This window comes from Carcharodon carcharias, chromosome 8 (genome assembly GCF_017639515.1).
Source record: "Carcharodon carcharias isolate sCarCar2 chromosome 8, sCarCar2.pri, whole genome shotgun sequence".
NCBI lineage: Eukaryota > Metazoa > Chordata > Chondrichthyes > Lamniformes > Lamnidae > Carcharodon > Carcharodon carcharias.
The window spans coordinates 72,345,312-72,417,400 of NC_054474.1; the positions used below are offsets into that span (position 1 = coordinate 72,345,312).

Here is a 72,089-nt window from a genome sequence, read left to right on the forward strand (position 1 = left end):
GACTTTTTGTTCCCCTGCCCAACCTCGCTTTTACCCTGTAGCGTGACCACAGATCAAGAACATGAGAAGCTTCCTGTAAATCTGAGCTCTACCTCCTTTCAATATATAACCCATGTATGTAATTAAACTCGATTCCACACCCTCCAAAAACCACAACTGCAATTTAATTTAGAAGCTTAGATTCTTAAATTTTGTACATTTAGAACGATACCTTTCTAAGCCCTCAAATAACATTAAATGATTTGAATCGAATTCTCCAGGTGGCGCAAGTTAATTATACAAATCAGCTGTCAGTACTACAATGAACCTTCACCAAACAAAACAATTTTACTCCGCGAAACAGAATATTTTGGGGAAAAGTCAGCAAATTGTTCAGGAATACTGATGCGATATATGGGTAAACCAATAATGCAACAGACATGACTGGAAAGTATTTGAACCGGGCATAAAAATAGATCCAAATGAACTAAATTCCACTGACTCAGTGCTGCAAATTATAGTGTAACCTTACTAAAGAACAGAGATATTCAAAAAGCATCAGCCAAATAGTCAAATGCAAAGGCAGAGTTTTGATGTTTGCATATATAATTGGATCATATACATACATTCTGATGACTCTTTAAATAAATTTGACAATTATAAAACCAAAATGGCGCCCTGAAAACTGTGGGAAATGCACTTTCTATGCATCCACTGCATCATGTCAACCAGGTTTATTGTTCACCAAAGTAAAATCTAGGTATATTTTCACCTGTTATAAAATGATATGGTTACACAGGTTCAATCACTAACTTTAGTTTCTTTTGTTACAGAATGGTTCAAAGGATTTTTTAACCCTATTTACGTAACCACATGAATAAAATACTCGAGGCATGCACTACTGCATTATGGTAAAATTCAGGTTACTGTCTAGATGTCACTGCAATCACTGCATCTCCTTCAGACAATGCTTTCAGAGTAAGACAACATTACTGTGGCTAGCTTGAACCCTCTGCAGCTCAGCTGGAAACTTTCCACAGAACTCTAGTTTCTGTTCGTTATACAAATTTCAATTGCTTACCAAAATCCTGTATGCTGTTCTTTTTAAAAAATGCTAGTCTATCGCGCATGATGGTGCATGATGGAGTCGAGATCAAGCACAGGTGGTAAAGTAGGGCTGGAGGACAGGGAGTATTTGGACCATGGTGTGCAGAGGCAGTGAAGTCCCCAAATTAAAGTCTCACACACTGTCCTTACTCATACTGTTTCATTACAAATTCTTATGTCTACTTTTATAATGGAAATTGCATGCGCAAATGTGTGGCATTATAATTCCAATCTCCCATTATAGGTAGTGCTGCAGCATCTCCACTTGTGGAAGGGTGCAAATAGCACGACAAGTTTACATAGTAGTTTCCATTAAAGGAACATAGGAATGGACAGAAATTTAAATGGCAATAGTGGACAGAACTGCACTCAATTTTGTGCGCAATGTCAGAATTCCATGTGGAAAATGTTTTGTTGACCTCTTATTCTGACAACAATGCTGCACTGGGTTGGAAAAACACTGGCATGTTATCATGTACAATGAACTGAACTCCAGGTTCAACGGCCTGGTAAATGCTTCAGCAATTTACATGGAGGAAAACAGTTTAAACATATTAGAGACCCAACAGATCTAATCATCTAACAACCCACAATAAACATCAGATGGGGAGAAGCGGTTTCAAAACTCTGCATGTGAAAGTAATTGGTTTGGTCCTGTTTCCACATTCAGCAGGTGGTGGTCATGTGTTACTCAGTTGTTTCACATATGTTTATGTGCAAAGGCCAAGACCTCAGCTATTAACATTCACCATAATGGACAAGAGTGTGGAACAGCTGTTACCTCTCAAACCTGTTTTGGCAGCCAAGAATAAAAACTATATCATATCTCAAGCTTGTCCTTGGGGTGGGCAGGCAGGGGAGGGCCAGCACGTTTTTAATTTAAAAAAAAGAGTATTCTATTTTGGAAATCCATTTCAAATCATTCTTTTACATTACTGTAAATTGCTGCATACAAGTCAACTGGGCATAAAAGACCACCCATTTTTGAACACCAAAATGCTTGTTTAATGCCTATATACAAGTTGTAGAAGTCGACACTCCCATTTTTCAGCTGATAACGAAAGTTTAGGGCTTTACTTGCTCGACCTCGACTTTTTCAGCTCAGAAATGCCTGTTCAGGGTTATACTCATCTTATAGGTTGGCGCATGGGATCAAGCAGGCCAAACGGACCCTGTTGCCAGTTGATGATGAACAGGGATTTGACACACCCACACAGACTGTGCATGGCGGCCGAAATTAAATGTTTCACATTTCAAAATGGTGACCACCTACACCAAGGCCGGAGGTTCACATTTTATACTCGGTATATAAGTTCACGGCATTTTTGGAAGGGCTTTTCAAAGCTTCAAAGGTCGACTTATAATGCCACCAACTGCAGTATCTTTAGGCAATAAAAAACATTTTAAAATGACCAAAAAAAACATACACTTTGCTCATGGAATTAGAGGAAAAGTTGTAATATTCTGAAATTAGTATGCTCTATAATTCACTTATCCCTTTTATTAAAAACACACCCCCTTAAAGACAGATCTGAAATTTAAATACATTTGTTCCTGGTTGGTGCAGCTCTGAGTCCCTTCTATCATTTAATAATTATGATTTTTAAACTTTTCTACTAATCTTATTTCTATGAATAAATGAAGTTTTAAAATTAAATAGAAAATCCAGTAAATGCTCATATGCCTGATCTGAACAGTATCTAATTGCAGGACGGTCACTGAACTCAGTCTAGAATGGTTGAATTAGGAGCTTAAGAAGCCCAGGAGACATTCTCCAAGTTGAAAGACAGACACAGGTGTTATAATGAAAACCAAAACAAGGAGTTTAAATTAGAATTGATAGAAACATGAAGACTAAGTGGGAGATAATATATTTGATATATATAAAAAATGTAAGTTGTTCAGGGTAGTGAAAGACAAGTTGCTACATTTATTTCCTCATAATAAACACTCAAATCCTAAAGTGATCATCTTCAACTCCTGCCACAAATTTAACTTCCTTAGCCATCAACTCCAGCCCCCTCTGCATCCTATTCGACCTCGAGCTCTTGACCCATCTTCTTAATTACAATGAACATCTAATATTGCCTGTTTCCTCCTCTGCCTCAGCCCATCTTCAGCGGAAACCCTCATTCGTGCTTTCGTTACCAAACAGACTCAATTATCCCAATGCTCTCTCAGTTGGTCTCCCATTTCTCATCATTCATAAATTTGAGCTTGCCCAAAACCATCAGAACTTGCACAAAATCCCATTTACCTATAAATTGATTCTAAAATGTCATTATTGCATTCAAGTCTCTCCATGGTATCACTCTTCCATGTACTTATTACCTACTACAGCGCTACAACTTAGAACTCTGTTTCTCCAACTCAGGCCTCATGTATTCCTAATTTCCTTCACCTCTACCATTGCGGGGGTGGGGGGGGGGGGGGGGGGGGGGGGGGGGGCGTTGCCTTCAGATGTCTAGGCCTAAACTCAGGTATTTCCTCCCCGAATCTCTTAGTCTATCATTGTCTGCCTAAAACTTTTCCTTTGGCCGAATATTTGGTCATCTGTCTTAGCACCTCCTTCTTTGGTTCAGAGTAATTTTTTGTCTGATTATGCTACTGTGAAGTGCCTCTGTTTTGCTATGTTAAAAGTGCTTATAAATGCTAATAGTTGCTGTCATTTGGGATACCTGGGAAGATCATTCCCTGCTATATGTTCTCTCTGGGGATAAGGGCAGATCGTATAAAGTTTGATTAGACTACTCATTCCTTTACATGTATCTTGCATTTTATATTCTTAAGCCAGTGATGTCATCCATCTCAGAATGCTCCGTATGGAACATATGCAATTGCGCCATCCTGTGGTAAATTAAGTAACTTCTGACAAAAGGACATTGATCTGATACATTAACTGTTTCTCTCCCCAAAGATGCTACCTGACCTGATAAGTATCCAGTCTTCCCTGTTTTTACTTCAGATTTCCAGCATCAGCAGTGTTTTGCTTTTGCAATACCATAATAGAGATTAGAAATTTCATGGGTACATTGTACACTGTAGTGTCTATATCCTCTCCCATTAAAAACTGTGAAGAATGAGCCACAATTCCACAGAGCTCTGCTCTTCCCCATGTGGCTTAACAGCATAAGTTCTGCAAAATTGGCTGTCTTCCTCTCTCATGTTCCAGTAGGTTTTTTTTTAGACAATGCTGTGCTACAAGAGTAGATTGGTGATCGGGAAAATCCACACTTTCAGAAATGAATGTTTACAGTTTTGTTACCTGCAGAGGGTAATGGAAGTAAATTCAATAGTAACTTCGAAAAGAAACTGGATGAATTCATGATGGGCAGAACTGCAGGGCCATGGGGAAAGAGCAGCAAAATGAAATAACTCCTTCAAAGAGCCAGTAGAGGAACAATGGATTGAATGGCCTCTTTCTGTGCTGTAAGATTCTATAGTATGTATATTTTAGCTGTGATCACATATTATATTCCAAGAGCCCAGTAACACGTTTTAGAGTGACCTACTGTAGATTTTCTTGCTTTGTTCACTTTCACTCTGAAACCTTTTTACTTTAGACAGGTGAATACTTTCCACCAATTTAAATCATTGGGAAGATCAAAAACAGACCCAAAAAAGTAAATTTTTTCCAGTACTCAACTCAAGCAACTTACAATCTTGTGCAATTTACATAATTTTTAGGTGCTGAAACTATTACCACAGGATCAACTGGGTTGCTGTGACAGGATGTGATTCTTTGTTTCCTTGTAGCTAAACAAACCAAAGTAAGTTACAGCCCTACGAACAAAGACATTGTCAAAACAAGACTCAGGTCTATCCTGCGTTGTGTTACTGAACCAATAGGCCACCATTGGAGATTTGAATTTGAAATGCACACGATACCCTAGTTACATTGAAATGAGCCATGGTGGTCAAAAACAAAGTGTCAATGACTGGAATGGGAAAGAAAATATACAGTATAGTGGAACTTCCATTATTTTCACTCCTGTCATCCTATGTCACTGAACCAATGAGGCCTGGACCAATGGTAATTATGGTTTGTCACGGTGGATTGCAAATTAGAATTCAGTTCAAAGAGAGGTCAGGAATTTTGTTTTTTTTTTAAATTGGTATAGGTAAAAAGTGACCATAAATAAAGAGTCAGATTTTAATGAAAGCCCAACTGGTTCACTAATGCCCTTTAAGGAGGAGGAAATATCCCATCCTTAGCCAGTATGGTCTATATGCGACTCCAGTCTACCACTGCGGTTAACTCTTAAATGTCCTCTGAAGTGGCCTAGCAACTCATTCAGTTGCATTATGGAAAGTAAGGATCTGCAATGAATGATGGCCTTGCCAGTGTTCCACGCCTCAAGAATGAATTAATAAACAAAAAACCCAACCTCTTAAATTTTGAGGTGCATCATGTGCAAGTCATGGTGGACAAAGTTTTGCTTCATATTGAATGTCTAGAGTTTTTCTGCACTGTAAATGCTAGTCCAAGATTTGAAACCCGTCAATAGCTTAGCCAAATTCCATTACTGATTAGAGGTATCTTCTCTGCTATCAGAGCAAGGGAGTTCCACTGTATAGAACAGATTGACTGAAAAAGAGAGTTTAAAATCACAGACGTTGAAAACAAACATTGTGAGACACAATCACAAAATAAAATTTATGGCCATTCTATTAAATTGGTTGTCTAATTTTCTAACTGAGATTAGAACAGGAGCATGCTCCAGATACAAACGAGGGGTGGTGAAAACTATACTGAACATTTGGCACATAATCACTGTACAGCTGGTGGACTTACAGTAGCAGCCAATTAGCAGAAGGAAACACAATCAGAGTATATTTAATACTGCCTGCATCACTTCCTAATAATCAGCTGATTATTACCAACTTTTCCAACAACTATTGTATATCACATTCATTAGCCACTCAGTCTGAAATCACCATACATTAATATAGAAGGCACTAGTCGTTGACTATTGCACCTCTCAGCAAAGAAAAGACCCAACATTAAATGAACACTCTCTTATAAATTTCACATATATAATAAAATAGATACCTTCAAGGAACTTCAAGGGGTAACCCAATTGAACTCCTTAGACATAAAACTCAGTCAAACTCTGCTCTGGTGGCCTATGGGACAACTTGGCCAGATATAACTTATCCAGCAATCATATATGCCCACATCATCTTCAAAAGTACATATGTAAAATGTGGGAAAACACAAGTTATATACAAGTCTAGTTTCCCCCATTTTTTGTTAAGGATGTATTATAGTGTGCACCTGTTGTTGGTGCGGGCTTAAGGCGTTTTATAGATTAAAATATTTCTAGTGATTTCACACACAGGTAGAATTCCACCCTCTCCCATATAATACATACATTTCCTGAATAAAATTAACAACTACTTTAAAAAAATAAATAAAAGCCACTTTTGGTGTGTACATGAATACATACCAGGGCCTCCCTGGAGAGATTTTAGTTGCGAGTATTTTTGCCCGAATCTGACAACTTTGAGCAATATTATATGTCTTATATACAGAGAGTTCTCTAAATAAAATGTGTTTAAAACAGATCTGTGTTATAAACTAAGGACTCTTGCATTGCTTTAACCCACAACCATTCTGAGCAGGGTAGATTCCTCATCCCCAGATACTGTTACACACATTTTATTTATTCCACCTGTTAAATCTCAGTGCTTATCTTTCTATAATCATTAGCTGGTACTGAGATTCCAGAAGTCCGAGGAAGGTTTTGATGCTTATAAGCTCAAGGGTATTTTGGAGACCATTTGAATGGGGTAAAGGGTAATTCAAGATTAGATTAACAAAACCAAACAACCTTTTGCTGATGTGGCAATAAAAGGAAGTTTTTAAGCAGTGTTGTACTGAGAAGTTATGCTGTGGCTTAATGCCCAATAACATTGGACCCAATTAAAAAAAATCCTGTTAAGATTTTTCATTATTCAAGTAGAAAGAATACTTTAGTAATACAAACAGCCTGTAGTGTGGCTCAACTTTGTCACAGATTTTCACAAGGTTTTATTAACCTGGATGAACCTTTCCGTTTTAAAATCATCATGCAGATGTTTGCATTTCTTCAGATCCCAACAGGATATGGAATGCCATGACTTCTAAGTGGAATTGAGAAGTCCATGCAGGGCACCTACTGCTCCAAAGTAACCCTGCAGATTAAAAGGAAGAATAATCAGTGAAAAATAGCACAATTTCCATGACAACTTTTTATTTATCATTTCATGCAGCATTTTTGCATTAAACATAATGCAGTATAATCTCCCAAACAAAACTGTGCTTGTGATAAGTTAGTTTCTTCTCGAATCACTTCTTGTGCTGCAGGTTAACAACTTTCTCTTCATTCTAGATTTCCACAGGGCTTCGTCCCCTCTCTTACTTTACATTAATGCAAGGGCCTCCGACACTCATTATTGGCTTGAATTCATCCTTTTGCTGATGATTCCACCCCAGGTTCATCTTTCAGATCTCTCATTTTCTGTGCTCATAATCCTCAGTCCTCTTGTACTGCAATGGATAAATCACAACATCTTGCTCTCTTCCAGATTTTTTTTGAGGAAGCAAAAACCTGCTTTCTTTTGAATCAGTGTCGGTTCATCTGCGGGACTCTTGCTAGGCTGACTATCAACTGCCACTTTTGTATGGCTCTAACTTCCTACTCTATCAACATTTTTGACTTCACCATCTCTCCCAACCGCAAGTGGAGCCTGTTCAACTCCCCAATGCTAAAGTTCAGTTCCTTCTAAACATTTATTTTTTCAACAGCATTCTGCACTTTCTAAAGCCTAAAATTCTGCCCAAAACTACCGTACTCTTCGCAGAAGGTAGGCTCTTCTAGCACTTGCATCACTAGACATGGTAGCAAAAGATGAATGTAGTTGAATTGGCAATTTAATTCGCCATTAGCCTCTAACCTTGTCTTCCAAGAGCATGCATGAGAGCATACCCAAGCTCAGAATGACTGAGACAGGGAAGTCCAGAAGACACTGACCATTGCAGTACTTTAAAGTGAAGAAAAACAAGAAACCTTTGAGTGATGTTGACTGAGGAATCATTTCTATCCAAGAACCAAAAAGTATCTCTAGCTCCCTAATGACAATGAGGAGCAAGTACTTCTCCTCAAGTCCAACATGTATTGCTTAACCAAGAAAGTCAAGCTGGATTATCTGATCCAGCTCTTTTTGCTGTGCCTGGGAATTCAAGGTACATAAATTGGCTGCCATGTTCTCCTACGTAATAACAGTGACTACATTTCAAAACTGAATTGTTTTGGGGCAATTTGTAGACATGAAGGCTTCCAGTTTAGGAGTATCAAAAGCACATTGATGATGAGAGAATAATCTGATAGACCAAACACAATCTTTAAAAATAAAATGGCAACATTGCTCTTTAGGGAAATACTGTTTTAGCATTTTCAATTTCAGTTATTCTGGTGTACTGTTACTTCAAATGATCTTTTATTTTTTCTAGAATATTGAAAGGCAATTTAAAAAAATATATTTCTGCATTCCCCAATTTTCTTCCCCTTTCCTTCTCTCATTTTGACTTTGCTAGCAGTACTTAGATACCTTCCAGACCTACAATAGGTTAGCTGCCTTTGGGGCCCCTAACACGAAGCATAACCATTCTCACAGGACATCATACAGATAAATGCAGAGTTGCAGGGTGCAACAAGTGGTACAGTTCAGTGATGTACCTTGGGACCTCAGCTTTTCACCATGTATATTAACGGCTTGTATAAAGGAATAGAAAGTTACCATCTAAGTTTGCAGATAACAAACACCAAGTCAGAAAGCACAGTAAGCATCGTAACTTCCTTCTCCCTTCTACAAAGGGTCACTAGACATGGTGATTGGGCAAAACCGGAACAGTTGGAGTTCAGTATAGGAAAGTGTGAGATCATCTACTTTGCAGCTAAGACAGCAAAGTTGGAATATTTTCTTAATGGTGGGAAAATTGGAACTAGAAAAACATCCAAGGACACAAAAAAGCTAAAATGTAGTGCACAGGTACAAAAGGTAACCAAGGACATTAATGGAATGCTGACCATTATCTCAAAGGGGCTGGAATACAAAGGGAAGAAAGTTATGCTTCAGTTATAATGAAGCTTGGTCAGGCCTGACCTGGAGCACTGCATTCAGTTTTGGATTCAGGAAGGAGGGAGTAATGATTAAAGGGTTAAACTGGGAGACGAGATTGCATGAACATCAGTTGGAAAGGTGATTTAAAGGTGTTTAAAATGATAAAAATGATTCAATTTGATAGAATGATGTAGAGAAGGTCTGTGTCAGAACAAGAGGGGAATAATCTTAAAATCAAAGCCAGGCCATTCAGAGAATCAGGAAACACTTTGGTACACAGTGAAGTGGAAATCTGGAATTCTCTCCCCTAAAAGGCTGTGTCAAGAGTGAGATTAAACTTATTTTTATTAGGTACAGTCAAGGAAATGGAGTTGAGGTTCAGACCAGCCATAATCTGTTTGAATGGCCTAATGAACTTGAAGGGCTGATAGGCCTAATGCTGTTGCTGCTTTTCCTTCTTTCTAGCTTGGGGCAAAAATACCAAGTATAGTGCTCCTATTGCATACAAGGTTGAGATAAGCTACTCAGCACATCTTGCACATCAAGCCTAGCACCTATCTGGTCTGTACCAAGTAGTACAATACAGAGGTAGTCAGTATTCTCATCCCTGGACATTGCTATTTTGTTCAGTTTGGTTTCTGATGCAAATGTGATAATTCTCCATGGTATGTCAGTGGTGATACTCTAGAGTTTCCTTGAGGACCAGGTTCGATTGACCTCTGGAGAGAGGTCTTACTCCAGGGACTCAACCCAGAGCACCCAAACCCTAAAATTGCAATAGGGGTTCACCTGTTCCTTCACCATAACATTGCCCCATCATTTGTCACAGCAAATGACAAAATTAATTGCCCGGTGCCTAATCATTAGCATCATAAGCACTTCCATTGCAGCAGCTTCAATGCGAAGATTAAGCAGCAAGAAACATTACTATACACCAACTGAATATCTCCATGAATGTGATACCATCATACTGCACCCAGAGAGATTTTTATTTGTGTTTTCATAAATGAAGAACAAATTACTATTTTTACTATTGAAAGGACAGTGAATGGTTGCAACTGTTTCATGTTAGATAGACTCATTGACAAAAACGTTGGGCAATTGCTTGGACTTTGGGAAATTCACAATATAGACTTCTATCAAATAAATGAGCAGGATCAAATCGTTTTAGATGAATTCCTTCAGATACACAAAATAACTGGTAAAGCACGCACCTCATGTTCCAGAAACAATGCCTTCAGCTGACCCGTTGACCAGTAATCCAGTGCATAGGCCAGGAGTTTCATCGACAGTGTATTGACTCGCAGGAAGTTGCCAACAAAAACGACTCTGTTTATCTTCTGCAAACAACAAAAGTATGAAGTGGTGAAACAAGGGATTGATTCACCAGAACGTAAAATTATGGAAGCCACTGGTATTCGCAGAACATAGCAAACTAAAGATACCAGCTTTTGAATAAAACAGTGGTCTGCTTACGGATACACTGATCATTTCCAACCCAAGAAAGCAAATAGAGCTGGAGGAGGAAGCCAGAACTTTTGTTTTGCACAGTAATCCTTCAATGTAAATTCGCTGTCATCTTACTCTGCATGTGCCTTTTTCTGCTTCTGACCATTGTCGAACAAATTAGCCTATGGGAGCAGGTACAAAATATTTTAAATTGGATGTGTTCAGGTATACCTCATCAGGATTTTCACCTCTAGAAGCTCGGTCAGTTTAAAAAAAAAATCACCGGGCTTTAAGAAAACAGATCAACTGAAAAAAATAGATGTGTTCAATCTGATAATCTTTCATCACCTGTTTTTAAAATTTGAATCAGACTGAAGATGACAGGATAATCTTACAAACCTTACCACTTGCAAAAGTTTATTTAGCTGGAGGGCGTTTTGCAAAGCTGAACTGGGCTCCAACTGTATCATTAACAATGTTCTTTTTATCATTCATTCTCAGAATCTGGGTGTTGTTAGCGAGGACAGCATTTACTGGGCTAGTATCAAGGGTTGCAGAATATAAACAACACCTTCTAAATTAACGACACAAAACATCAGCCTTTTAAAAATATGGATGACTTGCCTGATGAATTGGTTATAGGATGGCTCTTTAATGTAATTACAATTACTTCACCAAATACAGCAGCTACTTAAAAATGAAGTTTAGTGAACAACTTTTCCACTCAGTCTACATATAGATATTCCCATTATATAGGTTCTATACAGATATTTCCATTATTAAATTACCGGACATTACTGTAGAGTTAGGTAGCTTGGCTGAGGAGGAAAAGTAAAGACGGCACAGGAGAAGGGAACAGATCATTTAGAATTGTTCAACGATGCGAGGCCTCTGAGCTTTCATAGCCCTGTACAATGCTGCTTGATCTTCACGTCACAAGGCAGCACTGTAAAGAAGCCGAAAGTACAGAGAATCTTAAGTTCTTTTCACAGATTTGATAATTACTGAGGCTTGAGAAAAACATTCTCCTGCACAGCTTCTCTCACTCCAGATATGTGAATTCTTTCCTGTCAGAATATATTAAGATAAGCGTCAGCTTAACATTCTCACTCATAGTTTTGTACTTAAGCCTCATTTCAGGATTTTGAACACTTAATCTAGTCTGACATTCCAATGCAAAGATGAAAAATAAAGACTTGCATTGATAAAATGCCTTTCATGACCACTGAACATCCCAAACCGCTTTATAGCCAATGAAGTACTTTTTGAAAGGCAATGTAGGGAGGGCAGCAGCCATATCCAAGATCTGCAGTCCTGCCACACAGTTGCGAAAGGTGGTGGATCATTAAACAACTAACTGGAGGAGGTGGCTCCACAAATATCCCCATCCTCAACGATGGGAGAGATCAGCACACTAGTGCAAAGCAAGTATTTGCAACAATCTTCAGCCAGAAGTGCCACCTCTGCCTCCTCTGGAGGTCCCCAGCATGATAGATGCCAGTCTTCAGCCAATTCGATTTACTCCACTTATCAAGAAACAGATGAAGGCACCGGATACTGCAAAGGTTATGGCCCCTGACAATATTCCAGCAACAGTACTGAAGACTTGTGCTCCAGAACTTGCTGTGCCCCTAGCCAAGCTTTTCCAGTACAGTTACAATGCTGGCATCTACCCGGGTATGTGGAATATTGCCCAGGTATGCCCTGTATACAAAAGACAGGACAAATCTAACTCGGTCAATTACCATCCCATCAGTCTACTCTCGATCATCAGTAAAATGTTGGAAGGAGACATCAACAGTGCTATTAAGCGGCACTTGCTTAACAATAACCTGCTCACTGATACTCAGTTTGGGTTCCACCAGGATCACTCAGCTCCTTACCTCATTACAGCCTTAGTTCAAACATGGACAAAAGAGCTGCACTCCAGAGGTGAGGTGAAAGTGACTACCCTTGACATCAAAACAACATTTGACTGGGTGTGGCATCAAGGAGCACTAGCAAACCTGGGATTAATGTGAATCGGTGGTAGGGATGGGCGGGGGGGTGGGAGGAGACTCTCCACTGGTTGGAGTCATATCCAGCACAAAGGAAGATGGTTGTGGTCATTGGAGGTCAATCATCTCAGTTCCAGGACATCACTGCAGGAGTTCCTCAGGGTAGTGTCATAGGCCCAACCATTTTCAGCTGCTTCAATGATCTTCTTTCCTTCTATCATAAGGTCAGAAGTGCAGATGTGAGCTGATAATTGCACAATGTTCAGCACCATTTGAGATTCCTCAGATACTGAAGCAGTACAAACGTCCAAATGCAACAAGACTTGGACTATTCCAGGCTTGAGCTGACAAATGAAAATTAACACTCGCACTACACAAGTGCCAGGCAATGACCATCTCCAACAAGAATGAATCTAACCATCGCCCCTCGACAGTCATTGGTATTACCATCGCTGAATCCCCCACTATTTACAACATGGGGGTTACCATTGACTAGAAACTGAACTAGACTAGCCATATAATACTGGAGCTACAAGAACAGGTCAGAGGCTAGGAATCTTGCAGTGAGTAACTCACCTCCGGACTTCCCAAAGCCTGTCCACCATCTACAAGGCTCAAGTCAGGAGATGGAATACTCTCCACTTGCCTGACACCCCATCTACAAACATTCGCTCTCTTCACCACTGTCAAACAGTGGCAACAGCGTGTATGAGATACAAGATGTACTGCAGAAACTCACCAAGCCTCCTTAGGCATAACCTTTCAAACCCAAGGCCTCTAACATCTAGAAGGACAAGGGCAGCAAACAGGTGGGAACACTACCACCTGGAAGGTCCCCTCCAAGCCACTTGCCATCCTGACTTGGGAATATATCACCGTTCATTCACTGTCACTGGGTCAAAATCCTGAAACTCCCTCCCTAACAACATTGTGGATGTACCTACACCACATGGACTGCAGCAGTTCAAGAAGGCAGCCCACCATCACCTTCTAAAGAGAAATAAGGGATTGACGATAAATACTGGCCCAGCCAGTGAGGCTCATACCCCATGAGTGAATAGTAAAAAAAAGTCCAATCAGCACACAGCAAGTTCCAAAACAACAGTAATGCGAAAATGACCAGAGAATCTGTCTGTGATATTAATTGAGGGATAAATATGGGCCAAGACACCAAGGGTAACACACCTGCTAGTGCCGAGGGATCTCTTACAGCCGTGAGGGGGCAATTATCTTGTTAGTAAGACTGCACCTCAAACATTGCAGCATTCTCTCAGCACTGTGCTGGAGTCAGCTTAGACTTTTGTGTTCAAATCCTGGAGCAGAGCTTCAAGCCACAGCCACTGATGCTAAGGTAAGTGCACTACCAGCTGAGCGACATCTTGTTGCTAATTAAATGCCATAATTCAGATGGGATGCTAAATTGAGACAGTTTCTCGTTAACTACCAACCCTTAAAAAAAAAATAACTGCTCACTCATCATCTGAGTTTACAGGACTCAGGTGTGTGAAGTTGCACACCACCAATTAACTTAAATTTGAATTAACTACAAAATTATGAGAGATATGGAATAATAGAAAAGCAACTTTGTTAGGTAAGATGACATCAAGAATTCAGTAAATATTATATTAACATTTTCTTTTCTTCACATTTTTCAGCAATATTATGCTACATGCATTCAGATCAAGAGATTTTTGTTTCATAAAAGCTGTATGTATTCAAATAATTTACGTTCATTTCCTCTTAATTTGGTTGCAATCATAAAATGCATTACTCTCTTAAATGCATGAACTGAGCAGACACACGCAGAATCCCCTCCGCTTTAGGGCGTATGGAATGGGATCTCAGGAAATTTTCCCCTTGGAACAGAGCTACAATGAGGGGATTGAAGAAAGTTAATCCATATGACATCCAACTCCATGGGTGCATCAGCCTCTTTTCTTGTGTGTATTTTTTATAAATATACACCCTGAAACACTGACCGTGGACTGGCTTAGATAAGTGGATAACCTAACTAGCTGTTAGGCTGCACATAACTACGGAAAATACTAATCTTCAGACATAATTATCCAGTTTTGAACAAATTAATACTTGTCCTGAAATGCTGCACACACTGTAGTGCACTTTAAATACATAGCAACTTTAATTAAAAACAATTTTAATTAAAGACACTACTGATAATTGAAATACAATTCAGGTGGATTTCAATATTAGAATATATTTTAACATCAGAAACACCAATAAAAATGGGTCAAGTTTCATTGCTGCCACGATAATTGATGTGGAAATCCATATATTTACATATCCCATATCTATAACAGAAAGGCAAGTAAACCAATGCAATCATTCAACGATGGCAATGGTATTTTACGTTAAGGTGAGAAGGTCAGATTTTCCTTTCTTGGAAATGGTCACTGCCTGGCACTTGTGTGGCACAACTGTTACTTGCCATTATCAGCCAAAGCCTGGATGTTATCCGGGTCTTGCTGTCATGCAGGCATGGACTCCTTCAGTACTTGAGATGCAAATGGTACAGAGCACTAATTTCACACAGGAACTCCACAACATACACAGTACAGTAAAGCCAAACACCATCTGAAAAACAATTAACTGCTGACTGAACTGCTATACCTCATTCAGTGCACACATTCGGGCTATGGATCCAATGTTGTTTGTGATGGTAACCAAGGTAGCTCTTGCTAGGTCTTCTTTGCTGGCCGAGTCTCTCTTCTCCCTGCAAATCATGTTGCCAAAGCTATAAGAGAAAAAGAAAGTTTACTATTAGGTTATGAAAAACCTGCATGGTTTTTAAATCTATATGTACAGATCAGAACAACATTAAACCAGAAGAACTTAGCTTTCACCTCTTCCCCTCTTTTCCCTTTACTTCTTTGTATGAGCTGTAAAGCTCTAGGAGACATCAATCCGTACAAATGGAGTGCTACGGAAATTTAAATTAATATTCTACAATTATATTGGCCACTTTACTTCAATATCTCCTGTCCCTAGAGTTAGTGTCCTTGGTGGGGTACAATTATAAAAGGTGCTGGGCACACTATGCACCTTCTTCTCGCGTATGACATCCTGCAGCTTTATGTGCCCAAGTCCAAGTTAGACAGCCAAGTTACAGCATTGTGTTAAAAGCAAAATACTACGACGCTGGAAAACTGAAATAAAAAGTGTGTTGTTAGATGGATTGTCTTAAATACTTGCGGCACATTTTTGTAGGCCACATACATTCAATGTGGTGAACAGTCTGATCCAGGTAACCACAGTCGCCTGCTGGGACGTCCTTGAAATTCTGTTTGTAGGGGAGTTGTGACATCCTTACATGGAAACTGCGGCTCTTGTTGAGTGCAGACCACGGTTTACAAGGGAGGTTGAACACTGGAGGCTCTCAGGTCAGATCGCTCTTGCAAACCTTTCTGGAACTCTCAATATTTTGGGTGATGCTAGGGTTTTGACAAAAAGGACAAATGATGCGACCTCTGGGCTATCACCAGTATCGCCAACAAAGGTCCAGTAGGTGATCCGACTCTGGTGCCTTAGCCCAAGCAGTTATTATACAGGTGTTAGCCTCAAAAAGCAAAAGATGGGTATCAATGTCCTACTGAGCTTACAGGGATACCAAATTGCTCTAATTCTGTCTTTACCCGATTGTCATATTTGAGCACTGTCAAGAGGGATTGCTGGACAGTAATCGAAAGTAGGAACCAATGTTCCCTGCAATTTTCAGTTCTGTTCAGAGTCTATTTGTTGAACTGTGTAATGTGCTGTGGATTACTACACAGCCATGAAGCTTAGCGGGAGCATTGGTGGGGACCATGGATAACACAAGGGTGGTCAGGCTAACCGTAGCAGCACAACACCTGCACTAACTTGGGCCAGCTGATTTAGTGCAGACACACAATTTCCCTGCTCTGTATAGTATAGCTCAGCTACACTGGGTAAACTTGACTAGCTGTCTGGGAACCTTTGTCTGGTTTTATAACATTTGAGGCAGTGGCCAACTAAATCCACAAAACCTAACGTTGCAATCATTATAAATTAAAAACAGGATTTGGTCATGTTTACTTCAGAAAGGCAAATTTAAGCAACATCTACTATTATGACCAGCCTGGACCTTGCATATCTGTGGCCATTATATTTGCATTTTTATAATGGCAGCAATCACAGCTGGTGATTAACGATACAATATTCTTTAACCTAATAGCATTTGTGTGCCTATAGTTTAATATTTTAAGCTGACGAGTGAGTGTGTACTCTAAGTATGGTTTGATATTTCATTTTAATTAAAAATAGATTTAAAAATTGACTTAGTGCACCTGCCACAACTGGCCTTGCGTTCTTCCCTGCAACACAAGATGGCAATGAAGCATTTTCAAACACTTAGTCATGATCTTTAATAACTTCCAATCAATATTAAAAATATTCCACGGAGATAGAGGGAAAGTGCAAAACTAAATACAGAAGGTGCTAGCAATAAACATGGGTCCCTTTAGAAGGAATATGGAATGCTCTCCTTCATTGGCAGAGGTATAAAATATAAAAGTAAGGATATAATGTTGAAATTGTATAAAACACCAGTGAGGCCACAACTGGAATTGTGTGTGCAGTTCTGGTCACCACATTACAGGAAGGCTGTCTGTAATAGCTCTGGAGAGAGAGCACAGGAGGTTTACAAGAATGTTGCCAGGGTTAGAAAACTGTAGCTATGAGAAGAGATTGGATAGGTTGGGATAAAAACAAAAAACTGCGGATGCTGGAAATCCAAAACAAAAACAGAATTACCTGGAAAAACTCAGCAGGTCTGGCAGCATCGGCGGAGAAGAAAAGAGCCGACGTTTCGAGTCCTCGTGACCCTTCAACAGAAGGGTTCTGTTGAAGGGTCACGAGGACTCGAAACGTCGGCTCTTTTCTTCTCCGCCGATGCTGCCAGACCTGCTGAGTTTTTCCAGGTAATTCTGTTTTTGTTTTGGATAGGTTGGGGCTCTTTTCCTTAGAAAAGAGGCGGCTGAGAGGTGACTTGATTGAGGTGTACAAAATTATGAAGGGAATAGATAGAGTGGAGAGGATAAAATTGTTTCCCTTGGTGGAGAATTTTAGAATCGGGGACATAGATTAAAAATAAGTGGCAGAAGGTGTAGGGGGGACAGAAGGAAGAACTTTTTTATGCAGAGGGTAGTGGGTGTCTGGAATTCGCTGCTCAAGTTGGTGGTAGAGACAGAAACTCTAAACTCTTTTAAAAAGTACCTGGATCTACACCTTAAGTGCTGTAAGCTGCAGGGCTATGGGCTGGGTGCAGGAAGGTGGGATTAGAAAGGGCACCTAGGTGTCCTTGGGCTGGCATGGACAAGATGGGCCGAATGGACTCCTTATGAGCTGTAATTTTTCTACGGTTCTATGTTAACATCAAAGACAGGCTGACACTTCAGGTGGGATCCATCATCAGATGTTTGTCTGTTAAGACATCTCTCCTGTACATTTCAGACAAGATCCTTTAACAGAAGTTTTGTTAACATGCCTCTCCTGTACATTTATAGCCTTTTTCTATTCTTATTAAAATTACTCGAGATATGAATTCCTGTTGAAAAAAAATATCAAGTAGCTTACAATTATCGTTATTGGAGAAAATGACTGAATGCAGAATAACCTTAAAAAAAAAAAGTCCCCTGAATTTCTGTATGCAATGTAAACTATTGCTCGAGAACTGCAATGCTTCAAAAAAAAGTTAGGGATATTGGATTCTGAGGTACTAAAGAGCTGAATAGTCATTTGCTGCAACAAACCACTTGACCCAATAATTATTTGTACCTACCTGGATGCAACTGCCCACCCTGGTAATCCAAAACGTTCATAGTCTCCCCCATAGATGTCCCGCACTAGTTTGTCAGCCATGGTGCTGTCGCCCTTTGATGCCATTTCAAGGGCTTCATCAAAAGTTTCACAACCTGTAAGTAAACAGCAGAGGCCCAGGAAGGTTCCACCTCCTAAACTAAAAAACAAAGAGTCAACATTTCAGGCAACATGCATTTTAAATTTAGTAATGTCAATATTTGGAAGTAATTAAGTTTTTTTTGCTTTTGATAATTAATTACTTTAATTTGAGCTTTGACTTTTGCCAAATCACACTGAATTTTAAAGGACCGCATTATAGCCATTGGTTTTACCTACATTGTGAATGGAAGTGTTTTCCTGGTAATGCCATTATGCAGCAAGTAGTGGTCTGAGGCCAGAATCTGCTCAGAGCAACATGGTTCAGCAACACAGAATTATTTTGCTGGTTTCACATGGTTGCCCAGTAAGGCAAAGTAGAACTCTACACATACAAACGTGCATTGGTCCATTTACTGGCGTTTAAATGCAGGCTGAAATTTTATTTTAATGAAGGATCAAAGTGATGGACTATTGCTTCGATTAAAACATTTGAAAATTAATTATAAAAAAAAACTTGGGCAACCAAAAGAATGCTTGTGGACTTTCTCACTTTGCAGTTGCTACAGATGTACTGCAACTGGTGTGATGTTCAAGTAGCAAGAATCTACCTCCTCAAGGTGGACTCACTCACATCAGCCAGAAAGCTGCTGTAAAAGCTGGGTCATAATACACGATGAATTACTTTATTTTATGAAAACTCTCATCAGCATTGGCCATGGTCACTTACTATGAGGCAGGAAAGCTAAAAAGGCACTGTTAAAGGAATGGTTCTCATTGATAATGAGGGAGATATGGAATGACAGAACAGATAGGGGGTGAGGCAAAAGAGGTGATGGGACAGGGGTCACACTGCAGAATTACTGTTAGTGATGTCAAAGGAGCTGCAACAATTACACACATCTCACACACTTTTCCAATTTGCTTTCATAGGGTCTGAGCTTGAGTAAACCATTATTCTAATGGATCATCACTCTAACTATTATGATGTAGAATTGCAAGATTTACTTATTATCTGACAAAGTAAATTATAGAAAGAAACAAAATCATGGTACTGTAATCCTCTAAAATTTTACCTTGTTCCAGTTACTCTCTTATAATGGTCCTTTGAGTAAACAGCTAATATGCTGACTCCTGAACCAATGTTCACCACAAGCAAAGGGTAGGGGTCATCAAGGTTGAAAGGCATCTTCTGGCATTTCTCAGGGTCTGAGGCATTCTCAAAGTAATAACATTCTGCCTGGCCATTAAAACTGAGAGAGTCAATGTGCAAAAGGCCATTGACCAGGCAGTCCAGTTCATCCAGTTTGTGTAGCTGCAGATTACCAATCTGAAATAAACAAAGTCTATCAGTGTCACTTGAAGTTCAGTAAAGATCCCTGTTTGACAGAATTAAACAAAAACATTAATTCTCCAGCATTTCTTTCAGGATAAAAACTTGAGCAGTTTCTTCTTCAATTCTAAAAGATATTCTCCAAAATGAAATGACGAAGAGTAAATTGCTCCTGTTTAATTTTGGCAAAGCAACCGCAGCTGAGAATTCTGTACAGGAAACAGTAAGGTACAATGTTCATTCCCAAAAATAAATTAAATGTCAACAAGGATGGAAGAACAATGGGAGAACATGTGGTTCCTTCCTAAATGTTGGGGCAAAAAAAAAAAAATCAGCCTATGTGCACTTTCCAGCATCAATTATAATGAAATTGCCTGAAATACTGGAGCAGCCATTTAAAAATGGGGAAGATGACAAAAGATGTCCCGCGACTAAGATGATTGACCTCCAGCAAACAACTATCTTCCTTTGTGCTAGGTATGACTCCAACCAGTGCAGAGGTTTTCTGATTCCCATTAGCATTAATTTTGAAAGGGCTCCTTGACATCACACTCAAGTGCTACCTTGATGTCAAGGGCAGTCACTCTCACCTCACCTCTTGAATTCAGCCCTTTGCCCACGTTTGGGCCAAAGCTGTAATGAGATCAATAGCTGAGTGGCCCTGGCAGAACCCAAACTGAGAGCCAGTCAGGATATTGTTGTACAAGTGCTGCCTGATAGCAATGTTGATGGCACCTTCCACCACTTTGCTGTTGATCGATATTAGATTGATGGGGAAGTAACTGACTGGAATGGACTTGTCCTACTTTTTGAGGATAGGATACACCTGGACAATCTTTCACGTTGTTGGGTAATGTCATAGCTGTACTGGAACAGCTTGGCTAGGGGTGCAGCTAGTTCAGGAGCACAAGCCTTCAGTACTATTGCTGGAATTATGTCAGGGCCCATAGCCTTTGCAGTATCCAGCACCTTCAGCAATATCTTGATATCACAGACCAAATCAAAATGGCTGAAGGCTAGCATCTGTGATCCTGGGCACCTCAGGAGGAGGTCGAGATGGATCATCCACTCAGCACTTCTGGTTGAAGATTGTTGCTGCTACCGCTGTTTGGCATGCAAGAAGTGCTGTGTAGTTTCACCAGATTGACATCTCATTTCCAGGTATGCCTGGGGCTGGCTCCTGGCATGTTTTCCTGCACTCCTCATCGAACCAGAATTGTTTGCCCATTGATGGCAATAGTAGAGTGAGGGATATGCCAGGCTATGAGATTACAGATTGTGGTTAAATACAATTCTGCTGATGGCCCACAGCTCCTCATGGGTGCTCAGTTTTGAACTAGATCTGTTCTGAATCTATCACATTTAGCTCAGTGGTTGTGCCACACAATACAATGGACGGTATCCTCAATGTGAAGATGGGATTTGGCTTCCATAACAATTGTGCAGTGGTCACTCCTACCAATACTATCATGTACAGATTCATCTGTGATAGGTGAGGATGAGATTAGTTTTTCCCTCTTAGTGGTTCCCTTATTAATTGTTGCAGACTCACTCAGTCTGGCATCTACATCCTGCAGGACTTGGCAACACTGCCGACTGAGGGGGCCAATAAGCCACTCAATGATAATCATTGAAGTCTCCCATCCAGAGTCCATTCTGTGCCCTTACCTCCAAGTACGTCTTCCAAGTGGTATTCAAGAGGAAGTTACTGATTCATTAGTTGAGGAAGGGAAATAGACGGTAATCAGCAAGACATTTCTTTGCCCATGTTTGACCTGATGCTATAAAGACTTCACAGGATCTGAATCATTCTGAGGATTCCCAGGGACACACCCTCCTAACTGTATATGATGCTATATGGTGGGTTTGTCCTGCCAGTGAAATCAGATAAACCCAAGGATGGTTGATGGTGGATTCTGCGATATTGGCTGAAAGGTATGATTCTATGAGTATGGCAAAGCCAGGGTGTTGCTTGACCAGTCTGTAGGGCAGCCCTCACAATTTTTGCACAAATTTCCAGATGTTAATGTGGCCGACTTTGGAGGGTCAACTGGGTAGGATGTGCCTTTATTGTGTCTGGTGCCGCGGTCGATGCATAACAATGTTCTTATTAGACCATTATGCAACCATATCAGAGGAAGTTACATACATGTTAGGCTGGATAAGAATGGCAGATTTCTTTCTCTAAAGGACATTAGTGAACAAGATGAACTTTTATAACAACCTGGTAGTTTCATTGTCACCATTACTGAGGTGTTTTATTCCAGTTTTAATTGCCAGAATTTAAACTTTCCATTTGCCATAATGGGATTTGAATTCCTGTCTCTGGATCATTATCCAGGCCTCTGGACTACCTGTCCAGTAAGGGATGGATCATCCACTCAGCACTTCTGGTTGAAGATTCTGGAGGATGCAGTGATGTAGTGGTGATGTCACTGGACTAGTTATGCAGAGGCCCAGACTTAGGTGCTGGGGACATAGGTTCAAATCTCACCATGGTAACTGGTGGAACTTGAATTCAGTTAATAAATCTGGAATTGAAAACAGGTCTCAGGTGATGGTGAAAATGAACCCACCATAAATTGTTTTAAAAACTCATCTGGTTCACTAATGTCCTGTGGGATGGAAATCTGCTGTCCTTACCTGGTCTGGTCTACATGTGCCTCCAGAATCACAGCAATGTGGTTGACTCTTAAATGCCCTCAGAAATGGTGTGGCAAGCCACTCAGCTCAAGGGCAATTAGGGATGGGCAACAAACGCTGACCTTGTCAGCGACGCCCACATCCCATGAAAGAATAAAAACTATGCTAATATACCCAAGTAGGTTATTGCATAGTTCTACATTATCCAAAGTACATCTTCTCACTTATTTCACTTCCAACTGAGAATGAACTGTGTTCGAATCTGAACAATATGTCTCCATTTGTGCAACACAAAGCATTCTTCCATCCCACCTAACAGCTTGCTACAATGATCCTTCAAACTGTCGGAATTGCTGCACGGAGTAATGTTCCCACACTGCACAGCATGATCCCTGCACACTACAAACTGCAGCACAACTGCCTACTTTCACAGCACAGCTAGTTTTTTTCCCCCAAACTATCACAATTATGCAGTGGTCCATTGTCACTTCAAATTGTTATTGTTGAGGTCAGGGGCCAAGGCTTAAATTTTAGGATAAAAGGAACGAACATGAGATATATCGGAGAAGTGCAATGCCGTGATTGGGCTTTAAACACTTGAAGGATGTATGATAAAAAGTGTGCTGGAAGAGAGCCAAGGGTACAATTGGTACTATGGGGTTGCAGTGCTGATTCACTCAGGCTCTTTTCTAGAGCTGTTCCAAAGCTAGGGCTGCAGATTTGGTGACTTTACCTTTGTAAACTGTTCCAGTTTTGAGGCCCCTGCTAGAAGATTAGCTCAGAGAAATAGCAGCACTTGGATTGAGGACAATACTATTTATATCGGTGCATTTTCTAATTTCCCTCCCCAAACGCCCTTCCTCTCTGCTGATGTGCATACTAAAAGGGATTGGAAGTTTTATGCTCTTTATTCTCAAACTTCAGCCATTTTAAAAATCACACACTGCACTGAACTTTACTCCATGTCCATCATTGAAGAAACGTAGAACTGGTATCAGGGGAAAAAAATTCACCCTTTAAACACAAGAAATTCTGGTTATTTTTCTTGTCCTTACTTTCCATACAATTGCATTTTTTAGTTGATGAAGGATGTTGATATTTTAAAATTCTTTTAGAATTCTTAACCATTCTCATCTTCAACAGTGCAGTGGATCTTTGTAATTAACATGTTCTTACCGTACGAAATTCTTCTTCAAATTTATAAGCACCGCCTCCCGTGGCACAAAGCACTGTGTGTAGTGTTGAAAAATTCTTGTCTCTTCCCATTTGAATAAAGGTAGGTAAGTCGTGTGTAGGAAATCGAATAAAGTGCAGGTTTCCTTTGCGGCCACAAAGTGTCAAGTCTTTGAGCTCAAGATGCACATCTCGGATGCCCGTGGACCCATAGGCTACGTTTGACACCAAGTACTTGCGAATACTTTTTAGGCTTTCTACCTCCTCCTCCTCCTCCTCAGCTGTAATATCAATTGGCTCAAAATAAACTAATTTCACCAGCGTTCCACCAATATCCATTCCAAACCATGGGAATGCTGCAAAGAAATTACAAAATAATGTGTTATATCACTGATGTGAAAAATTAAAAGAAGCTAGGAAAAAAACCTGCACACAACATTGAGTAGCAGGACAAGTTTAGAGAGAAACGATTAAAGACAGAAAGAAGCTAATGTTCAGCACATGAAATCAGTTCTTATCAGAGGTTTTACTGAGGGTTTTTTTTTGCACAAAATACAGCATTAAAGTGAAATTCAATTGGATCAATATAACTGCAAATCTTTCAGCCACTATTAAGCCTGGCAACACTGTTAAGAGGCCCTCTCTCCCGATGTGCTTATTTATGAGGGATTGGAAGTTTCATGCTCTTTATTCTCAACACTTCAACCATTAAAAAAAAAATCACACTGTACAGAACTCTACTCCATGTCACTCATTATTAAGAAAAGCAGTGTCAGGATAAAAAAAAAATCACCTTTTAAATATTACAAGAAATTCTGATTATTTTTCTTGTCCTTCCTTTCCATGCAATTGCAATTTTCAGTTAATAAAGCATATTGATATTTAAAATTCTTTCAGAATTCTTAGGTGGTGTGCTGGAACATGCAGCAAACAACCTTAAATTGTTGAATAGAAGATAGGTTTGTTTTTGAAAGGGTCACTTAGTATCTAAAGGGAAGACAAGGTACATAAAACTAAGGAACTGATGTGCTTCACTGAATCAGTTTATAACAAACAGTTCAACAAAGCAGTTCCAAGTTTCATTATTGTACAACTACTGGTACTGGGTGTATGGAACATAGTGCAGTTAAGGATCTGGGCATGCAGTTAAAGCAAACTTTACTTTCAACTGTACCTTTGGGATGGTAAAATGTAGATCCTCTTTGAACTCTATCAAGTATAACATTTTAAAATAGTCAGCTGTGCACACCACTTCAAGACCATAAAAGGAAGTAATAAACTAATGCCCCTTACCCATACTTATGATTTATTCAGATAAGAAAACCAAATGAAAGTTATATAGGGTGTTGGTGAGACCACATCTGTGGTACTGTGCATAGTTAGATATCCCTACCAAAGGAAGGACATACTTGCCTTGGGGGTTGGGGGAAGAGAGGCAACAAAAGTTGACTAGATTGATTCTTGGGATTAGAGTGTTGTCTTATGAGGAGAGATCCTGAGTTCATACCCTCTGGAGTTTAGGAGAATGATGGATGATCTTGTTAATCATGCAAAGTTCTTAAAGGGCGTGGCAGGGTGGATGCTGAAAGGCTCTTTCCCCTGGCTGGGAAGTCTACAATAGGAATCATAGTTTCAGGATAAGGAGTTGTCCATTGAGGAATGAGATGAGGATAAATTTCTTCACTCAAGAGTTACAAATATTTGGAAAAAGGGTGCAAGCAACTATATATAGGCCAGTCAGTTTAAACTTGGTGGTGGGAAAGATGTTAGAAATGAAGAATCTGGGACCAAACTTAACATTCACTTGGATAAATGTAGATTAAGCGAAGTCAGATTTGTTAAAGGCATAATTTTTTCGGCTAACTTGATTGAGCTTTTTGTTGAGGTAAAAGAGAGGGTTGATGAGGATAATGCAATTATTGTGTTGTATATGGACTTCCAAAAGGCATTTAAGAAAGTACCAAATAATAGGCTCATCAGCAAAGTTGTAGCCCATGGAATTAAAGGGACTGTGGCAGTATGGATAAAAATTTGGCTGAGCAACATGAAACAGTAGTGCTGAACAGTTATTTTTCCAGACTGGAGAAAGGTATATTGTGGGGTCTGTTTCCTAGGAATTAGTATGAGGAACACAGCTTTTCTTGACATGTATTAATGACTTAGACTTGGCTATACTGGACACAATTTGTAAACTTTGCGGGGTCACAAAACTTGGAAGTATTGTGATCAGTGAGGAGGGCGGCACAGGCCAGCTGGTGCAATGGCAGACACTTGGCAGTTGAAATTTAATACAGGGGAGACATTTTGGTAGGAAGAATGATGAGCAGCCAAAGAAAAAAAACGGGTACATTCTAAAGGGGGCGTAGAGAGAGATCGATCTCTGGGGGTAAACGTACAGAAATCATTAAAGGTGCAGGGCAGGTTGAGAAAGTGGTTAAGCAGGCACCCGGAATCCGAGCTTTACAAATAGAGGTGTAAGAGTACAAAAGCAAGGAAGTTATGATTAAGCTCTATAAAACACTTGTTAGGCCTCAGAGTACTGTGCCCAATTTTGGATATGCATTTTAGGCAGGCTTTACAAAAGTTGCAGAAAAAAATTGAGAGAATGGTTCCAGGGGTGAGGGTTTCAGTTACAGCGACAGATTGGAGAAGTTGGTGTTGCTCGCCTCAGGGAAGGGAAGGTTGAGAGGAGATCTGATAGAGGTGTTCTGCATTATTAGGATCCTGACACATTAGATAGGGAGAAATTGTACACACTGGCAGAAAGGTCGAGAAAAAGGACACACAGATTTAAGATGATTGACAAAAAGTACCAAAGGCAACATGAGCAAAAACTCTTTTTAGGCAGTGAACAGTTAGGATCTGGGTTTGGATAAGCACCCGAAGAGGAAAAATTGCAGGGCTACCTGGGAAAGTGTGGGAAATGGGGTAAGTTAAGTTGCTCTGGTGGAGAGCTGACGCGGACTTGATGGGCCAAATGTCCCCGCTTGTGCTGTAACCGTTTTATGATTGTAATTCTCTAATGTAGAGGGCACTGGTTATTCGGTTGCTTAGGGCTAAGGACTAGATTTTTGGAAATGTCTGGAATAGAAAGATAGGAGGGCAAGGTGAGAAAGTGGTAGATCAAACATGGTCTTATTGACTTATGGAGCAGGTTCAAAGGGATGTGTGGCCTACCGCCTGTTACTATTTTTAAAATAAATACTGTTCCTTCTAGAAGTTGGAGGTTTCTTTGGTTACGTTGAATCATTTGGCTTCATCAAGATCTTAAAATTGAGAGAGAAAAAAATATATGTATACAAATGTTTGAGGGAAATGGCATTTGATAGATAAGATTAAAATTTTCATTCTAAGAGAAGCACATTGTTCAGAAGGTTAATTAATAACTGCACTACCTGACATAGAATGTAGAAAAGACACCTTATATTGTTCTTCGATACTATTTAAATAAATGGGAGGGGAAACATACTTAACTTGGTCTACTTTAAAAATATTCTAATTCACATAGGGAAATTTTGCCTCATCACGTCAAACTGCTCCTATTACTATCACAGCCACAGGCACTAAGCACCGGAACAGCGTCCAATGATACAGTTCAATAGGCTTTCAACTGACACACCCAGTTTAGAAGGATAAAATCTATAATTGCACAGCTGTGTTGTTTAAAAAAAACAGCCCAAGTGTCTCCTACTATTATGCCTCAAAAAAAATCTTAGTGGCAACACTGGAATCATTTTTTTTTTAAATGACTGGATTTAACTTCTGGGCACACAGTAGTTCTTCCTCAGAAATATGTGGATATGAACAAAGAAAGCAGAGATGGGTTCTCCCTCCTCCACAAAACATTACCATTTGCACAACTGTACGTGGAAATTCAAATGGCGACTGTCTTATTTATCCAGTACGCTGTGGCAGCATTGGTGGATGTAGTCTCCACTGCTGCATCTCCCTACTTTGGTCTTTCGTTTTCATGTCCATTCCCTCCATTATTTCTCTTTCCTATTTCTTAAATCCTTTCATTTTAGGTCACCTGCTTCCCTACATTTTTATGTCCATTTCATTCTATTTTCTCAATTCAACACATCTCCTTGGGTTCTCTCTTCCCCAATCCCCCCACAAAAGATCTGCATGAATGTTTCTTTGCTTTAAAGGAAATGGACAGTCACAAAAGGCAAGCAAAATTAAAAGGAATACACATAACTTGGAAAAATAAAAATAAATGGAATAATTAGATTGTACCTTTTTACTTCCAATAGAAAACGGAAATGAAAATGTTTAAAAAGGTGTCAAAGAGCAAAAAGACAGTGAACGAAACATTTAAAAAGCTGAAAAAAATGCGATAAACCAACAAGATAATTTATAAAGCAGTCACAAACCCACGAGGATCAAGAAGAAATCAAACACACATATTCTGGAAGAAGTTGGAATGAACAGCATTACAAAAATGCAAGCCTTGAATGTAATTTAATCCGTCTCCACAGTAGCTACTATATATGCTTTAGCAGGCGTGTCACGTTGTCACAATAGACCACATAGTACATAACTGCTCTAGTCCTCAGCAAAATGAGAATGAATTCACGTAAGAAGATTATAAACTAATGCTTGTGAACAGTGTGCCAGGAGCAATCTGCGTTGGTGATATTCAAATCAAATCTTCCACACTAGTAACTTCTGCTAATTAGGCAAGAGAATTTAAAATTCCAGAACTACTCGTCTTTTCCAAGGTGAATTATCTGATGTGCTAATCAGATGAGGCAAACAACTGTGTGCCTTGCCCCCACATCAATATCTGCTAACTAATCCACTCCAAAATGCAGCATTCCATGGAAATTAATTTACGAGCCACAGCTCAAAGGTAGCAGCAAACATGAACACAAAACTCCATCTCACAAACACACACTGATATACATACTCTCCTGTATTTGGAGTAGCAAAATGTGACTGAACCATATGTGAAAATATGAGGAAGAACTGCGTAAACACATTGTGCAGGAGGGCAGGAACTAGCTGCCATGGTGGTGGGGGAGGGTGGGTTACAAACTCACCTTATTATCACATGCAATTATTTAAAATGTGCAAGTCTAATCTGCTTCACCTTTGCAACAAAATCTTCTCCACAATCATTTTAAAAGATTTAATTCACCCATAAATGGCTCATTTGGAACAGTTTTGGGACACAGTGTGACAATGCACTGTTAAGTTTTGTGAACTTGATTTGAGAGCCTGGGCTGGTGAAATTAAAACCTTCTCACTCAATGGGTACAAACAAAAATCCTACTTGAAAAGGGTTCAGCTCTCACCCTGATTGGCATGGGTCTACAAGACATACTGCAAATCCTTGTGTACAAATTACTGATGTTACTCAAAGATTGTAATGGTAGTTGGCATAAAAGGGAGGATTAAGAGGGCACACATTTAACACTGATGAAACTTTGCTATAATGTCAAGAGCAAGTGTAAAAAATTGTCTTAAAAAGGCACAATATAAATCTTTACGAACAAGAATATCACAGGCATGCGCAAATGGAGTGTAACATGCCAGTGGATAGCAGGCACATATCTCTCAATTGGCATGAGCAAAAAAAAGACAACTACCTCAGACAACAATGACAGCAATCTGTATTTACATAAATAGCAGCCTTAATGTAGGAAACATCTCACTGACACTTTGTCGAGATGCAAGATGTGCACTGAATCAAATCAGGGTTCAGTGAAGTGGTCAAAAGTTTGGTTGGTGAGAGATAGGCTTTAGGGAGGAGAATGAAGTGTACAGACAGAATTGCTTAAGGAGGCAATTGCAGAGAAACCCTTAGGCAGCTAAAGGAATGTCCGCCAATGGTGCAAAGCAAAAGGGATTCACAAAAGACAAGTCAGAGGAATGGAGAATTCATGGGAAATTATAGGGCTGGAAGAAGCTACAAATTGACCCAGGAGGCAGGAGGAAAGAGTCCAGTGTGAGGCCATGAGGGATTTAAAAGACAAATTCAAAAAGTTTCACTTTAAGGCAATGAGGGGCTAGGAGTTACCATATGCCAATGTTATGACCCAGCATTTGTTAAAGCTAAGTTATTTAAAAATCCCAGAGGGAAACTTTAAACAACTATCATAACCTATATTTTACTTCTGTATGCTTGAGACGTAGCTCTAAATTCAGGAATCAGGCCACCAGTTCGAGAGGTGTGATATCAAAATACATGAGGCATTTTATTAATTTACATAAGTTAAACATATACATATGGCTACAAATTACTATCATAACTTTTAACAAATTCCTAAACTAATTTCCATTAAGGCAACAGCAACCCCTACATTTTTGAGCAGACACCAGGCAAAGCATTTTCACCTTATGAAATCAAAATTAGGTTCTTTTTACTCTGGTTCCTGTGGAGACAGTTATAGGCTTACAGCTGCTTTGATCTTACATTGTCTCTGCCCTACACACACAAAACTGCTGAAGTTATACCTAGCACAACTCATTGAATGTAAATTCTCATTGTATCGCCACCTCTTTGAACTCCACATCTTCTAACAATAAAACTCCTTTCATAGTACCAATTTTATTAGTAATATAAACATATTGATTGGTCTCTAATAGCTAGGTGCCAGGTTTCACCCCACTTCTTGAATACTTTATTCAAAAAAAAAATGTATACGCACTCTACCTCTCTTACATCTCAAAACGAGTACACAAAGCACCCAGACTAACTGGCTCTAATCTAATTAAGGCACACCCACAGACTAAATCTCTGTTTTAAAAGAAAACTATTTTCCAATAATATTATATACTTGAAGAGCTTTATGACAGTCAATAACAAGCAGTACTTGGAGTAGGGTATTAATTTTGAACAGGTTAGAGTTTACAGGAGATGAAGAATGAGACCCCAAAAGGAAGAGCATTGGGGTAATTAAGTCTGGAGGCAATGAAGGCATTTGAGGGATCCAGAATATTGATCAGAAACTTAGAATACAATAGGATACTCAGGTTATGAACAGTGAGACAATGCCAATAGCATCAGTCAAGATAGAACAAAGTCTGTGGCAAGACTACATGTTAGCCAAGCAGTCTGACAGCACAGAAGCAGTGGAGGGGTACAGTTGGGGCAATTGATGTATCTATGGAAACTCATGTCTGCAAATGGTCATACTGAAGAGCATCAATTAAATGAGGTAAAGGATTGGTCCTAAAGATCCAGAGGGGAGGCTGTGAGTGAAATCCGAAGCCAAATGAGTGCAGCTTTACAGAGCTGGGTAATGATAGGAGATGGCGTGGTCAACCACATCAGAGACTGCAGAGATGTTGAAGAGAGATAGAGCACCATGTTCAGTCAGAGAGAACATTAGGGACTCTTGGTGTATTGTTGGAGGCATTCACTGAAGGAGACGCATGAGAGATAGGCTTTGAATTGAGAAGAAACATAATCAAAGAGGAAGAGGAAAGGTAGTTTGAAATGGAAGAGTTATTAGTAAGGCCTGGGTGATTGGGGCAGTGATGCCCAAGGATGTGTGTTTTTTGACAGCGATGATGTGATTTTGAAAAGGAGAGGGACTCAATTACAAACTTGGCTAGTTTGGGACTAGGAAAGAAAATTGAATGGTGAGGAATTTAATGGGAATGGGGGAGCCGGATGTGACTCATGGATTGGGGAGTGGGGCGGCACAGAAAAGTGAGAATCCACTTTTAACCACGTCATGCAGTTAATTCCAGGGCAGCATTGGAGGAGGTCTATATGGCCAAGGAAAACGTGTTGAAGTAACAAAGTTATTTCATTAGGAGTGAAAAAAAGTTCACCGATTTTATGACCAATTAATTACTTGTTGCCTGGTCAGATAAATGATTCTGTTGCTTTGGTGTAAACAAATTATTCACTGATTCAGCATTAATGCCAAGAGCAGCCATCCAAATACCTGAAGAACCTCAAATACCCATACAACAGGGTAGGGGGAAAAAGAAATCTCAAGTTAACATTTTCACAATTGCTGACTTAATTTTGCTGATCTAGTTAAAAGCAGGATGTTTTTAGAACCAACTTAATCCTCTGAGGGCAATGAAAGAGCATTTCTCCAAATAATTCTACCGTAATGACTAAACTCAACTGTCCAAAGCCATTTTCCTGTCTTTAAACATATAAATTCATAGTGTCTTCAGATTGGGTATGTGCTGGGCAAATAGATTAGAGAGCATAAATCTACTGAACTTGATTAAGCCTTTTGAGCACAGATTATTTTGCTGATTTAATAAATATTCTGCACAAAGGCCACGTCAACCAGTCTGCACACACAGCACGAGTAATGAAAGGTTTGGCACACACAATGAAAACATAAAAGCAGATTTTTTTTGGGGGGGGGGGGGAAACAGAAAAGGGCCATTAAAACCATGAGATCTACAAGATAGCCATGGTTAAGTTGGTAGCACTCTGGCCCTGAGTTGGAAGGTTATGGGTTTGAGCCCCAGTCCAGGGATGGAAGATCAAAATCTAGTCTGACCCTGCATTGTAGGACTGAGGGACTGCTGTACCGTTGAAGGCATTGTCTTTTAGTTGAAACATTAAACTGAGGCCACATCTGTCCTCTCAAGTGGATAGAAAAGATCCCATGGCACTATTTTAACAAACTAGGGAATCCAATATTTATTCCTCAACCAACATCACTAAAACAGATCATCTGATTATTATAATATAGCTGTTGTGGAATCTTGTTTGGCGCAAACTGGAGGCCACGTCTCCTGTATCACAACAGTGACTATGCTTTAAAAGTATTTCACTGGCTGTGATATTTTGGGAAACCCTGAGATTGTTGAAAGCACTATATAAATGCAAGACTTTCTTCAGGTCCTTTGCAGAAATTAACCACAGTGTCATTTTTTCCTCAATTCCTTTAACCACAAAAGGCATCTAATTGCCCCATGAAACCATTTAAACTTCAATATCCAGCCTCTAACAAGATTTAACTGAGAAACATTCACCATTTTTAGACCAGAAGTACTCACTGAGAATCACTGCAATAGAGCAGTAAGCACATTTCTGCAGTTACCCCTTGCATTGAATAATATTATATTAGCCCTTTAAAGAGTAACACTTGGATTAGAGCCTTTTACAGGTTTAAGCAATCTCAACAATTTTCATCACTGTTTTCTAGTTCTGGCTAATTATTTCTAAATAATGAAGGGAAACTACAAAACAATGAAGATGTTTAGATCTCAGTTGGTTTTAATTCCTCAATCTTTTCATTAATCTTATCTGACCAAACAGTGAATTCAATTTATTATTTTAGATCAAAGTGAGGTGATTTGCTGTTGGATCAGGCCAGTGAATAAACTAGCAAATGCACTGGATCAGACAAATTAACTATGTAGGGTCACAGTGTGCAGGTCGATCTGCGGATAAGAAAACCCCATTTTCTCAGTACCAACATGCATGTTTAGGCCTACAGTCAGTATATCAGGCAATCCCCTCAGCAACCCCGCTTTTCTGCTCCTAAATTTCATAAGTCTATTTGGATTATACCAGTTTCTAAAGCATCGATGTTTAAAAATATTGAAATGCAGTATGACTGCATGAGTTCAATCACACCATGGGGAAACATCACTGAACTTTATAGTTACATGAGAAACAATGATTTACAAGAAATCAGTTAGTGAAACCATGTTCAGAATTTGCAATAAAATGGATGTAAAATTTTTCATTCTAGTTAGTAACATTTTTTCTTACCGTTCTATGCAAACCGTAAAACCACCCAGTGGACAAAACCTAGTGGGTGGCTTGTATACATTTTATCAACTCAGCTCTGGGGATTGCTGGAACCTGCAGTAGTTTTGCAGGGATTTTGTTAATCCCAGAAACTCAAGATGGGACACTGGTGGACAGTAAAGGCGATTGAAGTTGAGTTGATTTACATCTAAAGACAGTCTGAGCGACATTGATAGATGAATAGTTTTTATGTTAACTGAACGTGCACAGTTTCGATTGATTTAAAAGCAGAAACATGTTTTTATGGAATTACATGTGCGTGAAATAATCAAGTACAGATCGATGGTCCCCCATGTTGTTTCACTGCTGGTAGATTATAATAGAGGGAGGAAAAGCTTTAATTTTTGCATTAGAACTTAGTGCATCTTTAGTATGTTTCTCGTTTCCTTCCATGTGTGCAGTTAGATGGACGGAAAGTGATTTATTTTATTTTGATTCAGATTTCTATTGCAAGGCACCGGAGCTAAGTGGATTTATCAAGTAAAATATTCCTCCTCCCCAAAGAGAGTAGAGTTCGGCTTTGCCATCTTCCCACATAAGCATTGTGCAGTTTTTCAGTGCCTCCCAATGGAGACGGATTCAAGTATTTGCATCCCTTGTTGCTACTTGACAGATACTTTACTTGGCGGATAAGTCAACCTCTGTTTTTGGAAGGATTTTTCAAAGCCTCAAAGATTGACTTAAAGCTGCAAACTACAGCACTATATTAAAACAAAGTTATGTGCCTAAACAATTTCATGAATTGGGTAACATTTATATTGGAACTAGTAGAAGTAAAAACTCAAGATTTCTGACTGTTACACAACTAAAGTCTTGTGCAACTGTTACAATAAATTACTTCACATACAGCAAGACATTTGGCTTTTGCAATGTTATAACTCTTATGAGAGTTTCAGCACGTGGACTGGAATGGTTCAAGGCAATGGCTCATCACCACTTTCTCCAGGGCAGTTAGGGATAGACAATAAAGACTGAAATAAAAATACCGGGAAAACCTCAGCAAGTCTGACAGCATCTGCAGAGAGGAACACAGTTAACGTTTCGAGTCCGTATAACTCTTCACAGAACTAAGGAAAAATAGAAAAGAGGTGAAATATAAGCTGGTTTAAAGGTGGGGGGTGGGGGGTGGTGGTGGTGTGGGGGACAGGACAGCTGGATAGATGGCCAGTGATAGGTGGAGATTGCCAAAATATGTCACAGGCAAAAGGACAAAGAGGTGTTGAAGGCGGTGATATTATTTAAGGAATGTGCTAATAGGTGACATTAAGGGTTGAAAGCAGGATGAGCAAGGTACAGATAGCCCTAGTGGGGGGTGGGGTGGGGGGAAGGGATCGAAATAGGCTAAAACGGTAGAGATAAAACAATGGATGGAAATACATTTAAAAACAATGGAGATAGGTGGGAAAAGAAAAATCTATATAAATTATTGGAAAAAAGGGAGATCAGAAAGGGGGTGGGGATGGAGGTGAGAGTTCATGATCTAAAATTGTTGAACTCAATATTCAATCCGTAAGGCTGTAAAGTGCCTAGTCAGAAGATGAGGTGCTGTTCCTCCAGGTTACGTTGAGCTTCACTGGAACAATGCAGCAGGCCAAGGACAGTCTTGTGGGCATGAGAGCAGGGTGGAGTGTTGAAATGGCAAGCAATAGGGAGGTCTGGGTCATGCTTGTGGACAGACCGAAGATGTTCTGCAAGGCAGTCACCCAGTCTACATTTGGTCTCTCCAATGTAGAGGAAACCGTATTGGGAACAGCTGGAGAAGTAGAGTGGGGAACAAAGAAATGGCGGAGGAACTGAATAGGTACTTTGCGTCAGTCTTCATGGCGGAAGACACGAGTAACATCCCCAAACTTCAAGAGAGTCGGGGGGGGCAGAGGTGAGTATGGTGGCCATTACCAAGAAGAAGGTGCTAGGAAAACTGAAAGGTCTGAAGGTGGATAAATCACCTGGACCAGATGGATTACACTCCAGAGTTCAGAAGGAAATAGCTGAAGAGATAGTGGAGGCATTAGTGGTGATCTTTCAGGAATCACTGGAGTCAAGGGGGGTCCCAGCGGACTGGAAAATCGCTAATGTAACCTCCCTGTTTAAGAAGGGAATGAGGCAAAAGACGGGAAATTACAGGCCGATTAGCCTGACCTCAGTCATTGGTAAGATTTTAGAGTCCATGATTATGGATGAGATTTCAGAATATTTGGAAGTGCATGGTAAAATATGGCAAAGTCAGCATGATTTCATCAAGGGGAGGTCATGCCTGACAAATCTATTAGAATTCTTTGAGGAGGTAACAAGTAGGTTAGACAAAGGAGAGCCAAGGGATGTTATCTACTTGGACTTCCAGAAGGCCTTTGACAAGGCACAGGAGGCTGCTCAGTAAGATAACAGCCTGTGGTGTTAGAGGCAAGGTACTCGCATGGATAGAAGATTGGCTGCCTGGCAGGAGGCAGAGAGTGGGGATAAGGAGGTCCTTCTCAGGATGGCAGCCAGTGACTAGTGGAGTTCCGCAGGGGTCAGTGTTGGGACCACAACTTTTCACTTTATTTTTAATGATCTAGATGAAGGAACTGAGGGCATCCTGGCTAAGTTTGCAGATGATACAAAGATAGGTGGAGGGACAGGTAGTATTGAGGAGGCGGGGAGGCTGCAGAAGGATTTGGACAGGTTAGGAGAATGGGCAAAGAAGTGGCAGATGGAATACAACGTGGGGAAGTGTGAGGTCATGCACTTTGGTAGAAAGAATAGGGGCATAGACTATTTTCTAAATGGGGAGAGAATTTAGAAATCTGGAGCACAAAGGGACTTGAGAGCCCTAGCCCAGGATTCTCTTAACATTAACTTGCAGGTTGAGTCGGTTGTTAGGAAAGCAAATGCCATGTTGGCATTTATTTTGAGAGGACTAGAATATAAAAGCAGGGATGTGCTGCTGAGGCTTTATAAGGCTCTGGTCAGACCACATTTAGAATATTGTGAGCAATTTTGGGCCCCGTATCTCAGGATGTTCTGGCCCTGGAGAGGGTCCAGAGGAGGTTCACGAGAACGATCCCAGGAATGAAAGGCTTAAAATGAGGAACGTTTGAGGACTCTGGGTCTATACTCGATGGAGTTTAGAAGGATGAGGGGGGATCTGATTGAAACTTACAGAATACTGAAAGGCCTGGATAGAGTAGACGTGGGGAAGATGTTTTCATTGATAGGAGAGACTAGGACCCAAGCGCACAGCCTCAGAGTAAAGGGAAGACCTTTTAGAAAAGAGATGAGAAGAAACTTCTTTAGCCAGAGAGTGGTGAATCTACTGAATTCATTGCCACAGAAGGCTGTGGAGGCCAGGTCATTGAGTGGATTTAAGACTGAGATAGATAGGTTCTTAATTGGTAAGGAGATCAAAGGTTACGGGGAGAAGGCGGGATAATGGGGTTAAGAAACTTATCAGCCATGATGGAATGGTGGAGCAGACTCAATGGGCCGAATGGCCTAATTTCTGCTCCAATGTCTTATGGTCTTACCCATCTTTCCTAAAAATCCTTGTTTGAATCTCTCCAATTCAATTTCCATCCGTACTACAGCAGTAAAATGGCACTAACCAAGGTCCCAAATGAGATCCTCACTGTGGTGTATAATTCCTCTTCATCCGGTTCAGCTGAATGGAACTGTCCTTGTTTAGTTCTTCTGCACCTATCCAACCACAGGCAGGGCATGTACATCAATGACTTCTCTTGCTTCCGCATTATTACTTCTGGATTTCCCAAAGGGTCAATTCTTGGTCCCTTATCTGCCTCATACATATGTTGCCCCTTGACAACATAACTCACAGGCAGGAGGCCAGCTTCCACTTGTGACAGCCAGCTCTCTTTCTTTACCAGTCCTGTTGACTGCTTCACAGGTTGTCAAGACTTCCTAGGTCCAGTCATGAATAACCCACAATTTCTGTCAATCAAATTGGGAAGACAGAAGCCATTGCTGTACTACAAACTGTACTCATGCCACTGATTCAACCGCACTCTCTGCACGGGCAAAGATTCAAGCTGAACCAGACTGCTTGCAACCTCAGCATCCTATTCAGCCCCAGTCTGAATTCCAGATGCCATCTCCCTTCTATCAAAAAGACTCCCTTCATCCACCATCTGGCCACCTCTGCCTCAGCCCATCTGCTACAGAAACTATCACCCATACCTTAGCCACTTCCAGTCTTTGCTACTGCAATGCACTCTAGCCAATCTTTCATTCTCAACACTAAAATTTAGCCCATCCAAAATTCTGCCAACCATATTTATCCCAATCTCCCAACTCCTCAAATTTAAAATTCTCATCCTCTTGTGGCGTACCTACCCATCTTTGTTAACTCAAGATCTAGAACCTGTACTGCTGACCTCTGATTCCTCTGCTTCTCTGACTGACCTCATGTGCATAACCCTCCTTCATCTCATTATTGGAAAAGGATTACATTTCTGTTTGGTTAATCAATTTGTAACTTGCGACACCTAGTGAGCGGATCGGTGCTGAAGATACAACTATGCATTTTTAGTTTGACTATTTCAAGACATGCAAGCTAAAATTCAACAAATTAAACAGCTTTTTTCCCCTTATTCATTCAGGGATGTGTGTCACTGGCAAACCAGCATTTGCTGCCCACCCCTATTGCACTCCAGAAGGTGGTGGTGGTCCACCTTCTTGAGCCACTGCAGTCAATATGGTGTAAGTATACTCACATTGTAGGAAAGAAGAGCTCCAAATGAAAAATTGTTCAAGGAGAAAAATCACTAATTCTATTTCAAACGGAGCTACTCAGAGGTTAATGGCTGAAATTTTGAAATCATGTTTTATAACAGTGGGAGACAGTTAGAGGGAGGTCTTGTGGCAGCGGGTAATGCCCCTTCCTCTGAACCAGAAGCTCTGGGTTCGAATCCCATTCCAGGAGTTGATGGCCATAGATGATGTGTTCATAACATGGCCAAAGAGGTCAATTACCAACCCATAAATCCTTCCAATACACCTATGGCAGATGGTAAGAGCTGAAAGTCTCCTGGTCAACCATACTTGATGTGGAGTGGTGCCAACTCAAGCTATACTCTGGCTTTTGTTCCAGGACAAACTATGGAAAACAGACATAAGCATGTGCTTCGTCTGTCTCCTACATCTTCAGGCACAAGAGGAGAATCAAGATGATGATACAGTTAGGAGGCAGTAGTCCTGGGATCCCTCAGCATCGACTTGAGATCATGAAGTCTCACAGCATGAGGCCAAACATGGTTGCCACTTACTGCCCATCCACAACTAATGAATTAGCACTCCTCCATGTCGAACACGAGTTGCAAGTACCGAGGGTGTCAAGGATGCAGAATGTACTCTGGGTGGGGGACTTCAACATTCATCACCAAGTGTTATTTGGTAGTGCCACTACTGACCAAGCTGGCTGTGTCCTGAAGCACATAGCTGGGTCTGTATTATTAGGTGGTGAGAACACCAATAGGAAGGAAAAACCTATTTGACCTTGCCTCACATGCATCTGTCCATGACAACATTAGTAGAGCCCAAGTCCCTGTCTTCACACTCAGGATACCACTCAGAGTGGCACTACCAGTATGTTAAATGGGATAGATTCAGAACGAACAGCTTGAAACTAGGCACCCATGAGGCACAGTGCCAAGAGCCATCAGTAGCAGAATTGTATTCAACCACAATCTGTAACCTCAAGGCCTGGCATATCTCCCACTCTATCATTACCACCAAGTCAGAGATCAATCCTTGTCCAAAGGGGAGTGCAGGGGAACATTGTCAGGAGCAGCACCAGACATACATAAAAATGAGGTGTCAACCTGGTGAAGCAACACAACAGGACTACATGCATGCCAAACAGTGGAAGCAGCGTGCAATAGAGTGCTAAGCGATCCCATAACCAACAGAGCAGATCAAAGCTCTACAGTCCTGCCACATCCAGCCATGAATTGTGGTAGACAAATAACAGTAGGAGGCACCACAAATATCCCCATCCTTAATGATGGTGGAGCCAAACAAATTAGTGCAAAAGACAAGGCTGAAGCACGCACAACCACCTTCAGACAGAAGTGCTGTGTGAATGATTCTCGGCCTCCTCTTGGGATTTCCAATATCAAAGATGTCAGTCTTTAGTCAATTCGATTCACTCCACATGATGTCAAGAAATTGGTGAAAGCATTGGATACAACAAAGGTTATGGGCCCTGACAATATCTTGGCTGTAGTACTGAAGACTTGTGCTGCAGAACTGGTTGCATCCCTGCCCAAGCTGCTCCTGAACAGCTCATGGCATCTATCAGACAGACAATGTGGAAAATTGCCCAGATACATCTTATCTACAAAATGCAGGACAAATCCAATCCAGCCAAATACCGCCACATCAGTCTACTCTCGATCATCAGCCAGGTGACGGAAGGGGTCATCAATGGTGCTATGAAGCGACACTTGCTCAGTAATAACCTGCTCACTGTTGCTCAGTTTGGGTTCTGCCAGGGCCACTCAGATCCTGACCTCACTATGGCCTTTGCTGAAACATGGACGAAAGAGCGACTGCCCTTGAGATCGAGGCAGTATTTGACCAAGTATGACATCAAGGAGCCCTAGCAAAACTGGTGTCAATAGAAATTGCAGCAGGAAACTCTCCATTGTTTGGAGTCATACCTAGCACAAAGGAATATAGTTGTACTTGTTGGAGGTCAATCATCTCAGCCCCAGAACATTGGTGCGGTAGTTCCTTAGGGTAGTGTCCTAGGGCCAAACATCTTTAGCTGCTTCATCAATGACCTTCCTTCCATCATAAGATCAGAAGTGGGCATGTTTGCTGTTGATTGCACAATGTTCAGCACCATTCATGACTCCTCAGATACTGAAGCAGTTCATGTCCATATACCACAGACCTTAACAACACCCAGACTTGGCTGATGAATGGGTAGTAACATTCACACTACAAGTGCCAGGCAATAGCCATCTCCAACAAGAGAGAATTGAACTGGCTGCCCTTGAGATTCTCTAACATTACCATTGCTGAATCCCCCATCTTCAACATCCTGAAGGTTACCATTGACCAGAACCTGAACTGGATGAGCCATATAATGTGGCTACAAAAGCAGGTTAGAGACTAGGAATTCTGAAACAAACTCGTTTGCTGACTCTCCAAAGCCTGTCCACCATCTACAAAGCACAAGTCAGGGTCACTGACAGAATGCCCTCCACTTGCCTGGATGACTACAGCCAAGTGCAGCTCCAAAAACAATGAAGAAGCTTGACACCATCTAGGACAAAACAGCTCACTTGATTGGCACCCTATCTACCATCGACATAGTGTAGCAGTGTGTTCCATATACAAATGCAGCAACGCACCAAAGATGCTTGCAAAAATAGCACCTTCCAAATCCAGCTCTATCACCTAGGAGGACATCAGGTGCAAGTATGGCGTTCCCTTTCTTCCTCTCCAAAGTACACATTATCCGGACTTGGAACAAAATTGCCATCGCTTCACTGTTGCTGGGTCAGAAATCTGGAACCCCTTCCCTAATAGCATTGTGGATGTACTTACACCAGGATGTAACTGCAGCGGTTCAAGGTGGCAGCTTACTACCACCTCAAGGGCAATTAAGGATGGGCAACAAATGCCAGTCTTGCCAGTGACATTCACATCCCATGAAAGAATAATTATAAAAAAATTCCAATACTAGCAGGTATACTTGCATCACTAGTCAAGGTTTAAATGCCAAACATTGCAACAGTTGGCTTTTAAAAAAGCTAACAATCTGTGCAAGGCTGACAATTTGAAATTCTTGCTATAACCTTATCAAATCATTATACCACCAATAAGAATAATTTAGAACAAAATATGCTGTTGGATTTTTAAACTGTCTTGTACTCAAAGGAAGTAAATTAACCTAGAAAACAAATCTGTGAATCAAACCAGTCCTTACATTTGGAAAAAAAAAGGGTGGGATACCGGTGGTTTAAATATGCGTAATTAATCTCAAACAGCAAGTCTAGATTTGAGTATTTTTTAATCATTAGGTGGAACTGCTGCTTTACCACTATACTTAAACTACTCATTCCTAAAGAACATTTACCCCTTAATGGGAGAGTCACACCTACTTATTTGAATAGGTCATCGCGATTTGTTCACAATCTCAGAAGCATAATTTGCACCAACCTAACAATAAGGGCAATTATTAATCAGATATTTAAAAATAGTTATACAAATTGAATTTAAAATCTTTGCTTCATTGTGTTAATACTCAGCATTTAATCGAGGCATTTTTTTGAATTGCCACGGATTTATTAAATGATCAAGATGCAAGGTTAACTCTTTTCATTTAAAAAAAGCATTGTTTATTAGAAGAACATCTTTAATTGAATAGGTTTCCAGTCACAATACATAGAGATGATTCACACAAACATCCATAGTTGTCATATACATTCAAGGGGGGTTTGGAAAGCTTATGCCTGCATGTCATCATTATAGAATGATGTAATAATAGATCATACAAAGTTATTACACAACTAGAGAAGTGACAGGAATGGCTAAATATTGCAAAGCATGCTGCCTTGAAACATAGGAGTAGGAGTAGGCCATTCAGCCCCTCAAGCCTGTCCATTCAACCAGATCATGGCTGATCGTTAACCTCCAGGCCATTTTCCCACGCTATCACCACATCCCTTGATGTCATTTGTATCTAGAACCATTTTCTGTCTTGGACATACTCAATTTCCGAGCTTCTAAAGCTCTCTGGGGCACAGCATTCCAAAAATTCACTAACCTCTGACTGGAGAAATTCCTCATCTCAGTTCTAAATGCCCTTATTCTGAGAGGGGGACCCCTGGTTCCAGAGAACCCCCACCAAGCCAGGGAAAACATTCTATCTGCATGTACCGTGTCAAGCCCCTTAAGAATTCTCTAAGTTTCAATAAGATCAGTGAACATCATGACAACTGATGCAGTATCAGAACAATGCACTTGGCCCTATATGTATATTCAAATTGTATATATTTTTAAAAATGTATATTCAGAGAAAATTCGAACAAACCCTTCCCAGTAAATTTTCCGAAGCATGTGGAAAAAACCGAAAAATACGATGTCAAACGCACCTTAGTCAGAAAAAGAGGGGGATACTGGAGCTAGCGCCGTGATCACACACCACTGAAAAAAATGAAACAATTTACACGTTTCTCAGAATTAAGAACACAAGCGCCTCTTCCGTTGCTATCGTGGCTCTACTTCCTGAAGGGGAAAATTAGCGTTGCAAATGGCTATTTCCTGAAAGATGGTTCTCGCACGTCGTTTCATTTCAGCGGTTACTTCATTTCGATGTACTGAAAATCGACTCTTTCAGAGATGACCCAGGGACATATTTCGGTGCCATCGAGCATTTAAACTACATTTGACTGCTCGCTTCTCAAATACGGCTGAAATGTGGAATAAATTGTAATATTATCTCCCCCTCCCCCTAGTTTTACACCCGAATCTTAACGATGTTATTTCTCTGGGAGCACGGGTTAACAATTTAATAACTCACAAGGCTTCTTTGCGTCCTTGATCTTCATGTTGCTGTTTCGAGAGAGAGACACAGATGATTTGACAGCAGCTCAGCTCGACTCGGCCTCTTTTTTTAAATGCGTGGGTTGAAGGAATCAGCCGAGGGGGAGGGTGGCGGGGGTGGTGGGGAGGAGGAGGAGGAGGAGGATGCACGATCCGTCGACGCTAATCTGGCGCCGAATCGGTGTAGTGTCGTCGGATCGAATCACAGAGTAGACAGTTGCCCGGTACCTACACCGATCATCCCCTCCTGCTCAGTGCTGAGTGCGGCCGCCCTGCGGAAAGACGGTGCTCAGCCAGCGGCAGAGTCCGCCTCCCCTTGGGCTGAGAGCACAATTCAGGGAGCAGGGGAGGAGCTGGTCATGGAATTCGATCCCCCTCACGTCCTCCTCCTGCAGCTGATTGCGGTGCTGCTCACCTGGGCGCGGCTCGAGCTGTATCAAGGACTCGCTATCTCCCCAGATCCGGGCCACTTTCGATTGGAACGCTACTACTTTCGGAACACGTCACATCCTCCCCACGCCGCGCCTGCGCCAGCGGCGCAATGTCCCCTGGGATATGTAGTCCCCACGCTCCACGTTTCCCCTGACTGCGGAGTCGAATGGGAACTACAACCCCAGACAGCTCCGCGAGCATCACATACCCCAAGCTCGCTCCGATTGACAGGTGGGAACGGTTCCCTTCAATGAACTCGAAGGATGTTGAGGAAGTGTGAGGTGGAGAAAGAAGATTAATGAGTGAAAGCTGTGACTATGCTGTTTTATTTTGTGCACTCTTCTTGAGAGCCTATGCAAATAGCACAGTAGGATTTTTAAAGTTTGGAAATGTTACTGTTATTTTTTGTTAGTATAAATACCAGACAAGGTTGAATACAAAACAAAAACAGAATTACCTGGAAAAACTCAGCAGGTCTGGCAGCATCGGCGGAGAAGAAAAGAGTTGACGTTTCGAGTCCTCATGACCTTTCGACAGAACTTGCTCAAGTTCTGTCGAAGGGTCATGAGGACTCGAAACGTCAACTCTTTTCTTCTCCGCCGATGCTGCCAGACCTGCTGAGTTTTTCCAGGTAATTCTGTTTTTGTTTTGGATTTCCAGCATCCGCAGTTTTTTTGTTTTTATTATTAAGGTTGAAGACAATATATGTTGGCCACATGGAATTTAACAAAACATTTGACAAAGTGCCATATGAAAGGCTGATAACAAAATTGAGGCTCATGGAATAGGAGGGTCAGTGTCAGCTTGGAAAAATAATTGGCTGAAGGAGAGAAAACAGTGAGTTGTGGATAATTGTTATTTTTCAGACTGGAGGATGGTAGACAGTGCTGTTCCCTGAGGACCAGTGCTAGGACAGCTGCGTTTCAGGGGCACCACATGGTTGGGAGGGGGTGCCACACATTTGTGGAGGACCTGCCTAATTGGGGGCTGCTGTGCGGTCAGGAGGCGTAGTTGAGTGGAGTGGGCACGGTCGGGTGAAGTGCTGCGTGGTCTGGGGTCATGACCCCCCGATTGCACGGTGTCCCCAACCACGCAGCATCCCCCATGAATGCGACCTCCAATTGCATGGTGCTCCCCCGACTGCGCGGCAACCCCCAGACCACGTGACATCCCCTAGCCGCTTGGCCCTCCCACTGGCCACTCAGCCCCTGATCCCAACCAGCTACCCACCCCCAACTCCACCACCACTTGAACTTTACCTTAGAAACCTACCTTCTCCCAGGCTTGAAAGTGGCTGGACCTTTAAACCTACCTGATTTACTGCAGCTAGTGCCATAAAAAAGGGTGTGTGGCATTCTTATACCTGACTGTGCAGTCCTCGACTGAAGGCCTCTGGAGCATGCTGCCTCACACAGTTCTGGCCCTACCTGAGTCTGAAGGTTGGGTGAGAAAGGATAGCCTTGATTTTGAGGAAAGAAGTTAGGAATGGAGTGGTAATCCACTCTGTGGAAGCTCAGGCTCTATGTTTTCCAGTTTTGTGAGGATGCTGGAGCATGCAGTGTGTGTGTGGCTCGCATAATATAACCAGCATATATTATACTCCTATACCAGTGCAGATTGTTGATCTTCTATCCCAGTTGTAACACTAGGAGTGTGCAGTTTCTCTAGCCCCACTACTCAACAGGTCGCACCATAAGTGTAAATGTTTAATTCACTCACCAAAATGGCCAATTGTTTACCCTCACAGTTGTTAGACCCAGAATAAAAGTGGTTTTAACCTGGCTTTTTTCAATGAATTCAGAATGATTGATTTATTATGAAACAATACTTTAAAAGAAATAAATTGCAAAAACTGGTTACCATCCAATTTGCATTCCGGAAGTGTAACAATATACCCCTTTATATCTTTATATCCCAACACACATCCATTCATGCACACAAAGGGCAAAACAAATAGGGTCTCTGTATAGCTTGGTATTTAAGGGAAAAAACACCTTTTGTCCAATGGAAAACTTTATGAATAAGGGCAAAGTTCGAAGCATTTTAACACTGTCGATATGGTGTTCCTGCATGTGAATTTGGATCACTAGTTACAGTAGTTATCTGGAAATTCTTTCCAAACGAGCTTACGTGTGGAGGAGAGCAGAGTGGGATCAGTGTCCTTGGGATCTTTCTCTTATCTCAGCATCTCAGGTTTTCAAATACAGATGAGTTATATTGAGATGAGGATCTCTAGCTGGGTACTGATAACTACACTGAATTTCAGTTGAGGCAGGGTGAGAACGAGTTGGGCAACCTTCTCTTCAGTTTATTCCCAAAACTGAATCCAAAAGATAAGTCCAAAACAGAAACTCATCTCAGTCAGGTAGTTTCCAGAAAATCACCAGGGTTTCAGAGCCTTAAAACAGTTTTTTCTTCTCCAGCAATTAAAGTTCAAGTAAACAAATAGTTCTTATCTCCTCAAGTGCCTTGCTGGTCATTTGGCTGAAGTCATATGACCTCTTGGAAAAGGCAATTTGCTCACAGTCCAAAGTGAACTTATAACCTTTTAAAAAAAAACCGGTCTGTTCCCAAGAAAGTGTCCAAATAACTCAGAATCACAGAATTTTAAGGGCACAGAAAGAGGCCATTCAGCACTTTGTGTCTGCACCGGCTGTCCAAATGAACTTTATGACCTAGTGCCATTGTCCTACCTTTTCCTCAGCCCCTGCATGTTGTTTCTATTCAAATAGTCATCTAATGTCCTCACGAATGCCTTGATTGAACCCGCCTCCGCCACGCTTCCAGGCAGTGCATTCCAGACCCGAACCACTTGTGTGAAAAAGTTTTCTCTCACGTCACATTTTCTTCTTTTGCAAATCACTTTAAATCTGTGCCCTCTTGTTCTTGATCCTTTTACGAGTGGGAACAGCTTCTCTCTATATACCCTGTCTAGCCAATTTTAAAAAAACATATAGTTTTGGAGATATGTACCCATAACACTAGGAATATCTAACTGACACATAGGGGCCAATTTTAACTGAATCAGGTACAATGTCAATTTACACCAAACCCAATTTTATTATCTGTTGAAGTCAATGGAATTTAAAATAGCACAGTTCTGTTTTTGCAATTCTTTCCAAGGCAAAGGTTGAAAATAGTTTAAACCTCTGCCTTATAAATTGATGGTAGTAAAATTGATTATTAATGGACAAAATGTCTTCAATGTAGCAATTGCATACACTGAACTGTCCGAAAAGTCATTATAATCTCAGTTGTTGTGAATTAAACAATGGAACACCTGTCAGTCGCAAGTGATGCCATGGCAATTGGGAGTGAAGCAGCTGGTTGCCTTGTGAGCTAATGCATTTTTAATAGCATTGCAGCTTGCACAGTTGCCTGTGACATTTCTTTAAAAAAGAGTGATTTGGAAAGGGAAGAACGGTTTCATTTGGGGGAAAGTAAAATCAGTAAAGCAATAGGAGGAAGCACAAGCCTGGATAGCAAGGCAGGGGAAGAAATGGGTGACTGGAGCCAGTGCAATGAGAGGCAGTCTTTCGTCATGTCATTAGTTGTCTAGATCTATAGGTTTATTTCTTTATTTTGATTTATTTTGTCTTTTTGTCATGTTTACTGTGTAATCTATCATCTGATATTTATTGCTTTCCAATTATCTTCCCATCTTATGTTACAGTTGTGAAGTTTATGAGGTTATCATGTTTTATGATTGTACCTTTTGGTTTATAAGAGTGTTATACTTTGGGACTATATCTTTAAATGAAAGGTGACTGAAAGGAGTCTTGTGACCTGTACAGAAGTCTTCCTGACAGTAAACCTGGGTGATTTAATTGTTAAAGATCAAAGGAAAATACATATTGTTATATTGAAAGGGAGGTGCCAGGTATTTACACTTGGGAACGATGACAGCTGTTCTTAAGTCCATCAGGAGGAGATCCTAAGTCTTCTTAGGCCTCAGAAAGGTGTTACAAGTATTAAGTTGTAAACAGTTATGTTGTAAATTATCCCTTTACAAGATGAAAGAAAGTTGGGAACAAAGATAACTGATTAGCTTTGTACCTAAGTAGAAATGCTAATGTGATTCCTGTTACCATGGGGAATGAGATAGAGGAAACCATTTTGGAGATCAGGTTACTGGTTCCCTATAAATCCAAAAAATATCACAAAGGTAGTTGCAATTTTGGTTTTATGCGGCCTGCAGCTAACTGAGAGGTGGAGAGCAAGAAAAGATAGAATTAAGCAGGCCTGCGCCTGAATCAGAGAAAATATTGATGCTCTCGTTCACTATGTTGAACAAGGGAGGAAGCTCACGCTTGGTTTGAAGAACCATTTTGTGAGGAGAAAAGAGGCTGGAAGATTTGTCTAGCTCGAGGAAGAAATCTACAGGTATGCCTCCATAGTGAAAGATAGTTCTGGGATTAGAAGTTAGCTGCTGGGGAAGTAAAAAGGAAGCAACCCATTGGAAGCTGGGAGCAACTGTGAACTGTTTGCTATGAGAACTAATTCTGTGGAGACTGTGATGTGGGATAAGGACAATATTTTTGAAGTATAAGTTGCCTACAGGAAAATGGTGTTTAGTCAATAGTGGTTTCCTTTAATCATTTGACACAGTAAAAGTGCTTTTGAAACATCTTGACATGTCATCCTTTCAGCTAATAATTGGAAGTTCAAATTTCTCTTTATTGGTATCAATGGAAAACATAACACTTATTAAAGTTTTAATATTTGGGGATTGTATGTCATGTGGGTTCATTTTGTTTGATGATATCATTCTCAAATTCTTGTTTATTTCCTTTTTTGTGTCTGATTCTCAAGAAATCAGATCATCATTCGTACAACTTTGATTAAACTAAGGCATATATTGCTGTGAAATATGGCCTATACATAGCAACTGTTTACAATTATGCATTTTGTGGTGATGGTTCCATAAGAACACAGCTAGATCAGCTTCTAAATGACACTTCTTTACTTTTTAATTAAACACATTTGTTGTATTCTATTCCTGTGAACTTTATTATCAGTGATTCTTGACTGCATCTACCTAACTCAAAAGCTAAAGTACCAGTTCCTCCTTTTGCTTCCTAGGAAAAGTCTAGTTGCTGCTTTTAACATTGACCATTTTGAACTTGGCTTCATGTTCTGAATTGAGGCACACATTAGGTACCTCTGGATCTTTGCAGCCTTTAGGCCAGCTTCTCTCTTAAATTTACTTATTTTCCCTAAAAACAACCCTTAGAACTCCATCCTCAACAATTTTCCCATAGAAATGTAGTATCATGATAAAGAGGGGATAAGAGAAATTGACCTATCTCAAAGGTTCGCTCAATGTATAGTAATAGATCCTATTATAAGTGATGAAGAGTTACACATAACTTGATAGACTTTGAACCTTTCAAGGCTTGAAACGGGTATTATAACTGTCAATTGTGGGTTACATTAAGGGTTAAGAATGTAAAGTTTTGATTCCAGTTCAAGGTGAATTGGGGGTTGTGCACGTTTGATTTGGTTTAGTAGATTGTGTGTGGTTATAAACCATGCTTGAACTTTTGACCCAGCTGAAAGTCCTGACGTTTCTATGGGAAAATTGTTGAGGATGGAGTTATGCTCTAAGGGTTGTTTTTAGGGAAAATAAGTAAATTTAAGAGAGAAGCTGGCCTAAAGGCTGCACAGATCCAATTTGTTGTGTTCAACCAGAGAATGGAATAGACACCAAGTGGGGAGTGTCTACAGGTGCCTGGTGGGTTGTGGCATGTGACCATCAGTGACACCTATAGTTGGACCAGGAGGTATTATTGGTAGGGATATAACACTGAACCTGAGCTGTGATCTGTGCAGTCAGACCCAGCGGGAAAAGAAACTGCTTTCCAGTGTATGAGAATATTTAAAAGCCTATCAGAGTGAAAGTCACAGCAAAAAGGTTAAGCTGGGCAAAGTCTCTTGGATTGAGTTTAAGATAGAAGCTCATATTGTTTGGAATCATTATCTTATTGGCTCATGTACCTATTTTGTCATTATTGTTTGTGTTTGTTTTGTTCAAGTTTGTATGGTAGAGATTCTTTTGATGTTTCAATTTAATCTTGGAGTCCTGCCGCTTATTTCCTTACCCTTGGTTCTTCCATGCATTACGTTCTTTAACCAATTGTGGTCTATCAAGCCAGATCCTAACAAATATCTGATTTGTCTAGTATTCTCATAACTGGGATCATAACATGGGACAGAAAGAAAGTCACTTGTTGAATAGCGAAAAATTTTACTGTGTTTTGAACTTACTCAAATTGCCAGTTCCTAGAACATGCAACCTTGAAATATGAGCCAAGAATGAAATTCAACATTCATACTGTGCTTCACATACAGAAGCCATTTCTGTCCACTTTCTTCCATAATATTTTCAAGGTCATCTTGAAGTTATTTCATAAATTGTGGTAAATGCATTTCTCCTAAGTAAATGCCCATCTTATTGAGATGCATCTTGCTTGTATCTCAAGAAACATGATAACTTCACATGGCAATTTGAGGATCATTTGTAATTTGTGACTTCACTCATGGTAGTGCCAGACTAAATGCTCTTTGAGCAATTTTAAAGGAAGTTTACATGTTTTGAAATGGTGACAATTTAATTTTGAAAAAAGTGAAATATCAGCACTTAAATTCTTATTTATGTTCGCACAAAAAATACATAACAAACAAGAACGATATGTTCATAGATTTTATTAGTTATATAGCACTTGTTGGGAGTATAAATGCTGTGTCTGTATTTTGATAAATATTGGCTTGCATTACATAATTTGTATAATGTAACAGTTCAATTTATTAAACTCAATAAAATTAGTTTGTGCATTGAATATTGTTTCCATGACTTCCTGTTGCGATTTCTCTATTTGACCAAGTAAAATGCCAAGATCGGAAAGTGAGGGAGGAACTTCAATGTCTTGGGACAACCGTACAACAAGAATGAATGGCAGTGGGTCTGCCACTGGCTGTAGCACCTGGAAAAACCACCTTCTATATTTTATAGAGCTACTGCTGAAGTTGGTGTTGCCATCAGCAGCAACAATACAATGAAAAGCGCAATAGAATTGTGCAGTTCGTAACGCTCATGATTATATACGGGTCAGCTCTTTGAGTAAAAATATCAGCAGTCTCTGTTGGCATTGATGCACTTTGGTAAACACAACAGTAGCAATTGTGCATGTGGAATGTGACCCATGCATAAAGTTCAGGGTCTTTGAAACAATTCTTTTCTTTGCAGTGAACTTTGTACACTAAAATGATTAGCGTATTTTATTAGGTTTAAGAAAGATGGCTAAAAATCGATGATTAAAGTTCAGCTGAAACATAAATTAAAGATTGTCTAGGGAGATTACAATACTTTTAGTACATAAAATATGGTGTATTATTGCGCTTTTGAACAAATGTGAGGAAAACACTAGACTTTTTAAGTTACTCGATAACGATAACAAAAAATAATATAGGATGACATTCATAACTAATATGTGTGCATGCTTTTAGATGAAATTTTGGGACTCTGGTCCCAATTTCCAATGCATGGGGATGGAGGAAGGTGAAGGAATAAAAAAAGGTAAATTTTTGGGGGGCGGGCAGAAATCAAAATTTTTGGCTGACCTTGGATCTGCCATGTTTCCTGTCCCATTCTGCACCCGGAAAGAAATGTGCCAGCACACTGTTTAATGCAGCCATCCGGGAAAGCATTTCTGCAAGTGTCAGCTAGTATTATCAGCGTAACATAGGTGAACTTGACCTAACCTGCACAAAACAACAGGAAATTTTAAACACAAGCTACTTCTAGCGTATTTGAGTCTCCGCAATCTTCAAAATTGGTTTTAAAATTGTTTTGCCTAAAGTTGGCTCCATCCACAAAATCGCATCCCAGATTTAAGTAGGATGGTTGAGTATCTGCCGCCTCCGCCCATTTACGGCTGTTTGAGGGGTTTTTTTTAGGTGTACGAGAACTAGTAGGTGTGCTTGTGAATTTTTTCCATATTAATATTTATTAAATCTAATAGGGGAATAAGCAGAAATTTAGAAACTTATTTAATAAGACAGTGGTTATGATGTGGAACTCACCATCTCTGGAAGTGGATAAGGCAAATAACTTAGACACTTTCGAAAGGAAACTAGACAGCCTTTTGGGAGAAATGGGACTGGAAAGATGCTGAAAGGTTATGATGAGGTTGATGGATAAGAGGAGATTTGTGTGCAGTGTAAACATCACAGACTAGGTGGGGCTGAATGGCTTGTTTCTGCGCTGTATATTCTTTGTAATTCTTTCATATCCTAATTGTTTTAACTGCATCGGGTAGAGTTTCTGCTTTGGATGCAATGGGTAACTGGGAGCAAATTGCACTTGAAATTTCTGTTATTTCCAAGTGAAGTTATGATTCAAGTTTCTGTTTCTGCTTTATATTTTTGCATCTTTTCAAACTTGAATTTTTTCATGAAACAGTGTAACCAGGTAGCATAAGAGTATGTAATAGTATATTCTTATTTTTTGCTTTGCTGATGTATTTGAATGGTAACTGTTGCAATTTTATTAATACAGCTGAAAATGGGCTTATCACAAAAAATAATCATTTTTAAGAATTGCCCAGTCCTCCACTTTTGAGTAACTTGATTGTAAATCACTGAATATGGCTTAAAAACATAACAGAACTGGTTTACTAGTTTTTTGATGTACACTAGACAATTTGAGTAAATACAGTTTTTCTTTTTACTAGAATCTGGATAGGGCAAACTATTTGTAAACTAAAGGATGGCTCAGGAATGTTGACGTGTTGTGTGGTTCTTTACAGTATGCTGCTAACACAGTTGCCAGAATTGTCATAGCCTACTGTGTGTGTGCTCCCTAACTTTGGTTGTCAAAAGGCATCCTCTAGGAGGAGAGGCAGGGGTTGGAAACTTTAAGTTCAGCATGTCAACCTGTGAAGAATATGCAACAGCATCACAGTCAGTAATAGGTAGGGGTCACTTTATTAGGGAAACATTCAGTCACAAGTGATCCATCTCTTGTCATTGCATCTCAGACATCAAGGCTCAGTTCTGCGGTCAGCCCCTCCACTTTCACGAACAAAAATGAACAAAATGGAATACACCAATAATTATTAACACAGTTGCTTCCACTTTATATTGTTCTAATGAAATACAGAAAAATAATATACAATATGTTTTAATGGTTCTAGAACAATTTGGCAAAACACAAGTGAAGAATCACCCTAATTATTAGTCCTTGTAAGATTATGCATCCTTTTTAACCCCATTTTCAAACTTCCAGAAGCCATGTCCGAGCCTGGCGTCTGTGCTGCTTCCTACTATTGTGATTCACTTAAAAGCTGTTGAGTCCTGTGATGCACCTGTGGCAGAATCTCTGGACTATCCTCACCAGCTTGTGTCCAGATACTTTTCTCCTCAGTTGCGAAGGCATCTCTAGCAGCAGCCCAGAGTGCTTTCTGTTGCTTCTTTCACAAAGGAGTGGGTTTCATGAAGCACTTTCCTGAAACCTCAGCAGAAAGCAGAGATGGGATAGAGAGTTTCTGAGAGCTGTCAGAGAGCAAACCCAATTTGATAATATTTGTGCCTTAAACCCTGGACAAATGGTTACTTGATAGCTTCCAAGCCCTCATATCTGTCTCTCAAGAAGCTGATTCTGAACTCATCAATCATTCCATTTGGCTTCCAGGCCACCCCAAGGATTCCAGGCCACCACAAGATGCTTCCATGTTGGAGGCTGTCATGAAGCTGTTAAGGTATATAATATTATTGGAAAATATTTTTCTTTTAAAATAGAGGTTTAGTCTGTGGGTGTGTCTTAGTTGGATTAAAGCCATCTAGTCTGGGTGCTTTGATGTGTACTAGTTTTGATATGCAAGAGAGATGGCGTGTATTTGCATTTTTTGAATCGAACATTCAAGAAGTGGGGTGAAAAATGATACCTATCTAGCAGATACCAAGCCACATGTTTATATTACTAATAAAATTGGAACTATGAAAGGGGTTTTATAGTTCGAGAAGTTTAGTTCAGAGGTTGTTGATACAATGAGAATTAACATTCAATGGGCAGTGGTAGGTATAACTTTAGCAGTTTTGTGTGAGCAGGGCAGAGGCAATGTGAGATCAAAAGGCAGCTGTAAGCCTCCAACTGGCTCCACATGAACCAAAGTGAAAAGAATCTCATTTTGAATCCGTAAGGTGAAAATGCTTTGCCTGGTGTCTGGTTAAGTCTATGGGTTCTGTTGCCTTTATGGAGATTAGTTTGGGAATTTGTTAACAGTTATGATAGTAGTAATTTGTAGCCATGTGTATATATATTTTAACCTTTATAAATTAATAAAATGTTTCATTTAGTTTAATGGAAAACCTTGAGAGCTGGTGGTCTGATTCCTGAATTTAGAGTCGCATCTCAAACATACCTTTAAAAATTATAGGTTATGACAGTTGTTTAAAGTTTCCCTCTGAGATTTTTAAATAACTCCGCTTTACCAACTACATCGGTCATAACAGAGGATCCCCCTGACTAGGGTAGGATACAGCTTTTCTTTGAGCTACCATTGACTGTAGGATGTACTGCATTACTAAGAGCTCCCTCCAATGGTGAAACAAAGATTCAAACTAATCTCAGCTGCAACTTCATCTTGAAATGGAATGCAGAGCCTGCAAATATGTGGTGATTTCAAATGTCCTTTTTTTAAGAATCCCAATGTGACCATTGTCTGTATGTTCCAGAGTCAGGGCCTGGGCCTCCACACAAGACAGCAATTAATGAGAGATTTTGTGCAGAATGGATGGACGTGCACAGATGATCATCTCAGATGCAGCTTTTTCTTAGGGTATTTTGAGAGAGCAAGCAAAATTGAGGTAAGATAAATTAGGCATTGTTATTCAATTGATCACAATATTTTTTTCAAAGGAGCAATTATCACTCATGTCTTAATTTTCTCAAATTAATTTCCTTTTATCTGTCACGTTGGTGGAGCAAAACTGATGCATTATTCAGTCATTTTCAAACTTATTTTTGAGAAACCTAGGAAAAAGGCCGTGGCTCATTGAGTAAGATAAACCTGCAAGGTTAGCAAAAAAGGTGATTAAATAGACTGAGTGGTTATTTGATCCAGATTTCGATTTTAAATTGTTAGAGAAAGGGAGTACAGGGGAAGGTGGAGTTTCACAATTTGGAAGGCCTAGCAAACAATGAGTTAGAAGATACTGAATCTGTAATAAATGTTTCCTAATGCTGCTGTTTTCTTCTGGAACTGATATATTAATCAAGAGTTTTATTCCTCATGTAACATTAGCAATTTCCACAATGCAAAGAATTTAAGCACAAGTTCCAGTTGCCAGTTAATCAGTGAGTGCAACTATGTTTATGCCATTTGCTGATCAGGAAGTTTATCCTAAAAGACAAAAAGATAATTGGCAAGGTTAGGCCTACCTACTGCTAAATTAGAAAGATGGGAACAGGATTTGGGTTTCTATTAATAGGTTCCAATATTGTATCAATCCCCAATGACTTGCATACTTAAAATAATGAAATCTGATGCCTCTGTTTTGTGTCTGGAAAAGGCACGTGGCTATCTATTATCCTTATTTTTAGTAGCCATATTTATCAAACCTCTGACACCAGGGGATATGTAGTCCACAGTTTATTAGTATAATTCACACTCTGTGGCTCTAATCAGCTGCTCATCTTTGCCCATAATTATGGCACAGATATAAACCTTTTGAAATGTTATCAGGATGCAATGCGAACCATGATAGAAATGCCTCTGTTTCACTTACCTTTAAATCATAGATTAACAGGAATGTTACAGTGCAGAAAGAGACCATTTAGCCCATCATGTCTGCACCGGCTCTCCCAATGACTAATTCCCATAGTGCTATTCTCCCACCTTGTCCCCGTAACCCTGCACGTTCTTCCTTTTCAGATAACAGTCTAATTCCCTTTTCAATGTTTCGATTGACCCTACCTCCACCACACTCTCAGCCAGTGCATTTAAGACCTTAACTACTTGCTACATGAAAACGTTTTTTCTCATGTTGCTTTTGCTTTTTTTGCAATTACTTTAAATCTGTGCCCTCCCGTTCTCAATCCTTTCATGAGTGAGAACAGCTTCTCCTTATCTACTCTGTCCAGATCGCTCATGGTTTTGAATACCTCTATCAAATCTCATCTCCTCTCAGCCCTCTTTTCTCCAAGGAAAAGTCCTAACTTCTCCAGTCTATTTTCATAACTGAAGTTCATCATTCCTGAACAATTCTCATTAATCTTTTCTGCAGTCTCTTTAGTGCCTTCACATCCTTCCTAAAGTGCAGCACTCAGAACTGGATGTAATACTCCAGCTCTGTCTGTACTAGTGGCTTAAACAAGCTCAACATAACCTCCTTGCTTTTGCACTCTATGCCTCTATTAATAAAGCCCAGGATACTGTATGCCTTATTGACCTCTCTGAACCTGTCTTGCCACCTTCAATGACTTATGCACATATACACCCAGATCCCTCTGCTTCTGCACCCCCTTTAGAATTGTACCCTTTTATTTTATATTGTTCTTCGTACCAAAATGAATCACTTCATATTTCTCTGAATTGAACTTCGTCTGCCCATTCCACCAACTTGTTTATGCCCTTTTGATGTTCTACACCATCCTCTTCACAGTTCACAATGCTTCCAACTTCCATTTCATCTGCAAACTTTGAAATTGTGCCCTGCACACCAACGTCTAGATCATTAATATAAATAAATGATCAAATGATTGAAAGGGTTTTACTTACTTGGCTTATTAAGATAATGTAACATATTGATTTGGCTCAGTGGTAGCTTTATTGTCTCTACTCCAGAAGCTGATTACCTCCCTGTTCTCACAATTCTGTGCAATGGTGATGGAGTGCTGTGGTTGAAAGTACTTTTTTTTTTGCTTGAGACATAAACCTGAGACCATGGCCAAAGTTTTCTTTTTGGCGGACGGTGGCGGACTGGATCGCTGCCTGCAATCGGAGCCATGCAGCCATTTTGTGCCGGCGGGCCAGTTAAGGCCCGCCCAGTGCATTTCTGACTCCCATGGAGAGCGGGAGTCTGAAGCTTGTAGTGGGCGTGTACAGACCACCGGGTCCAATGGCGACCAGGCAGTCTGTTTAAAAAAAAAAGGCCTGGCAGCCTCCTTTAAGCTGTTTACAATGGCCAGCTACAGGTGGTACCGCAGGGGGTCTGCACAGCAGGTCAATGTTGAGGGAAAGCCAGAGGAGGAGGGAAGGCTGCAGGGTGTGGCCCAGGAGCAGGGCAGGCTGCAGGGTAGGACAGTGGGGGGGGCCAATGTGCCCATCGATTTTCTGATGATTGCTTTGCTGCCCTTCTCGACGAGGTGGCAGCACAGCGGGAGGTGCTGTTTCCCCAGGATGGGAGGAGGAGGCCCCCCCACATGACGAAGTGTGCCTGGGAGGAGGTGGCAGAGGTGGTGAGCTCCCGCGACGTGGTGCGGCGCACCTGGATCCAGTGCCATAAGCGCTTCAACAATTTGTTGCACTCTGCAAGGGTGAATACCATGTTGGTGTTGGGCATTTAACCTTAGCCTTTGAGGGCCGCCCCCCCTCCACCAAGTCTTAGTGTCGTGACTGCGTTGAATCATGTTGGGCATTTATTGCATGCTGGGTGGGCAAGCAGATAGTGCCCATGCTTACATCAGCCTCAGTGGTTGATGAGAAGATGGGTTCTCCCCAAACTATGTGTTGGTCTTAGTTGGACATGACTAGTCTGGGAGCAACCTGCAGAAGATGCAACTAGGCGCATACTCAGAACTCCAACACATGTCCTATTCATGGCGATGAGATTGTGGAAGGGGAGCCTCAAGGTGTTGTGGTCAAGAGCCATCTGATGCTCTTGGTGCCACACCTAGTTGTGCCTCCTTGCTATGGGAGCTAAGACCGTGTGTTTCTGAAAGCAATGGATGCAGAATGTTTCCAAGGTGGCCATTGAGGAGTGGGGCTGGGAGCAGTCGTACAATATTTTTGCGACTGATCAGCAGCAACGTGGAGAGGAGGCACTCGAGGCCTGATATGGGCCGCTGTGGTTGGGGTGCAGCGTGCGCATGCTGAGTACATGTGCGATTAGCCCCAATGAATGGTCTTCTCTGTTTTGCAGGAGAAAAATGCACACATTGCTTATGAGTGTTTGCACACTGGAGGCAGCCAGGCCCAGTTGATGATATTGAACCATTTTGAGCAGGAGGTCCTGGAGTTTGAAACTCGTCCAGGTCCACAGGTGTCAGTGAGGCTGGGGTGCAGCGGCCACGTATTTGAGGTCCACAGTCACATCCACTCCGTCTTCCCACCGTCTAAAGCACTGATGATTGTTGGAATCGTTAATGTAGCAACACTGCTCATTCACAGACTGATAGAGTCAGAGGTGTGGGTCATAGACAAAGGTCCCTCGGCCCTTCGAAGATGTGCGTGTCCAGCACCTTCCAAAGCTGCCTTATCCCATTTCTGACCACTATCCCCATGGTCTTGTATGCCATGGCATCGCAACTTCACGTCCAAATACTTATTACATGTTAGGAGGGTTTCTGCATCCACCACCTTTTCAGACAGTGCGTCCCACATTACTGTGTGCAAGAGTTCCTCCACACCTCACCTGTCAACCTCATACCCCTTAACTTAAATCAATGCCACCAGGTTACTCATCCCTCTGCCAAGGGGAAAAGTTACTTTCTGTCCACTCTATCTATGCCTCTCATAATGTTATGAAGCTCAGTAATGTCACCCCTCAATCTCCTGTGCTGCACGGCAAATATCCCCAGTCTATGCTATGTGTCCTCATAACTTCAACTCTCCAGCCCTGCATGCATCCTGGTCAGCGACCTTTGCACTCTCTCCACTCCAATCACACCCCTCCCATGAAGCACTGATCACAACTGCACGCAGAACTATAGCTGCGGCCGAGGCAGCGTTTTCTGCACTTGCAACATGACCTCCCTGTTCCTACATTCTATTCCTCGGCTAATAAAGGCAAGTATGCCATTTACCTTCTTAAATGCCTTATGTACCTGTCCTTCTACCTTAATGGGCCTGTCGACATGCCCAGCAAGGTTCCTTTAATCCTCCTTACTTTCCACAGTCCTACCATTCCTCATGTATTCCCGTATCTTGTTTGTCCTGTCCAAGTGCATCACCTCACACTTATCCACATAACATTCCATTTGGCATTCCTTAGGCCATCTGACCAGCCCATCTGTATCCGCCTGTACTGTTTGGGCCTCCTCCTGACTATTTGCCGCCCCACCAATGTTCGTCTCCTTAGGTTCTGGAAGGTTGAGCGCATAATGACCCTGGGGGAAAGGGATGAAGTGTGCCACTGTATGGACGCTGATCCATTGTCCTTGAAGTTATTTTCAGCACCATCAGAGGCTGGCGACCAGGCTCCATTACAGATGCTCCCTCTCACACCTGAGGGCCGTGAACTGTCCCCTGCGTCACACCATTTCTGCCAGGCAGGCACCAGTGCAAATACTAGCACTTCGGTGGGAATTGCAGCATCGGCTGGTGTCCTGGGGCATGGTGGAGAGGGCACTTCACAATCACCAGAGGAGATGGCAAAGACAGAGAGTGCCAATGGTGCCAGCAGCCAGAGAACTGCAGGGGACCAGGGACATGCTGAGTCAGGGCGTGATGATATGCCTGTGGTGTTGTCCGCGACGCAGCAGCTGCAGGAAATGCGGCCTGGTATGCGGGAGCATCTGGGAGTGTTGCATGAGACCATGCTTCGCTTGGTGTCCATCGTGGAGGAGTCCACGCGGAGCATGAGTGATGCCATGAGCCTCATGTCAGAGCGTCATGTTTCCTCCATGGAGAGAAGGGCTTCCAGGAGAACAAGCAGCTTCTCCTGGGGATATGCTCGGACCTGCAAGTCCTCACAGCGCCAGTGGCCACAGCTGGTCATTGGTAATGTGGGAGATGGTCTGGGCAACAAGTTTCCCAGCTCAGTGTCCATCCATCATTGGTGAGCAGGGAGGTCCGAAGCAACTTTACGTCAGCGCAGCAGCTGCCTGTCATCTCTGCAGGCTCCTCTCAGGGCGCTACGGATGAGGCCAGCAGCTCCTCCGCCCCTCTGCCAGTGACTGTTGCATCCATTGAGGCTGCAACGACTGGGGGGCTGCCAGCTGTGGAACTGGCCACTCCCTCCCAGGCGGGGCCAGCACAGGCTCCATGGGCCAGAGGACGTCTGCCAAGGTCATCGAAGCCACCAGGACAGCAGAGTCAGCAGGCTGTCTCAGATGCCACTCCAAGCGATGGGGCGGCACCAAAATGTAGCACCCGTAAACATAAGCATAAGATACGTTAGGCACACCACGGGTTTCTCACTGGTGCTTTTGTGTTGGCCCTAGATTGGGGAATTATTATTTACTGCTGTTGTAAAAATGTTTTGCTTTCATTTTTTTGCACCATATCATGGATTAAATTCAATTAAATTAAAGATGTGTTACCATGGCTGAGGGTGGCTCCTTTGTTCTGCATTTGTATGTTTTACAGACATGTCATGTGTGTTTGAGTGGACATTGAGGTTCATGTCCAAAGCCCTTAGTTGCAGCTGATGAAGTGGCAGATGTAGCACTTAAGTGCTGCGTATGGAAGTGCCAGGCAAGCTGGTCCTCCTGATCCATTTGTGTGGAGCTAGCTGAAGGTTCATTAGCTTAAAGTCTCCCGGGTGTCCCTGCCTCCTTGGTGTAGTCCCGGGTCAGCATTCAGCCCCTCATCACTGCCCTCTGCTTCTCATCCTCCGAATCAATGCTGGACGTATCATGTGCAGCTGCATCCACTGGGTCAACGTCTTCATCGTCCACTGCGTCCCCACTTTTCAGCGCAAGATTGTGCAGAGCGCAGCATGCAACCACTATCACTGAGACATGATCTGGGGCATACTGAAGTGCACCCCCTGAGTGGTCCAGGCATCGGAAGTGCATCTTGAGAAGACTGATGGTTCTCTCCACTACAGCCCTTGTGGAGGCATGGCTCCTATTGTAGCGCTGCTCAACTTCTGTTCTTGGATGGCAGAGAGGTGTCATGAGCTGCCTTTTGAGGGGATAGCCCTTGTCACCCAGCAGCCATCCATCAAGTGAGCCAGAGCACTGAAGAGCCCCGGCACCTGGGAGTGTCTGAGGACGTAGGCGTCATGGGAGCTGCCTGGGTACCTTGCACAGACTTGTAGAATCTGCATCCTGTGTTCACACACTATCTGCACTTTCATGGAGTGGAAGCCCTTCCTGTTGAGAAAGGCACCGGGCTCACCCGCTGGCGCCTTGAAGGCCACACGTCTGCAGTCTATTGCATCCTGGACTTGGGGGAAGCCTGCAATGGCCGCGAAGCCTCTGGCTCGCTGTGCCTGACTTGCTTGGTCGCAGCGGATGTGGATGAAGGTCAATGCACACCTGATAGGAGTGTCTGTGACCTGCTTGACACAAGTGTGGACAGCTGATTGGGAGACACCACAAAGATCACCCACTGAACCCTGGAAGGAGCCAGGGGCATAGAAGTTGAGGGCAACTGTGACCTTCAGAGCCGCTGGCATGGGGTGTCCACCCACACTTAGGAGAGATCTCATGGCCAATCATCTGACAGATATAGTTGACTGTCTCCCTTGACAGTCGGAGCCTCCTTCGGCACTGCACCTCAGTCATGTTGAGGTAGCTGCTTCGCCGTCTGTATACCCTGGCAGCAGGCTAATGGTGTCTTCTGTGGCCCCTTCCATCTTGGACTACCTCTTGGCCCTGTGCCCCTTATGCCTGTGCCTGTACTCCCAAAGGTGGCTCCCCTGGAGGCTGATTGTGCACTCCTGGCCTCCTCAGATGATCTGCCTCCAGTAGACATGTCAGAACCCATACCCAGGCTAAAGGGAGGCCTCTGGAAAGCTGCAGGCCCAATAAAGTTTCCTGACTGAATAGTGTTGAACTGAAGGTAAAAAGTACACAGAAAGCTGCTGGAATTCGTTCTGAACTGCTACAGATCACACAGACATGTTTAAAAACATTTCTGCAATAAATACTTCACAGACCAGATTGACAACCCCACTGAGCCCATCTTATCCCACCTGTGGATGGGTTTTATTAAAAAGTCGCTTACCTGCCTGCCCGTAGTGCCCGTGCGCCGAGCTGAAGATCGCACAAGCGCTTGTAAACCGGCATTGATTGCTGAGTTAAGGGCCTTAACTGGCCCGTTAATTAATGGCGGGTGCGTGTTGTACTTCATTGTGCGCCCGCCCAGCGAAATATCATCGTGTATCATTTTACTCGCTAACAAGCAGGGGGCGCACCCCCCCCGCACATCACCCTGAAAATTCTGCCCCGCGTTTTATTCAATGTATAAGATTCCATTGTTCCATCTGTAGAGAAGGAGCTGAACAAGTATCCTGGCCAACCTTCATCCTTGATCGAGCATCACCAGAATGGATTAATTGGGCATTCGGTTTTTGTGCTCATTGGCTTATTCATTTGTCTACACAACAGTGACTATACATCAAAAGTATTTCAATAATTGTGAAGTAATTTAAAACGTCTATAAATTGCAAATTCTTTGTTTCTTTGCATATCCGAATCAGATAAGGTTGATTATCACCTCATGCGGGATAACCTAATTCAACAGTTCTCTGGCCAAATCTCCTCTAAGCTGTGATGCAAATATTTACAAGGAAGCGTTTCCGCAACTCTTGGTTCCACAACCCTTGTTTCAAATTTCTCCTCTTCTCCACTTCCTTAATACCATTAGAAAAGTTGCAAGTAAATTTATTTGAACAATAAATCAGATTGAAGGTCAGTTCTTGCAGTTCTTGCATTTTATCTGTACAGCTTGGATATGTGGCAATGTGGGAGTAAATTTCTTTGAACTGCAGTTGGAATTGTATGATATGGGTGACGTACTATTTAAGAGTTTTATGTGAGTTAACCACTTAGAATAGATTTCTCCAAGGTCAAGAACTTGAAGATTTAGGATGTTATAAAAAAGTATGTATTTAACTATTCTCATATCAATAGCTGCTGGTCATGACTGGGATCAATGCCTCCTCACCTAAATAAAATTAGATGGAGCGCTTTAATATATGCATTGGAGAGGATTCAGAGAATCGAATTGAGCTAAGTGGGTAATTCTTTAACTCCAAACGTTTTCTCAATAAATCCCAGTAGGGAATAGCCTATGCTAACCTACAACAGGGATTGGACAACATCAAAACTTGAGTTGGTAAATGGGAGTTACATTCGTATTAATGTAACGAATTAGTTACATTAAATAATTAAGTACTAAGCAATGACCATTTCCAACCAGACAAAAACTAACCGTCTTCCCTCTTTTGTCCAGCTTTGGCCTTCAACGGCACCACCATGGCTGTGTCCTCCACCATCAACATCTTGGAGATCAGCATTGATAAGGAACTTAATCAGACTAGCTACATCAATATAATAATACTCAGGTTAGAGGTTGGTTGACAAATGGCTTGCCCCCTTAACTCTAAAAGCCACTTTCCCGTTTACAAGGCTCAAGTCTGGTGTTTTTTAAAATTCATTCATGGGATGTGGGTATCGCTGCCTAGGCCAGCATTTATTGCCCATCCTTAATTGCCCTGTTCAGAGGGCATTTAAGAGTCAACCACATTGCTGTGGGTCTGGAGTCACATGTAGGCCAAACCAGATAAGGGCAGCAGATTTCCTTCCCTAAAGGACATTAGTGAACCAGATGGGTTTTTGTGATAATCAGCAATGGTTTCATGGTCATCAGAAGTCTTTTAATTCCAGATTTTTATTGAATTCAAATTTCACCATCTGCCGTGGTGGGATTTGAACTTGGGTCCTTGGAGCATTACCCTGAGTCTGTGGAATACAATACCACTATGCCACTGCCTCCCTGATGTAATAATCAGCATACACTTGAATGGAAACAATGCAGCAACAGCTCATGAATGTTAACACCATCCACGACAGAGTAGTTAGCTTGACTACTCTGCCATTACATTCAATATTCACTACCATCAATGCGCTATAACTGAAACGTGTGCTGCATACAGACTACACTGCAATAGCTCACTAAGCTAACTTCACTAGTACCTCCCAGCTCTGTGACCTGTACCACCAAGAAGGGTGACCTACAATTTCATGGGAACATTATCACCTCCAGTTTGGCTCTCCAAGTCACACACCATCCTGCTTCAGACATATATCCCATTCCTTCATTTTTACTTTATCAGTGTTCTCTAAATTGATCATTTTACTGCAGCTCCGACAGGGGAAATGTCTTGACACCCTTGGTAATAACTTAACAATTGAAAGGAACAAGTAGCGGTAATGAGACAGAAATACATTTTAACCTAGACTTCTTTACAGGAGTGATCTCTGATAATCAGTTGTGTCTGTTGCCTATTAGAACTGAGGTCATGGAAAAATCAAATATAACACAAACAAAATTGAAAGAATGTATTCGGGAATCTGGGCCATTAGTGAGTTTATTCTGTAACACTGTTTTTGCCTTAAATTACTAGCACAATCATTATCTTTGCTTTATTCATTAACTTCTCAATAAGTATCTGCTGTTCTTAATGGTTTGAATATAGTTGGATTCTTTAACTCACATGTGGATGCTACACCAGGGCTCACGTTTGCCATTATTTTCTGTTTTAATTTCATTTGTGCTGGAGGTCAGAGGAGGCACTATAAACCAAATGGTATAATTTTTAATGGAGGTGCAAGAACCAAGAAACCTGGTGGTTCACATATAAAAGTCTTTGAAGGTGGCAAGAGAAGTTGATGATCCATATGTGATTAGTGGCTTAATAAACAGATGAAAAGAATACTAAAGCAAGAAGATTGTGCTACATCTTTATAAGTTACTGGTTAGGCTTCAGCTGGAGTATTGTGTCCAATTCTGGGCACCATACTTTAGGAAGGATGCTAAGGTCTTCTAGAAAGGGTGTAGAGGAGAGTTACTAGTGTAGTAACAGTGATGAAGGATCCAAGTTCTGTGGAAAGACTAGAGTAGTTGTCAACTGGGTTATACTGACAATGGGCTACAAGGCAGTAGAGGCCAACAATAGCCAGGGATGGAAGTGAGTGCAGAGGATCAGTGTCCACATAGGATGGGCTGCTGGTAAGAGCACACCGGAGGTCTACTGGGAGAATGGTAAGAGAGCGCAGCATCTTTTGTGGACGGGAGTAAAGGCATACCTCAAATGGGAACTGCACAAGTCTGAACAGTCAAACCATGTGGCTGGATCAGTAGCTGCAGTGGCAAAAATACCAACAGGCAGTCGGCAAATAGTCTCTCTGAGATGGACTACAGCAAGAGTTCAAAAGTAATGCGACAGCATTATTGAGCAAAGTTAGATGTTAATTCAATTAGGTTACGGCATTCCATTGCATCAGTACAGAGGGGCTGCCATGTAATGTTGGCTGAGCCTTGCTTTACTTCATAAGTTACCTAATACGTTCACAGTGCCACTTATGGGCGCACTAGGGTTAGAATTTTGAGACCGCTCATCATTTTTAATAATGCTTTGCAGCAAAGAAATGTCTCACCAGAAATGTTGAGTTTATTCAGTCTTTCCACATTTAACATAAATGTTTCGCTCTAAGCTCTAGATCGCAAATGAATATCAAGGTAACACTGTTGGATTGGTGGGAGTAATGACCTGCACTGATCTGCTCCCACATCCAATGGTGCTCTCTACAAATGCTGTCAGCCATTGATTGTGTGGCTTTATACCAAATTGTTTGCAAAATTCCTGTTTGCTACAAAACATTAGCAAGTTGGAATTTTAACACCATCCACTCCTCCTTTCAGTCAACCTTGTTTGATTAACCTGGATTTGTACTCAGGTTGCCTGTGCATAAATACAAAGTAGTTCTGATGTAGAAGTATTAATGAAGAAGCATTGTGACTATGATTATTAGCTGAAGAACACTTTTTCCCCAAGATTTGGACTTTAGTAAACAGATCCAAATGCCGATGCAGAGTAGCCAACCTGCATTTCCGTCTAAACCGAAGCCTGCTTTTGGGATGTGTTCAAATGGAGAAAAAAGTTGCACTTTACACAAACCTAGCTTCCAACAAAAATACACTCCTGGCCAAAGTATTGTGTAGCAATGTGGTTTAATCTGGGTTAGTTCAGCTTACTTTCTTTTAGATGAAATTTTTGTTAAGTTGATATACCCGAAGTTGGTTTATTTTTTTCATGGTATAACAATTTATTGTAATTTTAGCTTGTTATTTGTTTATATATGTTTTCAAATGGAACTTGCATGAAGGCATTTGATTCGGGAGGTAAACTTGCTCTGGCAATTCTCTAGAAAAGTGAGAGCAGCAATATCATTGATATTGGGCCTGTCAGAGGCACCATTATGTATGCTGATTTCAGCAGATTTGAAATCCTGCTGGTCCTGAAATGGCGGCGAATTTAAATCAACTAATTTAAATGCATTTTCTGTTTTTGTTTCATATTTTCTGAAATTGTAGTATTTTGTTTTCTTATATTGCGATTTTCAATCTAATCATGCCCAGTTATGAAATTAAATTCTAAAAGGCCTAATACCAGCCAAAATAACCAAGAAAACTGGATTGTCATAAAATTTCAACTGGCTCATTAATATGCTTCAGGAAAGAGAACCTGTTACTAGTACCTGTCTGGCCCACATTCTACTCTCAAATTAGGTGGTTGGTTTCTAATACCCTCTGAGGAGGTCTAGCACTTGCACTTAGTTGTGCAAGCAATTACTTCAAGATGGTGGGCGGAATTTTCTGTGCCCACTGGGGTCAGGCGTGTTTGGAGGTTTGAGCAGACAATACGGCAAGAAGGCCAAAAATTGATTTCATAATGTTGTGAAACCAGTTTGCAATCCTTCGCTCCGCCCGTCAGTGGTGGCTGCATTTCCCACTGTTGGACATCGGGAACCTCATTGTACTACATCTGCATGTCATTATAAGGCCAGCCTGCCGGAATCATCCCTCCACACTGGATCATCCACTCACGCCAGCATGATTGCATGCTGGTGCAGAACATATCTTGACAAGCATGGTGTGCAGAAGTCGGGACTTACCGCCAGGGCATTGCTCACATGGCGGAAATCTAAGGAGCAGAAGCTGTTGGAGCCCGATAGCAATGGCAGACTGGAGGAACGTCCATGGCACGCTGGTGGATTCTCATGGACATGACACTGCTGCGAAGCAGCAGAAGTTGGAAAGCCACCGTTGAGGGTCTGCTCACGATGATGGTCGAGGTGGTGGACAGGAAAGTTCAGCTGTGTTTTGGAGAGGAAGGTTTACTGGGGGGTGGGAGAGGAAGATCTAGGATCGACTGGGAGGGGAAGAGGTGTCGGGGGGCAGGGGGTGTTGATGTTGGGCAGGGGGAACAAAGGTGTTGGTGGGCAGGAAGGAGTCCGGGGCGGGGGGGGGGGGGGGGGGGGGTGAGTTGCTGTTGGAGGGGGGTTGGTGGGTGGAGAAGAGGGAGTGCAGGGGTGGGGGGAGGTGTGGTGGGGGTAAGGGGAGGAAGGAGTCTGTGTGGGGGTACAGGGGGAGGAAGGAGTCAGGGTGGAGTAAGTAGTAAGGGTCTGAAGGGGGCAGGAAGGGGGAGGCACTGCGAGGGGGATCTTGGGGGCAGGAGAGGGGGAGTGTTCCGGGGTGGGAAGGACTAAGGGGGGGGGTGTCTGGGTGTGGGGGGGGAAGGAGTGCCGGGGGGGTGTGCGGTTGAGAGTCCGGAGGAGAGGGATGTCCAGGTGAACTTGCAAGGGAGGGCTCTGATAAGTCTGATAAGTCCATGGCTACCTCCTGGGGAGCGAACTGAGGGTGGGCGTGGTGTGAGGGAACGGTGAGAATGACTGAGGACAGAGCCAGGCGGTAGGATGGGAGGGTAAGGGTATGACGGTATTGGTAGAAGGGATGGTGAAGCTGGTTGGTGGGTCTAGGAGGCAGAAACTGGCCTGGCGGGAGGTGGGGGGTAGGGGGTGGGAAGGAGGAGATTGGGGAGGCTAATGCGGATGGGGATGGGGATGGGATTTTCAGGAAAGAAGGGAACGTGCATGTTAACCTGGATGTCCCTGAAGGAAAAGGGCTGTGGCTGGTAGGGGAGGTGGAAGGTGATGCCAAGGGGGTCAAAAGTCATGGGGGAGAGGAAATGGCTGACTGGGGGAGGGGAAAGGACAGGGGTAGTGAAAGATTAATCTGTATTACTACCATGCTGGCTAAATCGAGAGTGAAATGAGAGTCGTGGTGGGCGAGATCAGGTGCTGCATGGGGGTGTGATCAGTGGGTGGGTGGAGATGCAGGTCAGCTCAGATGAACAACTGAAAGAGAACCCCAGCAGACAGCATTGAAAAAGCTCAGGATGTGTGTACTGTGGGAAGAATTGGCACATGCTTGCATGAGGCTCTGAAAGGCTCTGCCCCACACACACACACACACACACACACACACACATGCACACACACACACACTTCCCTCTGACTGGGTGTAGCTGAACTGCTAGTTGGGGTGGGGGGTAATGCAGTGGGAGGACTTGTGAAGCCTGTCAATGATTCAGTAAAAGTGAATATATTTCCAGATTGTAAAGTGACAAAATGTGTTCAGCCATGCAACCAACTGTGATCAGAATTTCTTAACTTTTGAATGCCTTAGACACCTGGTTACTGCCCTGACATCCACAGCAGGAGTGGAGACAGCCTGTGCAATGGTTGGCCCTGTTACATCTGATGCCTCTGACATGGTTCCTCTAGAGAGCTGAGGCCTTGGGGAGCCCTGACTTGCTTTGGCTGTCCTCCTGTGGGCCAACTGCTCCCTCTGCAGCGACAGAGGGTGAGGTTGAGAGGGTCACAGACAAAAGGAACTCAGAGAGAGTGGTCAGCCTCTGAGATTGAGTGGATGACCCGGAGGTGTCCAGCTGCTGCTCCTTCCTTCAGATGCCCAAGGGCCCCGGCCTGACTCCTTGAGGGGAAGGAGCACCTGGGGGACGTCAAGGTGCCCCATTCGCCTCTGGTGTTGCCATTGCAGCAACTCACCCATGGTCCCCCAATGGAGTGCAGGTTTGCATGCATCCCCATGTTCTGCTGACCAGGGTCTCCATGGCTTCCACCATCCTCCCCATGGAGACCTCCATGCATGCACATATGGGCACATGTGGGCACAGCTTCATCAGAGAGCAGGTGGATGCACTCCTCCGACTCGCGTGCCACAGTGTTGAGAGCTTCCAACAGCTCTGTGTGATGTTACCCTGCCTTCTTCTGATTCTCCAGGATAAGTTGGAAGGCCAAATCCAGAGGCTGGTCATCTGACTCTGACCTCCCAGATGCCTTTTCTCTAGCAGTCCTCTGAGTGCTGGGGAGCTTGGCTGAACCTGCCTCCTCCTGCTGCAGGTACATGTCTGTGTGGTGACCACTAGATTGTGAACCCGATCCTGCTCTAGATCTAGGTTCCATCAAGGTGTGTGTATCTGCACAGGTGGAGGGTGTGGGTAAGCGCTGTGATGGGTTTTCCAGGCTGCTTATTTCCAGCTCTTCAATGGAGGAGAATGTCCTCTTGGCTGGAGATGAGGACCTGAATGGAGCTGAGGGACTGGCTGGCTGTGGGTGTCAGTCCCTTGACAGAGCTCCCTGTGAACCAAATTAGAGATAATTAGTGCATGGCAGCAGAGTCAAAAGCAGGAGAGAGAGCACTCAGTTGTATTGAGAGAGGGATGATGTGGTGCAGGATCCTTGCAAGGGTGTTCACCACCAACCTCACAGTTGCTGCAGGCACAGTCCATGTCCTCACCAGTCAGCGTGATGGCACACTCCTCAAAGTGAGTGAGGTGCCTAATGTGGACCACTCCACTCTCCAGTCTGGGACCTCTCCCTACTGTTGTAAGCCAGCTTTTCCTGCATGAAAATGGATAGAGTGTGAGCAGGACACATGGCACTGCATGGAATGTCTGTGGTGAGTGGAGCCATGGACGGGATGAGGACACGAGCTCGCGAGGGTATGAGCCTGATGGAGGCGTGAGGGTGTGTGTGAGAGTTAGCGATGTAGACCCTCGAGGTGAGATCCCTGTGGATTTGTAGTGGGTTTGTGAGTATGTAAGTTGAGAGCCATGAGAAGAATGACTTACCCCGGTGGAACAGATGAGATCATTCATCCTGTAGCGGCTCTAGGGTGGTTGTCCTCTTTTGCAGGGCATTGGCGCTGACCACTGCTGCCATCACCTCCCATGCTGGATGAGTGATGTTGCTGCCCTTCCTGCGGCCAGAGCAGGGGTAGAGGACTTCACTGCGTGCCTCCACTGTGTCCAAAAGGTGCTTGAGGGATGCGCCATTAAACCAGGGGACTGTAGTCTTCTTGCCTTTCAGGGCCTTGTCTTCTGTGCAGCAGTCCTAGGTTGGAAGCACTGAGAGGTAAGCACGTGGCCGCACTTTAAATATGGCGCCCGGTGTGATGAAGCACCGAGGTGATGGCGTGGCGAGCGAATGAGAGCTCGCCCACCATTGAAATGGCATGTTTCCTGGGAATGAGTAATTAATGCAGTGGGATTGGGATGATATGACTTGAGAAGCCGCCATTGCGGCCAGCAGTTAAAACATAATTTTTCCCGTCCGCCACTGCACTTAGTACAAATCTGGTATGATTCCACATGGTGTCTTGCCACTAGCTCCTCGATCAGCAACAAGGGATGGGCAATAAGTGTTTCCTTGATATATTGCTCACATCCAGAGAGTGAATAAAAAAATTCTCGTCAAACAAATTGTGGCCTGCACTTTGACTTATTTGCAATAGTTAGCTTTTGTTGTCTTAAAAAGGGCATGCCATCAATTTATATATTTCTAAATATATAAGGCTATTTGATAGTGATGCCAAGTTGAATTGACCAGTACAATTTAACAAAGATAGGGCAGGAATTTTCGCTTGGCTTGCAGCCACATGTCCGACACGCCCGAGCGTGAAATTGCATGTGATGATGTCGGGCGAGCGTCCTGACGCCATTGTGCACTCGTGCAATATTTCGGTTGCCGGGTGCACGCAAGAGTTGGCAGCGTGTCCGCTGACAGTTAAGAGGCCTATTAAGGCCATTAATGTATTAATTTACCTAGATTTTTCACTGCCCATCCAATGTTACGGTTGGCGGGTGGGTCAATTGGCCTGGCGGCCTTTGGATTTTTGAGGAACCCTCATCCAAGGGTGGAATGAGGTTTCTGTTATTATTTTAAGAATAAATAAAGATGTTTGGGCAGAAGTTTTATGATCTATATGTTTAGGTGAGTGACTCTGATTGCAAGAAGACTGCAGTGCCCCGGTTTAATGACTTTGGCCCTCCAGCAGTTTTTTCTGCATCTTAAAATCTTTATTTAATGGTTTTAAATTCTTCAGCTCCCTGAGGCAGCTCTCTGCCTTCAGGGAGCTTTCATTGCATGCTGCACCGCGCCTGCGCTGACTTTAGTGTTCGCCCTCCTCCCTGCCCATCCCATTAATTGGCCAGCCAGCGTGAAACCCCAATCGGGGGCCGATCGTGGGTGGCAGGCTGTTTCCCGGCTGCACCTGGGCAAACCCACCGCACCCACTCGACGACCTCAAAATTCTGCCCATAATTTCAGTTGACTAATGTAATCACTGAAAAGGTTAATTGTCAGAACAGTTATATTTAATTAAATAACACATAACAAAAGGACATGTGGCAAGTTTGCTTTTGAGAGGAATTCCTTGGATTAAAATGTTCTTTGTTAAAACATTGATCTGGCTTAAGCGGTAAAAATAATGTTGGGGCTATTGTGCTGTTATTACAGAGTAAACTGGACAGCAACTTCTGGTGTCTGCACATGTGCAGTTAAGTGTGGAAACCAGGAAGTTGTCTGAGTTGCCCTGCTCCTCCAGAAGTTTTTGCACAAACTGTATATTAATGAGAGATTCATACATATAACTGCATGAAGTTGGGGCACTTAGTTGATGGATACTACTTACTAACCATGAAATAAAAAAATTCAGGCTTGCCCATTCAAGTGTCAGGGAATTTATCAATGGCATGATAAATCTTGATTACTATCAAACATCTTTCTGGCACTGAAAATTAACTTTCAAAATTGTGGAGAATTATTCCTTCAGGTTTTGATTATTTCTTTCTGTCCCTTACCTCTCTCAATCTCACCTTTCTTTCCCTTTCTTTATTTCACTTTCTGTACACAATTTTGCATTGAATTAAATCTCTAATTTATATGCATTCTAAACCAGGAAGTGCAAGGATTCTTCAATCTGATTGCTTAAGGAGGCATACCATTACTTAAAAACAAAAAAACTGCGGATGCTGGAAATCCAAAATAAAAACAGAATTACCTGGAAAAACTCAGCCGGTCTGGCAGCATCGGCGGAGAAGAAAAGAGTTGACGTTTCGAGTCCTCATGACCCTTCGACAGAACTTGAGTTCGAGTCCAAGAAAGAGTTGAAATATAAGCTGGTTTAAGGTGTGTGTGTGGGGGGGCGGAGAGACAGAGAGACAGAGAGGTGGAGGGGGGGGTGGTGTGGTTGTAGGGACAAACAAGCAGTGATAGAAGCAGATCATCAAAAGATGTCAACGACAATAGCACAATAGAACACATAGGTGTTAAAGTTAAAGTTGGTGATATTATCTAAACGAATGTGCTAATTAAGAATGGATGGTA

General features: G+C 41.9%; 1 protein-coding gene across 2 annotated transcripts; it reads right to left on the reverse strand.

The window, feature by feature from the left end:
• Positions 1-5,148: 5,148 nt before the first annotated feature.
• LOC121281293 (pantothenate kinase 3) lies at positions 5,149-43,470 on the reverse strand. Of its 2 annotated transcripts, XR_005943851.1 has the most exons (8): positions 42,990-43,470; positions 23,722-24,074; positions 19,646-19,899; positions 18,454-18,630; positions 15,267-15,390; positions 10,669-10,823; positions 10,407-10,532; positions 7,248-7,263 (listed from the first exon to the last, which is right to left on the reverse strand). XR_005943851.1 is itself a non-coding variant. In XM_041194163.1 (7 exons), exons 1-7 carry the CDS (start codon positions 43,015-43,017, stop codon positions 7,213-7,215), a joined length of 1,113 nt encoding a protein of 370 aa, XP_041050097.1. In that variant the 5' UTR covers positions 43,018-43,470; the 3' UTR covers positions 5,149-7,212. The 2 variants fall into 2 exon arrangements, 1 of the variants encoding a protein (XP_041050097.1); XM_041194163.1 differs by lacking the exon at positions 10,669-10,823 and having other exon boundaries at positions 5,149-7,263.
• Positions 43,471-72,089: the final 28,619 nt, after the last annotated feature.

What these genes read in the sequence shown, in the direction of transcription:
- LOC121281293 (XM_041194163.1), bottom strand. Translation starts at nt 43,017, where the DNA reads ATGAAGATCAAGGACGCAAAGAAGCCTT. An exon ending in AAGAGAGTAACTGGAACAAG is followed by an intron (nt 18,631 to 19,645) that starts GTAAAATTTTAG and finishes TTTGTTTTTTAG; the next exon opens with TTTAGGAGGTGGAACCTTCC. An exon ending in GGGTGGGCAGTTGCATCCAG is followed by an intron (nt 15,391 to 18,453) that starts GTAGGTACAAAT and finishes TTTCTCTTATAG; the next exon opens with CTTTGGCAACATGATTTGCA.